A 72,089-nucleotide genomic window follows, 5' to 3' on the forward strand; every position below is an offset into this window, starting at 1 on the left:
TTTATTCAGTCTTACCAATTTCACAACATATCGACACATTAACCTCTACCGACGAAATCATCGATCCATCTATGGATGAAGAAGAAATAAGGAAGACAAATTTGTACTCTTGGGAAAACGATAACGTTGAAAATTTTACCCCCAATACCAAAGTGGTGGGACCGATAAGTACCGTTAATGAAGAAGAATCTACTTTGATCCCGAAATTCACCATTCCACAATCTTCCAACCCAATATTCTCAATAGATGAGTCATCTATTGAAGATGAACTACGAGCTATAATAGATAATGACACCTCAGATTTTACCCAATTGGGTAATAGAGGCGAAACCTTTAATCCCGAGAATAAAAGGAAGGAAATGTTAGGAATTGTCCACCCTATAATATGTATGTCGGTGTATATCGATCCATTTGACCAAGAACCAGAAAAGAGACATATCCATTTACTAAAAGCTACACTAAAAAAAGAATTAAGTAGTGACGATCGGGTGAGTCTAAACTTTAAACCCATTGATATATTATACACCACCCGAGATGTAAATAACTGGCTCACTATTCTAATTCGTGGAACTTATTCTACCGACTTCACATGTCGTCAGCTAAGTATGGGGAAGTTTAACCCCACTTAACGTTAAATTAGGGGTTCGGGTTAGTGCATAACTCGTTAATAAAAATGCATGATTAGGGTAAAAGACGCTTTTTCAAATATTAGTAAACAGTTCAAAAAAGCAGCCGTTTTTGAAAAAAAGCATGTGTGATAAAACAAGAAGGAATGAACGATGAGGCGCGCCATCTATCATTTGAAGAGCTTTGTAATTACAAACTGGGTATTTTCAATCACTTTTCTACACTAATCACCCTCATGAATTTATAATTAGAGTCTGATTTCATGCAAATGAGGGCATTGCATGATCTCAAGTGTGGGGAAGGGTTATAAATTCTCTCGGGTTTATACATATTTATGAACGATGAAAACTAGGTGTTAATACCGAAATTATCATTACCTCAGAAAGGACATAAATTGAGAAACACCCTAAAACGCTTGAATTCATTTAAAATGGAATAAAGGAGAATAAAAAGGCAAAGAAAGAAACTAAGTGTGGGGAGAATGTACCTAGTTATTCAATTAAAAACTATCTAGCACATGTTTCTGTAAAGTTTATTGCAGGTGCTTTTGTTTTGGACTAAATTAACTATTTTACCCGATGAAAGAAAAGAAAAGATGGATCTACACGATGAATCAATTTCATCATTAAAAGGAAGTAAAGTCTTCCGAAAAAGACACGCGCTTCTTGATTTAGGTCAAGAAGTTGTCGTCCAGACCAGCTGTAGGTTGACGAAAAATCTAGAAAAGTCATCTCTAAAATCAGCAGGAAATCCACGGACCTCAGCATCAAACAGGGTCGCCAAGTGGTCAGATTTATCCAAACCATGAGAAGGATTTATCTCGTACAATGGGGGGGGCACCGTGCAAATTAGCTTGATAAGACTAATGAATCAGATCTCCAGAAAGGATAATCTCCTTAAAGATTAAAAATCAGCTTTTAAGCCTGATATTACTCAATCCTTGAGATTGACCTTAAAGATTGATAATTACAAACTCATGGAATTCAATGATATCTAAACTCGAGCTTGAATGAGAAAATATTTTGATCAAAATTAAAACCGATTTGTTTTCTGAAAACCTATTTTCAATGCGTTCATTACCATTGAACATAAAATCCTAGGAATTCACCTAGAATTCATTAGGTCACCTGAACCAAATCGGGTGTCAACCGTAAGAACGGTGGTTGCATAGCATGGTCGGATACAGGACCTTGTGCCAGACCGAAAAAATTATAGGATGATCTTACTATTGCTCCTACAATGGATAGTACTAGCATCCGACACGTTTATAGACCATAATCAAAAGCAAGTCACGGGACATTGCCTTAACAGTTGCTTGTTCATCGCTTTCCTTTACAACCGGACGGTAGTTTACCGAAAGGTAATATACGGGACAAGTAAACTGGACGTGTTGCTTTCCTACAAGGTTAGCAAGTGGGTGACACAAAACCATAAGTTTTGAGCTAAAATTTTCAAATCTGAAACCCACAAAAATATTTTGCAACACCGGTGAAGGGTTATTCCGGAAAACTTATCTAGGGTAAAAGCTAGATTGACTTTTCAAAGATCAAATGTTTTCATAAAGATCCAATTTCCTTAAGGATCTACATTTTCATAGTCATGTGGGACTGTAAACCACCTTTCAAATGTGCACTTTGCTTTAGAAACCGAAAGTAAATCGGCTATTTGATTGCAAGTGTCGTTGACCTAAACTCGAGGCAACTGTGGATGACACACCCACCTTTAACCATGGTTCTATCGTTACTATCATTATTTATACCGCCATATCAAAATCACTGATGTACAAAGTGTGAAGAATAAAGAAGTGATTCGTGTGATGTATTATATTATTTCAAGTTATGTATTGCTTGAGGACAAGCAACGTTCAAGTGTGGGGATATTTGATAGTGCTCCAAATGAACATATATTTAGTAGCAATATCCTCCCAATATGTAAATTATTTAGTTATAATTGTCCTATTTTAAGTTGTAATCGTTTATATTAAATAATTGCGAAGACAAAAGGCGAAAACGAAGATTTGAAGACGCAAACGTTCAAAAAGCTCAAATGTACAAGATACAATCCAAGTGGTTCAAATTATTGATGAAGAACGTCTAAAAAGACAAGAGTACAAGTTACAAAACGCAAAGTACAAGATATTAAATTGTACGCAAGGACGTTCGAAAATCCGGAATCGGGACATGAGTCAACTATCAACGCCCGACGCAACGGACTAAAAATTACAAGTCTACTATGCACAAGATTATAATATAATATATAAATAATTATATTAATTATTTATATTTTATATTTATATATAAATTATGTCAACAAGCAAGGTTCTAAAATTATGTGAGCTGGATTTTCAAACTCCACGACTCGCGGAGTTTGCAGGCTTAAAACTCCACGAGTCGCGGAGCTGTTAGAAATCAAAACGCCTATAAAAGGCCATGCATTCTGCCGAGTAAAAATATAATAAATAATAATAATAATACTCTGTAATAAATAAATAAATATATATATATATATATATATATATATATATATATATATATATATATATATATATATATATATATATATATATATATAATATATATAGTATAGGGTAGTTTTATATTAGATTAGTTCGGGTTATGTAAAGGTTATTTTACGGGTTTTTGAAGTCGAAATTCTGTCCGTGTAATACTACGCGATAAATACTCAATGTAAGTTATGTTCTCCTTTTTAAATTAATGTCCCGTACTTAAGTTATTATTATGCTTATTTAATACCGAAGTAATCATGATGTTGGGCTAAAAATATTAAAATTGGGTAATTGGGCTTTGTACCATAATTGGGGTTTGGAATAAAAGAACGACACTTGTAGAAATTAGACTATGGGCTATTAATGGGTTTTATATTAACTAAACAATACCTTGTTAATTTAATATACAAACTTATAATTTGACGTATTTATATATAACCACATACGCTTGACTGGGTACGGTGGGCGGGATATCTATAAATACCAATAATTATTCATTTTACCGGACACGGAACTGGATTAATAGTTAATAGACTTGTTGAAACAGGGGTGAATTACATTCAAGGGTAATTGGTGTAATTGTTAACAAAGTAGTAAAACCTTGGTTTACACGCAGTCGATAACCTGGTGTATTCATTAAACAAAGTATTAAAATCTTGTTACAATTCGAATCCCCAATTAGTTGGAATATTTGACTTCGGGAATAAGAATAATTTGATGAAGGCTTTCGCTCTTTATATTTATGACTGATGGACTATTATGGACAAATCTGTATGGACATATTAAATAATCCAGGACAAAGGACAATTAACCCATGGGCATAAAACTAAAATCAACACGTCAAACATCATGGTTACGGAAGTTTAAATAAGCATAATATATTTTATTTCATTTTTCCTCGTACTTTTATTTATTGTCATTTTAATTATTGTTATTTATTTTATATTGTTATTTAAATATCGTCATTTACTATACGCTTCGCTTAAAATATAAATCGACAAACCGGTCATTAAACGGTAAACCCCCTTTTATATATTATTATATATAATTATATATATTTTGTACAAATATAGTTGTTTAAAAATATAGTGTGCAATAAGCCCGCTCCCTGTGGAACGAACTGAACTTACTAAAAACTATACTACTCTACGATTAGGTACACTGCCTATAGTGTTGTAGCAAGGTTTAGGTATATCCCATTTGTAAATAAATAATTAAAACTTGTGTAATATGTAACGTATTTCGTTGTAAAATATAGTACTATCACGTACCCCCACGCTACCACATCACACACGTGAAGACATTAGAAACCGAGGTGAAGAGTGTGAACGACGTACGAATTGTGAACGAGTTTTCCGATGTATTTCCTGAAGAATTGCCTGGATTACCACCACCGAGAGTAGTAGAGTTTCAGATCGATTTAGTGCCAGGAGCTGCACCTGTAGCTCGTGCACCTTATCGACTCGCACCTTCTGAAATGCAAGAGTTACAGAGCCAATTACAAGAACTGCTAGACTGTGGATTTATCCAACCAAGTTTCTCGCTTTGGGGCGCACCTGTTTTATTTGTGAAGAAGAAGGACGGATCATTCCGCATGTGTATCGACTACCGTGAACTCAACAAATTGACGATCAAGAATCGGTATCATCTTCCATGAATTGACGATATTTTCGATCAACTACAAGGATCGAGGGTTTAATCTAAGATCGATTTGCGATTCGGTTATCACCAGTTGAGGGTGAAAGAGAGCTATGTGATGAAGACTGCATTCAGAACTCGTTATGGTCATTATGAGTTTCTCGTTATGCCATTCAGTTTAACCAACACACCTGCCGTGTTTATAGATCTCATGAATCGTGTCTGCAAGCCATACCTGGATAAGTTCGTTATCGTCTTCATAGATGATATCCTCATCTACTCCAAGAGCGAAGAAGAGCATGAGCAACATCTTCGATTAGTGCTTGAACTCTTGAGACAAGAGCAACTTTATGCCAAATACTCCAAGTGTGAATTTTGGTTGAAGGAAGTCCAATTTCTGGGTCATGTTGTGAGCGACCAGGGTATCAAAGTTGATCCCGCAAAGATTGAAGCTATCAGCAAGTGGGAGACCCCCACTACTCCGATTCATATACGCCAATTTTTAGGTCTCGCCGGTTACTACCGAAGATTTATTGAAGGATTCTCTCTGATTGCGCGTCCTTTGACTGCGCTGACTCACAAAGGGAACAAGTTCATTTGGGAACCCGAACAGGAATCTGCATTTCAAACCTTGAAAAAGAAGTTAACCACCGCACCTATCTTATCACTTCCTGAAGGAAGTGACGATTTCGTCGTTTATTGCGATGCTTCGAAAAGTGGTTTTGGTTGTGTACTGATGTAACGAACAAAGGTTATCGCTTATGCCTCTCGTCAACTGAAGATTCACGAGCGAAATTACACTACCCACGATCTTGAACTTGGAGCCATTGTCTTTGCGCTCAAATTGTGGAGACACTATTTGTATGGAACTAAGAGCACTATTTTCACCGATCATAAAAGCCTCCAACACATCTTCTGAAACGACCCGTCCTTATCCTCCTGGACGAAGTCATCAACATTTGGTCCCATTGCGATGATCGACTCCAAGTAATGTCCTTAAAATGAGCAAATGCACAGCGGAAGACTTAATTCGTACCTGAGAATAAACATGCTTAAAAGTGTCAACCAAAAGGTTGGTGAGTTCATAGGTTTATCATAATAATCATTTCAATATCTTAATAGACCACAAGATTTCATAATCATAAACATAATACACTTGCAAGTGTATGTAAAGCATTCTAAGTGGTTGAGCACTTGGTAACCATACTTAACATTTAATCAACGTCGCATATTCCCTTTATTATGAATTCTCACTACACCGTACCAAGTGTAGTCACCAAAATGAAGTACTGTGCAACCGTTGAATACTGGTCGTCCAGTCCGGTTGGGGTTGTCAGGCCCGATAGATCTATCAACAGGATTCGCGTTTACAATACCCATGTAAATAGTAGTTACCAAGCTACAGAGAAGTATGCCAGTGGTACAACTCAACGTAGAATATATTTTAAGTACTTGTGTCTATTTTGTCAAACATAAAAGCATCGCATGTATTCTCAGCCGAAAAATTATATATAAAAGGGAGCAAATGAAACTCACCATACTGTATTTTGTAGTAAAAATACACAGGACGACATTGAACAAGTATAGGGTTGGCCTCGGATTCACGAACCTATATCATTTATATATACATTAACACATATACTCGTAATCGAACAAATTTATATATTGTTAGTGATTTAATTGTTATTTTAATTATCTGTTTCATTAATAACCTAATTAATATAAAATATTACTATAATTATGTTAGATGTAGTAATTATAGTTTTATATAGCTACAGTTATTGTTAAAATCATATTGATAATAATAAATAAATATCTGTTTTTGTTTTATAATAATAATAGTAATAATAACGAAAATGATAATTCTTATAAAAATGATATTTTTAATGATAATAATAAAAATGATAATTTTTATAAAAATGATACTTTTTAAAAAATGTTACTTTTAATAATAATGAATATTAATAATAATAATTATAAAAATATTGATTTTACTAATAATAATGATACTAATATTTATATTAATAATAAAATAATAATAATGATAATATTAATAATAATACTTATTTTAGTAATACTAACAATAATAATAATGATAATAATAATAATAATAATAATAATAATAATAATAATAATAATAATAATAATAATAATAATAATAATAATAATAATAATAATAATAATAGTTTTACTACCTCAAAGGAGTAGCCCTTAAGAAAATGATCAAGTCCGAGTTTGGACCCGCGATATCCCGCTAACCCGATAACAACCTAAACGATTACGCTGTCATTGATTTTCTGAAATAAATAGGATTTTAAATCCTTATTACTCGAGTTCTGTTTCTTTTCAAAAAAAATAAAAATCAGTTTCCTGTATTCTTTCTTCTTCTTCTCATTAACATAATCATCATCTAATCACCATCAAATCAACTAACATCCTCATTTTTAATATCATGATTATCAATTAATCACAAATCATCATCATCGTTCTAGGTTCCATCTTAATCAGAATCATAATCAATTATGAACGTCTCCATATGGCATCACCATTAGCATTTCATCACCGTCTCTTAATTATCATCATTAAATTAATACGACTACCATCATCATCATTAATTTGTTTCGTCTGATTAACATTATCATATATGATGATTTTATGATCATCAACAAAACTCGTCACATACCATCTTAAATTTTATCTCATCATGATCACGATTAGGATTGCATCACCATTATCGTCTTCCGTTTATGTAACATCACCGTACATAATCATAATTATTATCATCGTAACCCTAATCATCATAGAACCATAGTGACTTGCTATCATCATCTTTTTATTCGTATCACGTATCACAGGGACCATTATCCTTGTGTCTTCACATGACCCGTTAGAGACAAGAATAGCTCAATCAACACTATCATCTCCCCTATTCACCGTCATCAATTAATCATAATGATTATCATGATCGCATTTTAACTTCAAACATCAACAGGAGACACGAGGTTATAGTGGTGGTGACTGTTTGATGAGTTCGATGGCGTAGCAGGGTGGCGACAAGAATTAGTAATATGAGGTGGTTCGTGGTTGACTATTAAAATTTATAGCGACAGTGAGGATTGATAAATAAATTTCCATGGTGTTCTTAAGTGGGTTTAAAATAGAAATTAGTAGCAGCGGTTACAGTGGTGTTTTACAAGGTGGTGATGGAGGGTTGTTGTGGTTGTGGGTGTTTTTGATGATGAGCAGAAACGCAGGTATTGGTGTGCTTGTAATCTTGGTTAATTGAAACAGAAAACAGTCACGGCTTTAGGTGGTGCGACAGTTTTTCAAACAACAATATTACCACGATAAGTAGCAACTGCAGCGAGTAATAGCAATAGCCTGTGGTGTTGGATATGGTGCATTTATGATAGCAATATGAGAGAGAGATAGAGAGAGAGAGTGAAAAACGATGGAGGTGGTTGCAGTGGTTTGTGGTAGCCGGTGGTTGTCAAGTGGTGGGAGGTGGTTTGTTAATGGTGTTTAATGGTGGAAATGATTTAGAGTGATGATACTTGGTTTTTGCTCGTCGGACAGAGAACGAAAGGAAGAAGAAAAGAGAGAAATAAGATGTTGCCGGTAGTAGCCGAAAGTTATGGTTGGTGGTTGTAAGGGTTTCGATGGTGGGTGACTTAAGAAGATGGGTGTGATTGTCGGTGATGGGAGTTTGAAGGTTGAGAGTGTTAGTGTGTGTATGTGAGTGTCTGCATATATATATATATATATATATATATATATATATATATATATATATATATATATATATATATATATATATATATATATATATATATATACATATATTATAGATTTAGGATTATAATATATAATATAATATTAATTAATAATAGCAATCAAATAATTCATGTGTTAAAGAAACGTGTAATAACAGTATAGCCGCCCTATTTTTTAATTCCTGAGTCAACAGTTATCTCACGGGTGATTCGTAGTCCGTTGCTAAACAGCTAACGTATAAAAGTGTTCCTAAAAATCTCAAATTTTTAGATTAAATATATTTAATTATTTCACTCATTACCTGTTCGAAACCTGATCAAAAAGGTGTGTCTAATATTTATTCTTAATTTCAAGTAATCTATACGGAGTATTAAAACTCAACTCTTCAAAGTAAAAAAAATTTTAATGATCCCAAATTTTATATATCTTAATTAGGGATCATCGCTTATCTTATTAAAATCACATAAGTTGGAATTAAGTTTATCTAAATAATAATCGAATGATCAACGAGGGTTACAATCATTTAATAATTTCATTTAATATACATTATATATATATATACCCATTTTATTAATAATTTTATTATTTCATATAATATTTTACATCTTTAATTCTAATAATTAAATCGTATTTTATTTCAAATTATCATATACACATATATACATACATATACATATTTATTTACAAGTAATTGTTCGTGAATCGTCGGGAATGGTCGAAGGTCAATTTAATATATGAAACAGTTCAAAATTTTTTGAGACTCAACCAATCAGACTTTGCTTATCGTGTTGAAATTACACTATCGTATTGAGAGTTTTATTCAAAATTAGTCGAAATTTTCTGGGTCGTGACAGTACCTACCCGTTAAAAAAATTTCGTCCCGAAATTTGATCGAGGTTGTCATGGCTTAACAACAAAAATGTTTTCATGACGAATATGAGTTAATAATTAGAGTTTTATCATTATTGATTAATATAGATAAAACGATTTGATTATGTGAAGCGTACGAGTGAAGCTATTACAAAAGAGTGATATGTGGAGGATAAAGATTCGTCTTACTTTTGACATAGTCACTGTTGACTTCCGGAATTCAAGGGATTAAAAAGAAAATCTTCTAATCAGAAAGAAAATGTAATAGCACGATTCATTAGCAATTGTTGGAATTATGGAAAGGATAAAAATATCAAGAGAATATTTTCTTGATATGTTTAGAGTTTAAATAGAATGAAAGAGTCGTGTAACATGGCTCATGATAAAGGTATGATCTGTGATCCTTTATCACATTCCATTAGAAACTCAGCATGACTTACTGTAATATAATCACGTTGGCCAAGCGCCATTATATTATACTAACTCATGCTTCAATTCCCTACACTTCTCTAGAAACCATTCATAATTCATACTTAGATTTTACAAAAGTTTCCAATATAATGGAATACAGAAAACACGAAGAGGTAGATAATTTCGGGCAAGAATATTTATGAAAATATCCTCAGAAATATCGAAGATATTTATGATGATATTTTGGAATTTCTAAGTTCGAAAGATGATGATGAAAAATTTTCCGCAAGATTTTAACATGACCTCGGAATAAGATATTCTCTAAAGATTTCATCGGATCCCGAATTACACGGATTCTTTGAATATAAGGTTTAGTCCTTGTATTTGTCCTTGGTTTTCTTCGTGGTTAGCTCAATCCGTTTTTCAGTACCAAATTTTCTATTGAGCGTTCCATTCTTTGTTATCAACTTTTGGCCATTAAGGCAATCTACAATATGCTGCTTCGTCAGCATTTTCAAAGTTAACGGATCTGGATCATCGGTTATCTAACTGAGGGTTTTCAAAAGAATTGTGTTTTTAGATGATTAAACGTTGATGGTAATATGGTGGAATATAAAAGGTTCCCCGGTAACAATAAAGAGTACGCATATATATCAAGGTTATAATAAGGTTGTTTCGGATGAAAAGTCGGAGTTGACTTGCTGGAGCTGTGACAAAATTTGCTACTTTGAAGGGATTACCAAATTATTTTGGGTAATAATAACACTAAAGGAATTAGCACAGCTATGTGTTAAACGTTTACTCAGTTTCCGAGGGTTTTTCAGGTGCATAACTATATGCATCAATTTTTTCTTCCGTAGATGAAGTACAGCTGGTTCATCCTCTCGATCGAGATGTTTTCAAGATTCGTGAAAGGGTTCAGCATAGATTGTAATCGTCAAGATACAAATGAGGATTAAGATGAAATCAAGTGGCAAACTTGAAGAATTGTTTAGTTTCATATGTTATAATCAATATTTTAATTCATTTTAATTGTCCAATGTTGGTAGTCCTCAGTTGATAGTCCACAGTTAGCAATTCAATAATTCATATATATTTTAATATATAATATTCGAATTAATTAATACGTATCGTGACCCGTATACATGTCTCAGACTCGATCACAACTCAAAGTATATATATTATTTGAGAATCAACCTCAACCCTGTATAGAGAACTCGATCATTACTGCATATAGAGTGTCTATGGTGATTCCAAATAATATATATAGATGCGTCGATATGATATGTCAAAACCTTGTATACATGTCCCGATATTTAATGTGCGTGAAATAAATAACAGAAATTAAATGACGAAAAATAAAATTGCGAGAATTAAAATTGCGATAAATAAAATGCGATAAATAAATTGCGATAAATAAAAGGTAATACGGAATTAACAGTTAGCTAGGAACAATTAGCTAGGAACAGTTAGCGTGGATTCTTAATAAAATTTCTCATAGTTAATTTGTTTGTTTCTAACAAATTTTATTTTGTCCAATATTTTCTTCATTATGCCACTTGTTGGATTCTGATTGGTCGAAATCCAAATATGAAATTGAATGAAAATGGTAATTCTGTGATGAACGGATTCGTACTTCTTTGTTGTAAGTAGGATAGTAAATGACTGTTGAATCAAATTCGAAGAATGTACAATGTAACTTATTAATGTGAAATCTAAATATTCCTCGGGTGTTACCTACCCGTTAAAATATTTTCACCATTAACAGTTTGTACGAAAGAATTTTTAATTACAATCTTTATGAAAATATACTTACATATATATTTTCTTCATATGTAATCATAGATTTAATGAGATAATATAATATTAATATCATTTGTTTTACCGTTAGAAATAGAATACATAATCTCTAAGACATTAGAGATTACATTATCGTTATGACGAACGAAGATAAATGATGTAGAACGTTATGTAGAACGATGATTATACTCGAGGTACGAAATGAGATGTTGAGGCGTGTGATGTTGAAACTTAGGTTGTTGGTGGTACTGGTGTTGTCGGTGCTGTTGTTGAAGCTGGCAGGTTTTGCACCATATTCTCCAAATTTATTTTTCAAGCGCGAAGTTCGTTGACTTCTTGTATTACTCCGGGATGATTGTCTTTCGGAACGAGCAGATGAATAAGGTTTAGAATTTTGGATAGAATTTAATCGTGTCGAACTACTCTGGAAATGAGGCTGAAAATGGTGTTTCGGGTAAATTCGCCGGTAGGTGCTTCAGGTTCTTCGCCAAGAGGTAAATTCGGTTAGTGGAAGGGATCGCCTGCTTCACGTCTCCATTGATTAATTCGACTACGAACTCATCAGATGAATTGGGGATGACAGATTGGTTAATTCATTCCGGTGACGCTGATAGGTGAAACTCCATATCGGAATAGCTGTCGGAATCCGAGGAATTCGAACTGGTTGAGGGGTTCATCTCGTACGATCAGATGAAGCACTTTTCGATAAGAAATAGATTATAGGAAGTAGATTAGTACCCTGCAATACATAATTTACATATGCATATATAATACTAAAATCCCATAAGTTACGGAGAGATCTACGGACGCTGTCAGGCAAAGTGTACAGTAACAGATATGCTAAGATATGAATTAGTAGATACGCTAAGATACGAATTTTGTCTATACACTATTCATGCAATCATTGCAGTAAGATGTGTCTAGACTAAGAATGATAAGCAGGTAATTTCCTAAGGATGATAAGCAGATGATTTCCGACACGAAATGGTAAGCAAAACTTTTAACATGCAGACACGGTCGAAGTCCAGACTCACTAATGCATCCTATCGACTTATCAGTTAGACACACTAATGCAGACCTGGTTCGCTAAGACCAACGATCTGATACCAAATGAAACGACCGGTCCTTATCCTCCTGGACGAAGTCATCAACATTTGGTCCCATTGCGATGATCGACTCCAAGTAATGTCCTTAAAATGAGCAAATGCACAGCGGAAGACTTAATTCGTACCTGAGAATAAACATGCTTAAAAGTGTCAACTAAAAGGTTGGTGAGTTCATAGGTTTATCATAATAATCATTTCAATATCTTAATAGACCACAAGATTTCATAATCATAAACATAATACACTCGTAAGTGTATGTAAAGCATTCTAAGTGGTTGAGCACTTGGTAACCATACTTAACATTTAATCAACGTCGCATATTCCCTTTATTTTGAATTCTCACTACACCGTACCAAGTGTAGTCACCAAAATGAAGTACTGTGCAACCGTTGAATACTGGTCGTCCAGTCCGGTTGGGGTTGTCAGGCCCGATAGATCTATCAACAGGATTCGCGTTTACAATACCCATGTAAATAGTAGTTACCAAGCTACAGGGAAGTATGCCAGTGGTACAACTCAACGTAGAATATATTTTAAGTACTTGTGTCTATTTTGTCAAACATAAAAGCAGCGCATGTATTCTCAGCCCAAAAATATATATATAAAAGGGAGCAAATGAAACTCACCATACTGTATTTTGTAGTAAAAATACACAGGACGACATTGAACAAGTATAGGGTTGGCCTCGGATTCACGAACCTATATCATTTATATATACATTAACACATATACTCGTAATCGAACAAATTTATATATTGTTAGTGATTTAATTGTTATTTTAATTATCTGTTTCATTAATAACCTAATTAATATAAAATATTACTATAATTATGTTAGATGTAGTAATTATAGTTTTATATAGCTATAGTTATTGTTAAAATCATATTGATAATAATAAATAAATATCTGTTTTTGTTTTATAATAATAATAGTAATAATAACAAAAATGATAATTCTTATAAAAATGATACTTTTAATGATAATAATAAAAATGATAATTTTTATAAAAATGATACTTTTTAAAAAATGTTACTTTTAATAATAATGAATATTAATAATAATAATTATAAAAATATTGATTTTACTAATAATAATGATACTAATATTTATATTAATAATAAAATAATAATAATGATAATATTAATAATAATACTTATTTTAGTAAAACTAACAATAATAATAATAATAATAATAATAATAATAATAATAATAATAATAATAATAATAATAATAATAATAATAATAATAATAATAATAATAATAATAATAGTTTTACTACCTCAAAGGAGTAGCCCTTAAGAAAATGATCAAGTCCGAGTTTGGACCCGCAACATCCCGCTAACCCGATAACAACCTAAACCATTACGCTGTCATTGATTTTCTGTAATAAATAGGATTTTAAATCCTTATTACTCGAGTTCTGTTTCTTTTCAAAAAAAAAATAAAAATCAGTTTCCTGTATTCTTTCTTCTTCTTCTCATTAACATAATCATCATCTAATCACCATCAAATCAACTAACATCCTCATTTTTAATATCGTGATTATCAATTAATCACAAATCATCATCATCGTTCTAGGTTCCATCTTAATCAGAATCATAATCAATTATGAACGTCTCCATATGGCATCACCATTAGCATTTCATCACCGTCTCTTAATTATCATCATTAAATTAATACGACTACCATCATCATCATTAATTTGTTTCGTCTGATTAACATTATCATATATGATGATTTTATGATCATCAACAAAACTCGTCACATACCATCTTAAATTTTATCTCATCATGATCACGATTAGGATTGCATCACCATTATCGTCTTTCGTTTATGTAACATCACCGTACATAATCATAATTATTATCATCGTAACCCTAATCATCATAGAACCATCGTGACTTGCTATCATCATCTTTTTATTCGTATCACGTATCACAGGGACCATTATCCTTATGTCTTCACATGACCCGTTAGAGACAAGAATAGCTCAATCAACACTATCGTCTCCCCTATTCACCGTCATCAATTAATCATAATGATTATCATGATCGCATTTTAACTTCAAACAGCAACAGGAGACACGAGGTTACAGTGGTGGTGACTGTTTGATGAGTTCGATGGCGTAGGAGGGTGGCGACAAGAATTAGTAACATGAGGTGGTTCGTAGTTGACTATAAAAATTTATAGCGACAGTGAGGATTGATAAATAAATTTCCATGGTGTTCTTAAGTGGGTTTAAAACAGAAATTAGTAGCAGCGGTTACAATGGTGTTTTACAAGGTGGTGATGGAGGGTTGTTGTGATTGTGGGTGTTTTTGATGATGAGCAGAAACGCAGGTATTGGTGTGCTTGTAATCTTGGTTAATTGAAACAGAAAACAGTCACGGCTTTAGGTGGTGTGACGGTTTTTCAAACAGCAATATTACCACGATAAGTAGCAACTGCAGCGAGTAATAGCAATAGCCTGTGGTGTTGGATATGGTGCGTTTATGATAGCAATATGAGAGAGAGATAGAGAGAGAGAGAGAGAGAGAGAGTGAAAAACGATGGAGGTGGTTGCAGTGGTTTGTGGTAGCCGGTGGTTGTCAAGTGGTGGGAGGTGGTTTGTTAATGGTGTTTAATGGTGGAAACGATTTAGAGTGATGATACTTGGTTTTTGCTCGTCGGACAGAGAACGAAAGGAAGAAGAAAAGAGAGAAATAAGATGTTGCTGGTAGTAGCCGGAAGTTATGGTTGGTGGTTGTAAGGGTTTCGATGGTGGGTGACTTAAGAAGATGGGTGTGATAGTCGGTGATGGGAGTTTGAAGGTTGAGAGCGTTAGTGTGTGTATGTGAGTGTCTTCACACATATATATATATATATATATATATATATATATATATATATATATATATATATATATATATACGTACATATATTATAGATTTAGGATTATAATATATAATATAATATTAATTAATAATAGCAATCAAATAATTCATGTGTTAAAGAAACGTGTAATAACAGTATAGCCGCCCTATTTTTTAATTCCTGAGTCAACAGTTATCTCACGGGTGATTCGTAGTCCGTTGCTAAACAGCTAACGTATAAAAGTGTTCCTAAAAATCTCAAATTTTTAGATTAAATATATTTAATTATTTTACTCATTACCTGTTCGAAACCTGATCAAAAAGGTGTGTCCAATATTTATTCTTAATTTCAAGTAATCTGTACGGAGTATTAAAACTCAACTTTTCAAAGTAAATTTTTTTTTAATGATCCCAAATTTTATATATCTTAATTAGGGATCATAGTTTATCTTATTAAAATCACATAAGTTGGAATTAAGTTTATCTAAATAATAATCGAATGATCAACGAGGGTTACAATCATTTAATAATTTCATTTAATATACATTATATATATACCCATTTTATTAATAATTTTATTATTTCATATAATATTTTACATCTTTAATTCTAATAATTAAATCGTATTTTATTTCAAATTATCATATACACATATATACATACATATACAAAATTATTTACAAGTAATTGTTCGTGAATCGTCAGGAATGGTCGAAGGTCAATTTAATATATGAAACAGTTCAAAATTTTTGAGACTCAACCAATCAGACTTTGCTTATCGTGTTGAAATTACACTATCGTGTTGAGAGTTTTATTCAAAATTAGTCGAAATTTTCCGGGTCGTGACATCTTCGATCAGAAGCAACTAAATATGAGACAGCGTCGATGGATTGAGACGCTGAACGAATATGATTGTGAACTTCGTTATCACCCTGGCAAGGCCAATGTTGTAGCTGACGCTTTGAGCCGAAAGGAGAGGATGGCACCTCTTCGTGTTCGGGCCTTGAACATCACCATCCATTCAAATCTCAACAGCCAGATCCGAGTAGCCCAAGATGAGGCTCTCAAGGAGGAGAATATATCTCATGAATATTTGAACATACTTGTCTCTCGATTCGAGGTTAAGGAGACTGGACTTCAATATTTTGCCGGAAGGATTTGGGTACCTCTTTACGGAGATCTACGGAACCTTATACTAGATGAAGCCCACAAGTCGAGATATTCGATTCATCCCGGAGCGGGCAAAATGTACCACGATCTTAAGGAACAGTATTGGTGGCCGAATCTTAAGAAGGACGTTGCAACTTATGTTGGTAAGTGTTTGACTTGCTTGAAAGTTAAGGCCGAACATTAGAGGCCCTCTGGATTACTTCAACAACTGGAAATCCCACAATGGAAGTGGGAATGGATAACAATGGATTTCATTACTAAGCTACCAAAGACGGTGGGCGGATACGATATCATCTGGGTTATCGTTGACCGTCTTATCAAATCTGCACACTTCCTAGCTATGAAGGAAACGCATACGATGGAGAGACTCGCTCAACTATACATCAAGGAGGTTGTATCTAGTCATGGTATACCTTTATCGATCATCTCAGATCGCGATCCCCGTTTTGCTTCCAGATTTTGGCGTTCTTTACAAGAAGCCATGGGAACTCGTCTCGACATGAGTACCGCATATCACCCACAGACCGACGGGCAAAGTGAATGCACAATTCAGACTTTGGAGGACATGTTGCGTGCATGTGTCATTGATTTCAGAAAGGCTTGGGAAAGGCATTTGCCTCTAGCCGAATTCTCTTACAACAACAGTTATCATTCGAGTATTAATGCCGCACCTTTTAAAGCGTTGTATGGCCGCAAGTGCCGATCTCCTATTTGTTGGGCCGAAGTAGGCGAAAAGCAAATCACCGGACCCGAGGTAGTCCATGAAACCACTGAGAAGATTGTCCAAATTCAAGAAAGACTCAAGACTGTCCGTGATCGCCAAAAGAGTTATGCCGACTTTAAAGGTAAAGACTTTGAATTCAACGTGGGTGACCGTGCAATGTTGAAGGTCGCGCCTTGGAAAGGTGTGATCCGTTTTGGAAAACGTGGAAAGTTAAACCTGCGATACATTGGTCCTTTCGAATTTTTGGAGCGTGTTGGACCCGTTGCTTACCGCCTGGATCTTCCAACTCAATTGAGCTCAGTTCATCCTACCTTCCATGTATCGAATTTGAAGAAGTGTCTTGCTGAACCGGAACATATCATACCATTGGAGGAACTTACGATTGACGACAAACTCCACTTTGTGGAAGAACTTATCGAAATTATGGATCGTGAGGTCAAGACTTTGAAACATAACAAGATTCTGATCGTCCGAGTACGATGGAATGCCAAACGAGGACCTGAGTTTACCTAGGAGCGAGAGGATCAAATGATGCAAAATTATCCTCACCTTTTCCCGACTCCTCCATCTACCTCAGCTTAAAATTTCGAGACGGAATTTTCTTTAACAGGTGGGTAATTAACGACCCCGGATTTTCCAATGTTTAATTAATAATTTTTATTATTAATGCTTTTGTTTTGATAAACGTGTTATACGTGTTACTTGTTACCGCATTTAACTTTTCATGGCCTGACTTGTCTTTGTGACACACGTACTTTTCGCGAATAATATTTTAGAATATTATTTACATTCATGATTAATTATTAATAGTTATTTTAATTAACTAAGGTTACTAGTTAATTACATGGGCTTATTTATTTAATTTGTTACATACTTGGTCTTTTATTAATGGACTCATGATTAATGGACTTAGAAGCCCACCCTACTCTCTTAATGGATTAATTAGGAGCCCATTTTGTTACAAGTATTTCATTTAGTCTTAAACTAGCTTAGTTGGTGAATGAAAGACTAGTTACAAGTATCATTACAACACTTTCCCTTAACAACTTAACTTTATACCATTTTGAGCTAAATACATGCATGTAACTAGCGGACTTTTCCCTCTCCTCTTTTCTTCTAAAAACCGTCGGCCTCGGGTAGTGTAAGGAGGGATTCAAAATCTTTTTTTGATTACTTATTACATGTATTCATCTCACTTTTACACACACACAAACATACTTCTCCTTTTTCTCTCATTCTCTCTCAAATATTGTAAGTAACATGAGCTTTTCTCTCTTCTTTTTCTCTTCCAAAAACCGAAACATATACATATACATCATCATCATTTGCTTGTTTTGATTACTTGTTCTTTGTTGTTGATTACTTACTTGTTGTTTATCTTTGTTAAAGATCAAGTTCTATAACTTGTATCTTCATCTAATCTTGGTTACTTTAATCTTTTGTTGTAAAGAACCAAGAACAAAGAATCTAAACTTTCTAGTTTATGGTTCTACACTTAATGTTTTGAAAAGATTGAAAGTTCATGAGTTAAAATCATACTTGTATTCATGTTTGTAAACTTAAGGTTTACTTTCTTAAAGATCAAAGCCTTGGCTTGAATCTTTAAAGTATGAACAACCATGAACTTGTTACTTGTAGATTTAACTTATATCTTTATTTTATATACTTTAAAGTTGTGATGTTGTTAGTTTGGTCAAGTATTACTAGTTAATCTTGATCTCATATTTCTTGAAACTAAAAGTTAACTTTATAAGTTCAAGAAAATAGAAGTATAACTTTCTAGTTATAACTTTATATAATTATGTTGGATCTAAGTTTATATAACTTATGGTCTACTTATTTTGTTATAAACAAGAGCTTACAAGCTTACATACACTTTACTAGTTGAAAATCTAAGTTTCATAACTTATGGTTTCATTAAAGTAAAGATTCAAGTGTTATGACTTAGGATTTAACTTTGTAACTTTAGATCTAGACTTTTGGGTCTTGGATCTTCAAGAGCTAACTAGGAACTATGTTCTACAATTTAAGATCTTGATTATTTAGTTTACTTTCAAGTTTGTAGCTTAATATTACTTTTAGAGTTCATGTATGTGTCGGATCTAAGATCTTGATGTAACTTTGGTTCATCAAACTACTTGCAACAATTAATTGAGTTGTACTACTTATCTTAGACTTACACTTGTGTTATGATGGTCAAAACTTGGTAAAGATGATGCAAACACATCACCGATTTGTACACTTGAAGCTATATGCATCAAGGATGAGAACCGTGATGAGCATCGAGCACCAAGAACCCACCAGAACACTAAACCTACTGTTTTTTAGGTCTGATCAGAATACTTGGGCTACTGTAAAGTTGATTTTTAGTTATCTCTGTTCTAGTAGATAATTTTTCGTTTAAGACTCGTCTTAATCCGAGTTACGGTTTAGGATCTATGGCCCTCCGAACGTCACTATGTCCTTTTAACGTTGTGCTGAAAAATTCTGACCTACTCGCACTTAAACCGTCGCCACGGTCAAACAAAGATGAGTTTGGTTCTGGAATTTTTACAGAAACTCGAGGACTCATATACGGAGCCATGGCCACTGGTCCCATCTCAATTGAGTTTGTATAGAGGCCGTGGCGACTAATCGAAATCAGCCTTTGTTTTAAACTCTTTTCTAGAATGAAACTTACTTTATACTTTTTGTTCGATGATGAATGATGATGATACTTAAGACCTAATTTACATACATTTAAACCTATTGGGACGATTTACTGACTTAGTAACTTTTGACTTAGGTTGAGGACCTTTTGGACAAACGTACTTGCTTACTTTTCCCGAGTCAACTTTACTACTACTTTTCCACTGTGAGTTATAGCATCCCTTTTTACTTTAACTATTTTGAGAACTGAGAATACATGCGCATTTTATGTTTTACATACTAGGCACGAGTACTTAAACTTTATATATGTGTGGGTTATACAACGGCATAAACTTTCCCCTTAGCTCGGTAACGTTTAGTCATCGCTCTTTCAACCGGTGAACGCGAATCTTAGATATGGATCCATAGAGTTTGACATCCCCACTCGGGCTAGTAGCGCTAGCATTTAACGGGTGTTTAATACTTCGTAAACATACGCACTCGCCAAGTGTACTTTTAGGGGGTGATAAACGTTAAGTTAGTTACCAATTGCCCACGGTTAAACATATACTTTATCATACTATTTTGAAACGCTGTTTGCAGCACTGAAATCTCGTGGCCTACATTACATTACTATTATACTTAAACTATAGCTCACCAACCTTTGTGTTGATGTTTTTAAGCATGTTTTTCTCACGTGTTTAAGGTTTACTTGCTTCCGCTGTACTAGTCATGCCTTGTAGACTTCCGCTGTGCTTGCTAGAGTTATCACCGCATGAAATGTTTTTATTTGCATTCAAACTATGTTACCTTTTGAAACAATGATTTGTAACGACCATTTGGTCACGTACTATTACTAATTGCTTCTGTTCATTGAAGCACACTTTTGTTGTAAGACAATTGACGTTGGTTAAGACATCAGCTTTATTCATGAATGCAAACTTCTTTTGAAACCACATATAGTATTTGACCTTGTAATGATCCTGTTGTTGATGATTCGTACACGATGGTTTTGTACGGGGCATCATAAATTTAATCCCAAAAAGCTTCACATATTCACTAGATTGGTTTGATTCACTAATTCCGCCTTTGTGTGAATTAAACCTGTTGATTTCGAAGTTCCTAGTCATGTTTCATCATTGGTATCAGAGCGTTGGTTGTGATTTCAACATCATCTAGTGACTTTTGGTGATTAAAGAGTTTATTATTTTGGGTTTTTGAGTTTAAGAGTGATTTTGATCAAAAAGGAATCATTTTTACGTGTGTAATTATGATTAGAGAGTGTGTTTATGTTAATTTAGTGCTAATCCAACTTGTGGACGAAGAAATTGAGGTTTAACATCAATTTCTAGGGTTTTTGAGTGAATTAGGGTGAACAGCAGCTCACACGAGTGGGGCAAAATTTTGGCTCACTCGCGCGGTTGACCAGACGATTGACATCACTCGTGAACTCACACGCACAGTTTAGCATAACCTTTTGAGGTTAAGTGACTACAGTCTGATCACACAAGTGATCAAACGGTTGACTATGACACGTACGAGTAATCACACGGGTGATCCTGACTCGCACGTCTGAGGTTTGGTGATTGGTTCTTTTGATTAGTTTAGTCACACGTACGCTTAAGTAGTGACACGCAAGCTTGATTAGTGACACGTACGGTTGATACTATCACGCGTACTGTTGATCTTCTGAACCGCACGGTTTACCTTTGGTAAAAATTTTCAAGATGTTTAATTCAAACGATTATGCGTTAGCTGCACCGTTAGTTCAGAGTATTACGAATATGACTCAACGATTACTCCTTGCTGAGAGTGAATCCGGAAGTGGTACTAAATGTCTAAGGTTAATGAATATGGATAACTATTCCACTTGGAAGTCGAGATTTAAGATTTGGTCTGATGGTCAGGACACGAAGCTTTGGAAGTACATTGAAACCGAATTTCAATGGCCACGTTCACCTATTACAAATGAATTGTATACATTGCATAATATGCCTTTGGAAGAACGTGAAGAGTATAACTTGGAGAAAAAGATGTACCGTAACTTGACAAGTGCTCTTGATGGTCCGATTTTCCATCAATTTCTGTGTCATGATAACTCATTCAAGATATGGGAAGCACTTCGTACTTTCAATGAAGGAAATACATCTTACAGAACTAGAAAAGGTTTAGAGTTGAAATCTGAATTTGATCGTTTTCACTGGCAAGTTGGAGAATCTATTACGGAATTGGTTGAAAGATATCGTCATTTGCTAGCTGAACTACACAAGCATGATGTGACAATTGCTGAAAAAGACAAAGTAACATGTCTAGCTTGAGCATTACCTTTATAATGGAATGGTTTTGTATTAACTATGAAAACCAGTGGAGAACTTGCTACTGCTACAGTGAACTCGTTTATTGCAAGACTTCAGGAAGAAGAATTAGAGTTGTTAAACAAAGTTAAGAGGTCTAAACAAGTTCAAGACATGAAAATATATTGTCCAAATGGTTACACACCACCTAAGTCAGCTCATGCACCATTTCAAACTGCTTTTGCTAAGAACAATCAGAATATGTATGGTTTGAATGTTAGCAGTGCACCTATTCAACAACTTTCGTATCCACCACAAGTTTCACCATGTTCTCTCAATACTCAATCACAGCCTACTTCCAACACTACAGAGTCATCTACACCAACTGCATCAGATGTTCTTCCTGCACTTAAGATTGAAAACATAAGGAAAGTTGGGAAAGAAAAGATTAGTGAGGATATAGCTTTACTGTCAAGTCTGGTTAATTCTTATGATAGTTATCTTGATGGTCGTGTGGGTAACATTCATCTAACAACAGAAGATTATCATCAACTTGATAAAGATGAAGCAGAAAAGATGGATATTATGTGGAGTATGGCAAATCTTGTGAGAGGAGCAAGAGATTACGAAGAGCGAACTGGAAAATCGATCAGTCTTACCAAAAATACAAAACTGGGTTTTGATATGAATACGGTTACTTGTTACAACTGTGGAGAATTAGGTCATTTTTCATGACAGTGCACAAAACAGAAGAAGCAGGGTAATCGTAACCCGTTCAAGAATCAGAACTACCGTTCTCAGAGTCAATCTACAAAGCATGAGATCTACATTACTGATAAAGTAAATGAAGTTGAAATAGCTGAGACTCCTAACAAAGCTTTGGTTGTCATTCATGGAGATGATGATGATTAGTGTATCAAATTGAATGTAGATGATTAGCAACCTAAAGCTAACATGGCAAAGATCACTGAATCTGAAGCAGATTTTGTTATTGATCAGAATTTAGTTGAGAAGCTGACTGCTCGAGCCAAAAGAGCTGAAAGATTGTCTCGAAAAATTTGGAAAGAGAAGATTCAGAAACAGGTTAAAGACAAATTCAAGAAGGCACATGATTCAGTTCCTCGTACACCTGAATCTGGAAGTGTTTCACCAACATCGTCAGAGGACTTCTACTTCAATAGTTTGAAGGATAAATATGGTGATACCTCAGTATTTGAAGAAAGTCTAGAAGCTGATCAAAGTAAAGAAACATTGGTTGATGCTGATAAAGAACTAGACGAATGGGGTAAAATGATTGCCGAAGAGTTGGAGATGTTAGTTCTTATGGGTGAAGGTTCAGATTTTGAGAGTGAAAATTCAGAAGATGAGGATTCAGACAAGAAGTCAGTCTCAGAGGTTAATAATGAAGCTGACCTTACTGGAGTTAACCAAACTGATTTTGAAGCATTGAACAAGCAAGCAGTAGACTTACTAAGGAGTTGCTTATCAAAAAGTGATCTTGAGAAGGTCTCTGGGTTAACTAAAGCCAAAGATATTTGGGACAGACTTGAACAGATTCATTTGGGTAAAGATGCTGATACATCAGAGTTCCTTACAGACTCGTCAGAATCAGAAGATGAGCTCAATGATGGGAAGAAGAAAAATTACTTTGCATTTATGGCCGAGACTTCATCAAATAACGCTCAACAGGTATCTTCTAATCCATCTACTATTATTGAATGTGTTAAATGCGCTGAATCTAAGATAACAATAGATAATTTAACAAAGGCATATGCGGAGATGAAAGAAAAATGGCACGCAGACCATGTGACCACTAAAGTTGAAAATGAGTTGAAAGAGCAGATCAAAGTTTATAAAAAACAACTTCACGATCTTAAATGTTATAACTTTGACATAAATCAAGCTTTAATTAAACGTGTTGACACAATTAATGAACTAAAGAAAGAAAATGAATGCGTTAAAGCTGATTTAGAAGCAATTTTAATTAAAATGAAGTGTTGGGCAAGTGCGTCACAATGGAATGCATTAATGGTGGAACTTAATGACACCAAGGGCAAGGGTATTGGATATAGTTCTGCATCTCCTCCTTTTCAGAACACATTTGTTAATGCAAACGTAGTTGACGGTCGACCAGAAGATTGTATCCCTCCTAGTTATGAAGATTATGTTGAAAAGAATAAAAAATGTAGTTCAACTAAGAATACAACTTCTGATGATACTGCTGAAGGTGCTCTAGATCATGAGGAAGATAGGAAAACTAGATTAGGAGATAACTCTAAGACAAGTACAGTTAGAATACCGAAAGGTCCTGTTAAAATTTTAAGAAATCCTAGATTTGCTAACAGACCGGTTCCTCCTGTTACACCTAAGCCTGTTCTAAGAAATAAAACAAATGATTCTCATGTGTTTGTAAGAACACAAGATCCGTCATCTTCAAACTCTAATAATATGTATGAATTTAGAGGACATAGGGAGTTTCGTCAATGTTTTAATTGTGCTATTTTTGGACATATTGCTGCTAATTGTCCTAGAAGATATAGATCTCCCAGACTGAATATTGACCTCACATATGATGATCACCGATCATCTTATGCTCATAAAACAGGTTCACCTGTTAATGATGAAGTTCATGTTAAAAATCATACGACAAATGTTGTCTATGGAGAGTATAAGAGAAAGAACTTCAATAGGTCAATTTCTCCTGTGAAGATTAAGGTTCCTAAACAGGATACTGAGGCAAGAGTTTCCAAATCAAGTGATCATAGTAGAGCTTTTGAACCAAAGGCACGATCGTCTTCGCAAAAAGCTAGTCGTTGAAAATACTTTTCTTGTACCAGACCACGAGTGAATCGCTCTGAAAATGAGAAAAATATGAAAAATCAGAAGAGCAATATTGCTACTTCTAAACTGTCTAAGTTTCAGGTTTCTAATGATGAGATTCTACCGAACTCAAACGGAAAATGAATGGAATTTCAAGCTATGGGTGTTAATGGACAACCTACTGCCGTCCGGGCGTGGGTTCCCATTATCAATTAATTCTCTTAATGTGATGTGCATGGAACCAGGGTACCTGCAAACAACACCTGGACAGTGGATAGCGGTGCTTCGAGACATATGACTGGACAGCTATCTCTTCTTTCGGATGTACACCCAATTAAGGGAGGTTATGTAGCATTTTCTGGAGATAAAGGAGGTAACATTTCAGCTCAAGGTTTATTGAAGAATGAAAAAGTTAGTTTCGACAAAGTGAACTATTGTCAAGAGCTTGCAAACAATTTGTTGTCGGTTTCACAAATCTGTGAAAAATCTTTCAAGATAGAATTTGATGACGAATTCAGCTACATTTTGAAACCAGAGTTTGTGATTCCTCCAGAAATGATTTTGATGAAGGCTCCTAGACAAGCTGATTTATATATGCTAGATATGAATGTTGCTACTTCAACTGCTGAACATCATCAAGCTTTTATTTCTAAAGTGACTGAACAAGATTCTATAACTTGGCACAAAAGCATGGGTCATTTAAGTTTTCGGAAAATGAATCACCTTGTCCATAACAATCTTGTAAAAGGTGTTGATCTTTGATCTTTTCAGATTCCAGGAACATGTGTTCCGTGTAAGAAGGGTAAGCAGAGCAAGAAAGCTCATAAGCTGGTGAAGTATAATCCAATCTCTGCTCCACTTGAATTGTTACATATGGATCTTTTCGGTCCAATTCGTTTTGAAAGCATTGATGGAAGTAAGTATTGTCTGGTTATAACTAATGATTATTCAAGATTTTCTTGGGTAATGTTTTTGAAAGAGAAGTCCGATACTTTTGAAAACTTGAAAGTGCTTATCAATCGATTAGAGACAGGTTTCAATCTAAAGGTAAGAAATATTCGTTGCGACAACGGTACAGAATTCAAGAATCAGTATCTTGCAGGTTTCTGTATTGAAAAATGTATCAATATGCAGTTCAGTTCTGCATACGCTCCTCAGATGAATGGTGTTGCTGAAAGAAATAATAGAGTATTGATCGAGACAGCTAGAACAATGCTAGTAGATTCATCGTTACCTTTTCATTTTTGGAGTGAAGCTGATACAAATGCGTGTTACACTATGAATCGAGTTCTGACTGTTAAACGACTGGGTAAAACTTGCTATGAGCTATTGCATGGGAGAAAATCATCTTTGAAGCATCTAGAACCATTTGGTGCGCCGTGTACCATCTTGAAAAGAAAACCAGGAAGTAAGTTTGATTCAAAAGTGGTTACTGGAGTATTTCTTGGGTATAGTTCTCCTAACAAGCGAGTTTTCAGCAATGAGATAAGATGTGTTGAAGAATAGTCTGAAGTTGACATCCAAAGGAATCAAATGAAGAGTGCTCCTAAGAGTCATCCTTGGATTTATAAGTATGATGAGCTGATTGACTCATTCAATCTTGCTCCAGATCAGACGAAGAATGAAGTTGAGTTATAAATGATGTTCGATTTTGTGATGACCCGTCCAAATCCATATGGATGAATACATCATTCATCGATTTCTTTGCGAGGTATTTGACCTCTATATGATACGCTTTGTAAACATTGCATTCTTTTGAAAAGACACACCATAAATGAATATTTAAATCCAAGGTTTTTCCACATCTGATGATTTCTACATATAGACAATCACCGTAAATAATAGTTTACAATTATACTTTCGTTGACAATTCAGTCAAAATAGATACATGGTGATGATTTTGTGAATGCAACGTTTTCTCGAATAAAGCATGTATGACTCCATGCACATAGCTTGTATAACATATAAGCAAACAGCAGAAGACTTCTAGGAACCTGAGAATAAACATGCTTTAAATTGTCAACACAAAGGTTGTTGAGTTCATAGTTATAATGTTGTGTATAATCTATATATTAAGGTGGATCACAAGATTTCAGTTGTTTCATCCAGAAATGTTTATCAAAATATTCTACAAGATTGAGCACCCTGGTAACTAAACTTTAACGTTATAATAAGTACCCCTGTTTTAACATACATGCAACCAACATGTACAATACACGCAATCCAACGTGTACTAAACTCAAATAGCATACGTCTGTTTTATAGTTCAGGCTAGGATTTCTATACCTAGAACAGACGGGGATGTCAAGTCCTATGGATCCATATACAACTACTCGCGCCCACCAGTTCTTATAAATGGCAATTATTAGTTACCAAAGCTAAGGGATTTTCGGTTCAAACTCAGTGTAGAATTTAGTATGTACTTGTATCCATTGCATTTAAAATAAAGTTCATGTATTCTCAGCCCAAAAATATAGATTGCAAAAGCAATTAAAAAGGGATCTATAAACTCACCTTAGCAGCACATAAGGTCATTCACCGAAATGTGACCGAAACTCGAAATGCAAAATAACTGTAGACCTCAACCTAGAGATCATATATTGGTCAATAAATGTCTAACAAGCTAGGTCAGGTTATAGTGTATCACAATCCTAATGCTCGAGATCGACATACAAAAGTCATCAAAAGTCATCTCAAAAAGTCAATTTTGACAATTGTTCAACAAAACGAGATGTGCCTTATACAAGGATTCATTTACTCGGCTGGTAATATTTAAAAATCCACTTTATCAATCTCATAAACAAGTTTGTTTAAATCTTAATTGCAGATTCAAAAGCAATTTCAATTAACGTAAATTATAATTCAGTTGACCATAGCTTTTAATTCGTTCATCAAAATTACGCGATTTCTAAATGAAAAGTTATTGATTTTTTGCCAGCTTTCCAATAACATGCATATCATATACGGAGTACTTTTTTATCAGTAGTATATGTATTAAATTCGTATTTCATCATAAACTATCAAATGACAAAATTAAATCATATAAGCATGCATAAACATATATATTCGAGCACTAGACATGGATACACTATTAATATATAAAAGATAAGATATGGATGCTCACGTATCAATATTGTGATTCAATATTGCAGGAAAGTACGTAGACGCAACAGAGATGATAAACACTAGGTTTGACTTGCAAACAATACCCACGAACATTACCCATAACCTCCATAGCTATAACCCATAGTTTCCTTAGCTCTATCCCGCTCGAAAACCAATTTTGAAAGTGACGCTCTCATGATCTCGTCGTAGTATTTTATGTATAATACTAATAATAGCACTAATAATAATAAGATTAATAATAATATTAATCTTAATAATAATAATAATAATAATAATAATAATAATAATAATAATATAAATAATAAAAATAAATAAAATGAATACGGAGTAATATGAAGATCAGAGGAAGAAGTGTACAACAAATGAATCAAATTCGTCAGATTTTATAGAATTTCCCGAAATTGCACCCCATGCGATTGCATGGGGTTTGTGTGTATACACCATGCGATCGCATGGACCTCCTGGCCATTTCTGATTTAGCTGCTCTGCGATCGCGATAATTATGTGGGTGGGAGCTCTGCGATCGCGGAGTCCCCCTTTCCAGCTCACTACCTATTTTGGCCACTTCCTTGTCGACATATTTATTTATTAATATATAATATATATAATATATATTAATTAATTATATATTATATTATATTCTCGTGCATAGTTAACTTGTAACTTTTGTTCCGATAAGTCGTACATCATCACTCGACTTATATCTCGGTTCCGGTTTTTCGAACGTCCTTTCGTACATTGAGAAAACTTGTATTTTACGTTTTGTGACTCGTACCTTTGTCAAAATATAGACTTAAATTATCCATAAACTATAATACTCAAAATATAACTTACACATTTGAGTGTTTTGATCATTTACTTCTATAAATCAACTTCTCGTAATTTACTAATATAATAATATTATCAAACGTTTAATAACCAAGTTAATATATATTCAATATTCATAAACACGTTTTAATTACACGTCGCAAGTTATTCATACAATTAATATTCTAACTTATCATGTATATTCAAATAGAAATTTAAACCAATAAGTTTAATGCATAGTATCATACAATTAATACCTTGTTACGCTTTCAAGTTATAGTATATATATGTATCTATTTACATATAATTGTTCGCGAATCGTCGAGAACAAACGAAGGGTAATTGAATAGTTTAAAATTTTGAGATTCAACTTCATAGACTTTGCTTATCATGTCAGAAATATTAAATCATATCGAGAATTTGGTTCAAAATAAGTCGAAATTTTCTGGGTCGTCACAGTACCTACCCGTTAAAGAAATTTCATCCCAAAATTTGAATGAGGTCGTTATAGCTAACAATAAAAATGTTTTCATGACGAATATGAGTTGATAAATAGAGTTTTATCACCGTTGACTAATATGGATAAAACAATCCGATTACTTGAAGCGTATGAGAGAAGTTATCGTAATAAAGTGAAATGAAGGAATAGAGATTCGTCTTAACTTTTGACGTATTAACGAATGATTTTCAGAATTTAAGGAATAGAAAATCTTCATAATCTAAATAAGATTTGATTCTCTGGAAACTGCGGAAATTAGGATTTTCTTTGATTAAATGCGTAATCTACCTCGATTGCTATGTCTGATATTTCGCTATAAATTGACCTCTTCTGTTTCATCGCTTTCATCACTCTTACATCTTTTTCCTCAATTCATACTTTCAAAAGATTGTGAAAATGCTTCATCCAGTTCTGATACTTGATATACTCCTAACTTTCATATCTATCATTCTTCTTTTTCATCTACCACCAGAGGAAGTTATTTTCTTCTACCATTACCTTGGGGTTATAGTGTTTTTCATTCTCCCGTGTCTTTATATTACTATACGCATTGATATACACGGTTTGTAATTTCGAGGTTGTTATCGGGCTTTATATTTTTCTTTTATATTTAAGAGTTCCATGCTTTTGTCTCCTCTTCCCGACTTCAAGTCAAGCGAATAATGGTCTAGAATTCGTAGGTATGAAGCTTCAGATGAACAATACTAATGTTCTAAGAAAGAAATGGTAATAGCATGATCTTGATTTGTCAAATTACCAGAATTCAAAGGAAGAGATAGAACTATCAAGAGACTATGTTCTTGATATATTTAGAGATTAGATAGAATGTAAGAGTCATGTAACATGGCACATGATGATGGTATGGTCTGTGAATCATTATGTTCCATTAGGAACTCAGCATGACTTACTATAAAATATTCACGTTGATCAGGTGTCATTATATTATACTAACTCATGCTTCAATTCCCAACACTACTTCAAAAACATTCATATTTTCAATTTTGAATTTTTTTCATAGATTTAGAAACTAAAACAGTTCCCTTTATGACGTAACGCAGATAGCGCAAAGAGATAAATGATTTCAGATAAGAATGTTTATGAAAATATCTTCAGAAATATCAAGGATCTTTATATTGAAAGATACGATGATATCTTAGAATTTCTAATGTCGAAATATGATAAAGAAGATTTGCCCGTAAAGATTTAGAGTTAGGAGCAAGGTATTCGTTAATGACTTTAGCAGATACTGAATCATTTGGATTCTTTGAAGGCATGTTTAGTCTTTGTGATTTGTCCACAGCCTCCTTCATGGTTTGCTCAATCCGTTTTCCAGTTCTAAACCTTCTATTTTTCTGAGCTTTGCCAACACATTATTCATTTTCATCAAACTTTTGACTGTTAAGATCGTTTACAGTTTTTGCTGCTTCATTAGCATTTTTCCAAAATTCGGAGAACTAGTTCGCAGTTTAGGGTGTTTTTCAGAAACTTCACATTCGAAGTGTGTAAGTCTAGAAGATAGATGTTATATGTACATATATAACTGTTGGTGTAGAATTGCTGGGAAATTCGAGAATAATGATTGAAGCTTTTTGGTATAACAATTACTGTTACAAGATGCAGATGAGTACATGATAGGGTTTCAATGAATATAATGATTTTAAATATCAATGATGTTGCTGGTAAGTTTACCGCTAATGTGGTGGAATATAAACGGTTCCCCGGTAACGATGACGAAAAGAGGAAACGTATATATCACAGTTATAATAAGGCTTATTCGGATAAAAAGTCGAAGTTGATTTACTGAATCAGAATCGAAGAATGTAACATATTAATTGTGAATTTATATATCTCTCGGGTATTACCTACCCGTTAAAAGTTTTACAAGTAATATTTTGTACCAGAGAATTTTATTACAGTCTTTATGGAAATATATTTATGTATATTTTCTTCAGATATAATACAGATTTAATGAGTTAATATTATATTAAGCTCATTTGATTTTTGGCTGGAATAGAAATGAATAATCTCTAAAACATTAAAGATTTCATAATCTTCGCGGAGTATTTCACTAATGTAATCAATACTTCATTATTTAGTTTTATTGATATTTTCCCAGTGAATCATGTTGGTGCTCATGGAATTCTTGCTAACTTCGCAAGGTACGAATGATGTTTTTAGAAAGTTTCGAGTACATCGAAGATGAAAGTGTAAAATTAAACATATAATTAAATAATACACTTGGTTTATTATGAAATGGAATTTATTGAATTGAAACCGAGATTGTAGTTAACGATGGTTAAGTTGTTGATGAAGGATGTACATTATAGCATATTAGTAATATGAATTTAACCTAGTAGTATCTACCCTTCTTCAATTCATACATAATAGCTTAGTACGAAAAGATTTATTTTGATCTCAAAATTCATATATATATAAAATATACATATAATTTCTCCAGGGGGAATGAGTTAGTACTTCATAACTCGTTGATACAATATACGCATTGTTGATTTGTGATGATGTTGGTGATTATGGAATTGGCGGAACTTGTAGTGCTACAGGTTTTGCCGGTGTTGGCGATACTGACGGTACTGTTGATGCTGCTGGTAAAACAAGTCTAGCTTGTAAATCGTGCACCATTCCGGTCAGGGTTTCTACTCTTCCTTCTATCGTTTCGGTCCACTCATATGATTTACGGTTACGACTGGAATAGATAATCTCTAAGACTTTAGAGATTACATAATCGCCACAGAATGTTTCTCCAATGAAGTTATGAATCAATACTTCATCGGTTATTGTTGTTGGTACTCCTTGGTATGTATGGTGCGTATGACGTTGATGCTCGAGGTACAGATTGTGATGTTGAGGTGTGGGATGCGGATGTTGTAGTTGGTGGTGGTAATGGTACTGTTGGTGTTGATGATGGTGGTACTGCTGATGCCGGTGATGCTGCTGGTGCTTGTAACCTTTGCACCATATTTTCCAAAGCCACTACCTGAGCGCGAACCTCTTGACTTCTTCTACTACACCGGGATGATTGGCAGTTCGGACGAGCAGAAGAATAAGATCCAGAATTTGAGATAGTATATAATCATGACGAGATACTCTGGATATGAGAGAGAAAATGGTATTACGAACAGGTTCACCGGTAAGTGCTTTAGGTTCTTCGCCAAGAGGGGAATGTGGTGGATGGAAGGGATCACCTTCTTCTTGTCTCCAATGATTAAGTAGATTACGAACCCATCCCCAATTTATCCAGAATTGATGATGACTAATTGGTTGATCCAGTCCAGCCACACTGCTTTCGGAGCTCGGGTAGAAATCCATATCGGAAGAGCTATTGGAATCTGAGGAATTCGAACTAGATGCGGAATTCATCTTACACGGTTAGATAAAGGATTTTTGATATGAAGTGATTTTTTTGGATATCTGATGATATTCTAATTACATAGAATACCTATATATAGTACAAGGGATCCCGCAAATTACGGAGGAACTTTCGAAAGCTGTCAGGAAAAGTTTACAGTAACAGATATGCTAGGATATGAATTTTGTCTATACACTATTCATGCAATCAATGCAGTAAAACGTGTCTAGACTAAGAATGATAAGCAGGTAATTTCCGACAAGAAATGATAAGCAAAACTTTTGACATGCAGACACGGTCGAAGTCCAGACTTACTAATGCATCCTAACAACTATCAGTTAGACACACTCATGCAAGACCTAGTTCGCTAGGACCAACGCTCTGATACCAACTATGATGACCCGTCCAAATCCATAGGGATGAATACATCATTCATCGATTACTTTGCGAGGTATTTGACCTCTATATGATATGTTTTGTAAACATTGCATTCTTTTGAAAAGACACACCATAAATGAATATTTAAATCCATGTTTTTCGACATCTGATGATTTCTACATATAGACAATCACCGTAAATAATAGTTTACAACAATACTTCCGTTGACAATGCAGTCAAAATAGATACATGGTGATGATTTTGTGAATGCAACATTTTCTCGAATAAAGCATGTATGACTCCATGCACATAGCTTGTATAACATATAAGCAAACAGCGGAAGACTTCTAGGAACCTGAGAATAAACATGCTTTAAAGTGTCAACATAAAGGTTGGTGAGTTCATAGTTATAATGTTGCGTATAATCTCTATATTAAGGTGGATCACAAGATTTCAGTTGTTTCATCCAGAAACGTTTATCAAAATATTCTACAAGATTGAGCACCCTGGTAACTAAACTTTAACGTTATAATAAGTACATCTGTTTTAACATACATGCAACCAACATGTACAATACACGCAACCCAACATGTACTAAACTCAAATAGCATACGTCTGTTTTATAGTTCAGGCTAGTGTTTCTATACCTGGAACAGACGGGGATGTCAAGCCCTATGGATCCATATACAACTACTCGCGCCCACCAGTTCTTATAACTGGCAGTTACTAGTTACCAAAGCTAATGGATTTTCGGTTCAAACTCAGTGTAGAATTTAGTATGTACTTGTATCCATTGCGTTTAAAACAAAGTGCATGTATTCTAAGCCCAAAAATATAGATTACAAAACCAATTAAAAGGGGATATATAAACTCACCTTAGCAGCACATAAAGTCATTCACCGAAATGTGACCGAAACTCGGAATGCAAAATAATCGTAGACCTCAACCTAGAGATCATATGTTGGTCAATAAATGTCTAACAAGCTAGGTCAGGTCAAAGTGTATCACAATCCTAATGCTCGAGATCGACATACAAAAGTCATCAAAAGTGATCTCAAAAAGTCAATTTTGACAATTGTTCAACAAAACGAGACGTACGTTATACAAGGATTCATTTACTCGGCTGGTAATATTTAAAAATCCACGTTATCAATCTCATAAACAAGTTTGTTTAAATCTTAATTGGAGATTCAAAAGCAATTTCAATTAACGTAAATCATAATTCAGTTGACCATATCTTTTAATTCGTTCATCGAAATTACGCGATTTCTAAATGAAAAATTATTGATTTTTTCGTCAGCTTTCCAATAACATGCATATCATACACTTTTTATCAGTAGTATATGTATTAAATTCGTGTTTCATCATAAACTATTAAATGACAAAATTAAAGCATACAGGCATGCATAAACATATATATTCGAGCACTAGACATGGATACACTATTAATATATAAAAGATAAGATATGAATGCTCACGTATCAATATTGCAATTCAATATTGCAGGAAAGTACGTAGACGCAACAGAGATGATAAACACTAGGTTTGACTTGCAAACAATACCCATGAACATTACCCATAACCTCCATAGCTATAACTCATAGTTTCCTTAGCTCTATCCCGCTCGAAAACCCATTTTGAAAGTGACGCGCTCATGACCCCGTCGTAGTATTTTATGTATAATACTAATAATAACACTAATAATAATAAGATTAATAATAATATTAATCTTAATAATAATAATAATAATAATAATAATATAAATAATAAAAATAAATAAAATGAATACGGAGTAATATGAAGATCAGAGGAAGAAGTGTGCAACAAATAAATCAAATTCGTCAGATTTTATAGACTTTCCTGAAATTGCATCCCATGTGATCGCATGGGGTTTTTGTGTATAAACCATGCGATCGCATGGACCTCCTGGCCATTTCTGATTTAGCTGCTCCTCGATCGCGGAGTCCCCCTTTCCAGCTCACTACCTATTTTGGCCATTTCCTTGTCGACATATTTATTTATTAATATATAATATATATAATTTTTATTAATTAATTATATATTATATTATATTCTCGTGCATAGTTGACTTGTAACTTTTGTTTCGATAAGTCGTATGTCGTCACTCGACTTATGTCTCGGTTTCAGTTTTTCGAAAATCCTTTCGTACATTGAGAAAACTTGTACTTTACGTTTCGTGACGCGTACCTTTGTCAAAATATAGACTTAAATTATCCATAACCTATAATACTCAAAATATAACTTATACATTTGAGTGTTTTGGTCATTTACTTCTATAAATCATCTTCTCATTATTTACTAATATAATAATATTATCAAACGTTTTATAACCAAGTTAATATATATTCAATATTCATAAACACGTTTTAATTACACGTCGGAAGTTTTTCATACAATTAATATTCCAACTTATCATGTATATTCAAATAGATATTTAAACCAATAAGTTTAATGCACAGTATCATACAATTAATAGCTTGTTACGCTTTCAAGTTATAGTATATATATGTATCTATTTACATATAATTGTTCGCGAATCGTCGAGAACAAACGAAGGGTAATTGAATAGTTTAAAATTTTGAGATTCAACTTCATAGAATTTGCTTATCATGTCAGAAATATTAAATCATATCGAGAATTTGGTTCAAAATAAGTCAAAATTTTTCGGGTCGTCACATATTTACAGAATGAAGCAGAAGTATCTGCACCAACTCCAACTCCAACTCCATTACTGTAACATCCCATTTTTCATCATAAATGTCCGTGGTACGTGATTGATCTTTATAATGTTCATATTTGTTTGTATAATTGTATAAAAATGATTGTACGATGCGTGTATCAAGGGTACCAAGCATGTACGTGTTGCTTGTTCGAATATCGAAGGAAACTGGACGTTGTTTGAGTTACAAGTCGTGTACGTACCTTTTTGACCCCATATAAAGTTTGAGTTGATGTTTCAAAACCTTACCATTAGAAAGTAGATCTTATTACGTTTCCAACGATATTTGATTCATCGAAAACGGAGTTACAGTCAAAAAGTTATGGCCAAAACAAGTTTGCTGAAGTTCGGATGAAACAGGCAAATGCCGCGGCGCGACCAGAATTGCCACGGCGCGACAATTGCCTATTTTGAGGGCCAGAAAGCTTAAAAAGTGATCTAAAATCACCCTTCGGGCCACGGCGCGACAATAGGCACGATCTGGTGCTGTTCAGCCTTTTAACGAGTTAAATGAAGGGTAAAGTTGGTATTTCACATGTGGACGAGTTTTTGGCCATAAAACTGATTCTAATCTTATCCAAACCTCATTTTCTTCAATCTATTTCCCTCCCACTCACACACCAAATCCTAGAGAGAGAGTAAAGGGTTTAGAGAGAGAAAGCTCGAATCGGAGAAGAAGAAGAGTGTTTTGGGTCGGGTCACAAGAGTTAAAGTTGTTCTCCGGCCTCATTCACGGCTACGTTGTGGTAGTGATGGTAAGTTCTAACTCCGAAATTCATCTTTATGTTTTGATATTCAAGTTAGGGTCTTGAGCTTTTTAGTTGTAAAACCTATTTAGATGATGAGGTGGGTTTATGGAAACTAGTTATTTTTGATACATGGCGGGTTTTGGTTTAATTGGTGTATTAGGGCCATTTTCACTTATGTTAGTGATTATTGGTTAGTTTGGGCATTTTTAATGACTTTGGTCAAAATGGGTAAATTGAATTGGGTCAAACTTGATGATGACACTAGTTTTGGTTGAACGATTATTTAAACACTATTATTAAGTGTTAAAGGACGTGTTTGGATGTGAGTTAATCGTTGAAAATGATTTTTGGTTGAAATTTGGTGTTTTGGCAATAAAGTCAAACTTGGTCAACCATGGAATGGGTTTTTGTGTAAAATGCGAACTATTATGCGTTTAAAGGTTAAAGTTGATGTATTTGGGTATTTTGGGAACGCATGAACTAGTCTCGTTAGTTTTAGACCTTCGGTAGCGTTAAAAGTGCAAAAGGGTGTATTTTGCACTTATGGTTCATTTAGGTGTGTCAACAGTCAAAATGAGGTTGTATGTTGACTATATGTATACCTATATGCGTATTATAGGTAAAATCTTGCTCGGTTGCTTGTGGTGGAGATTTTGCGCATGGTTTGTAATGCTCGAGTTCACAAGGTGAGTGGAATAATTATACGTGTATGTATATGATGTATTTATTTGTGTAGCGTGAGATGTGAATTGTCGAAGTGTTAAGACGCCACGTTTCACGTGACGAGTGAAGTGTCGAAGTGTTAAGACACCACCCCTGAATGTTTGACGAGTGAAGCATCGAGGTGTTAAGATGCCACTCGGGGTGAAGTATCGAGGTGTTAAGATGTCACCCGGGAGTGAAGTGTCAAGGTGTTAAGACACCACTCTGGAATGTTTTTATAGGTGAAGCATCGAGGTGTTAAGATGCCACTCGGGGTGAAGTATCGAGGTGTTAAGATGCCACCCGGGGGTTAGTGATACGAGGTGCTAAGTACACTAATGGATGTTGTGAACTCCGATGGTCTTTCGCGGGCACCATTCCCTTGTACGATTAGTTAACCATGGTTATGTGTTGTAGTGTAGCCTATTATATTGTTCGAGTTATATGCTATTATTTTTGCTAGCTTGCGTATTGGAGATTTAGCGTTATACTTTGCGATGGTATGCTAATTATATTGCTAGCGTGTATGCGGTAATTGTGTAAGTGATTGCAGGTAAGTAGGTTATATATGTATATGTATATTTATTGCATTCACTGAGCTTCAAGCTTACCCCTCTCGTTGTTTACCTTTTTACAGGTATTGTGATTGTGAAGCTAGCTAGTTGATAGACTAGATGCGTAGGAGTGCTTGGGCTTGATGGGGTAGCTTTTGGATAAACGGACGCGGATCGGGGATGTGGTAGTCCCCGAGATTATGCTCTTGGTATCGAATTGGGTTATTGAGTATTAACCCGTATTTCGTGTGATTGAGTCATTATTACAAATACTTTTGTAATGCGTTAATTGTGTACCAAGGGTCGTTATAATTTGTTAAACGTATCGATATGATATTGTGTTTTTGGTTAAAACAGAGTTGGAAATGTAATGTATTAATGGGACCTAACTTATAAAAAAAATGTGCTTCGTTTTTGGTAAACGAATTTGCGGTTGTTTCAAGTGGTATCAGAGCATAGTCTAAGGGAATTAGGTGACCTTGGAATAGGTGCCTAGTCTTAGACTTATTGACGGTTATGCGTTATTTGCGGGACTTGTAGGAATACGGGTCGGTTTGAGATTTGTTAGTGCCTTAGAGTAGGTGACTAACTAGGACTTGTGATTGTCCAAAGCGTGATTGTGTGGGGCCTTATTTCGTGTGTAAATTAGTGCCTTAGATTGCTAGTGCCTAATGTAAGTAGGCGAACTTGGACGTTGTTTTAGTGATAGTCACCTAGGTTGTAGGTTGACTTGTTGTTGTGGTGTACTTGTGTATATTTATTATTATATTGTATATATATATATATATATATATATATATATATATATATATATACAGGTATCTATTGGTGCGATGTCCTAGAGACGAATCTATTGGAAAGATTCGAATATTTGGCGGTTTTGAGTGATCAAGTTCGCGGTAAGGACTTTGGTCATTCGGGTACTAGGAGTTATCGCGTGTTATCGTGTGTGAATGTTGCGTCAGTCTGGGTAAAGTACTTAGCGTAACCATGTGGAAATGGTAAGGTACGTAATTGTAATAGTGACTGATCACCATTATTGCAAAAGTGTATCTTGACACCAAGCATGACATGACAAGTACCGAACGGAGGAAACGTGGCATGGTTGGGGTAGAACGGGATGAATTAGGAATCTTTTATTAGTTCCTAGAATATAGTGGTCTCGAGTGATGTGCTTGTTGTCACATCGAGTTCTTTGCGAGTCGGGAAGTGTTACGGTGGATTCGTTTAGTTAAGTAAGTGAGCCAACTCACGAGTTTGGTGCATGCTTAGTCACACTAAGTAGTGGGTGCATTTTAAGATTGTCATTCATTGTAGTTACTCATCGTTACTAGGATGACCGATTTGTGTGTATGTATGCATCGAGGACTTAAATTACGAAATGGAATACGACAAGTCTAATGATTGTAGTTTGGGGTTGCACTCGGTAGAGTGTGTGGTTAGAGGATCGTGTAAGGATTCTAATTGTGAGCCGCCTTGGAATTGGCGAATCGGAGAGTCTTGGGGTCATTAAACTCATGGGAGTGGGAGCCGTATGACGATGATTGTGTTAGTGTGTTAGCGTGTTATGGATTATAGGGTAACATTCCTAACGGAATATCCCTTATTGTGGTGGTCGTGCTGATGTGCGGAAGGGTGTAAGACTTGGTGTTTCCAAGCATCTCTTTAGTGTTAGATGAAAGGGTTCCTGAGGCTATATCGTTTTGGCCTTGTGGAAATTGTGGGTAGCGTGTGATCGCTAGGAACTTTCAAGAAGACAATAAGCCGTAAGGTTTGTCGGGTAGGAATGACTTCGGGTCATTATTATGGAGAAATGGGTGACATCGGGTGTATAGGACCCAAAGATCGAGTTCTAAATCTCGATAGAATGTGGTGGGAGTCTGCATAACATTGCGTCAGGTGCCCCGTTATACCTGCTAGTGGGATGTTCAACTCCGGTAGTGGTGTGAACACTTTATGCTTAGGGTTCCCGTGAGATACCCTTGGAAGCATCAGAGATTGCAATAGTGATCAATGGCTGATAGTAATTAGGTGGTTGCGAAAGTCAAAGTTAGAGAGCATTGCGGTAAATACTTCCTATGAAGTGACGGATGAGCGAATCTGGTTGCTCTTGTGATAGACGGGTGAAGATGACCGGCGAGCCGGTGACGGACTTAATGTTCGGTTAAGACCGAAGGTTATGATGAAGTGTTGATATTGCGGTCGATGCAATTATTGTGTCAGATTGGTCACTCTTCTCCATGAGAGTGAGCAATTGTTGGTTAAGGTTCGTTGAGTGGAAGGTCGGGTGATCTCGACTAAGATGCACGACTGATTTATCAAAGTGACGTATGCTTAGGCATAGAGACGTATGTGGGATTTTGGTGGAGTTCTCTTTGCTAACGATTAAGGCAATCGATTGTGATTTGTGGTATGAAGGTGCGAAGTCGTCGCGTGTACGACATCTCTGGTAATTTTGTATGACGGCTCTGAGAGCCTAAAGTGAATTTGCAGTGATTCGGTGTTTATGATTAGTGCTGAGAATGATCTTATGTGTTGTGGAATGGTAATTTCGCGGGATGTTATCATCTTTGCAGTAAGAATGTGGAGCTAAATCCTAAGTGGGGGAGTTTTACTGCCGCCCGGGGAAGCTCCCGTAGTACTAGATCAAGTGAAGTGTAAGACTTCTTATGTAAGGTGGTCATGTAGTACCAAAGTGCGGTATGAGACCAAGTGTGAAGTTTAAGATCACGGAAGTGAGAGAATGTAAATGTTATTGCGGGTTCTCTCGTGATATAAATTTGGGTTGGTGTGAAACTCGGATAGTACTGTCGAGCGAGTACGAGTTCGAGATGGTGGTGAATACTGTATTTTCCCTGTCGGGAAACGTGATCGTGAGAATTTTCTGTGGATTATTCCACTTTGTGGATGGTTGTGAGGTAGGGAGTGTCGGTTCTGATCGTCTCACATCGAGACACGTGGATGTGGTTTTTTTGCGAGGGTGTGATCCCTAGAAATGTGACCCGGTGGTTACATCAAAATGTCGAGGCCATCCTTAACGGACGGTCTAGGGTGGAGGATTCACCCGGTATTGGTGAATATTTTTGTAGGTCATGCGGCAAATTGCGAATTTGTTGTGGTGATAATTCGCCATTGGCAGGATTCTAGTACATGAATAGCTTCCATGCTAGTACTAGGAAGCCATATTGTATGGGCGTGTTGTAGGGTTTATGGGAGAAATTCGGTGTCGAGTGTTGATGTATTGTTTAGCACGCGGTGTATTATTGTTGTCCTGGATTAATCCAGAGCCTGATGGTCGTGTGAGGATCAATTTATGAGAATTTTTGTGTCCCTAGTGTGATTAGTTGGCGATACCGAGATTTCTTCGTTGAAGGAATGACTTGGTGGTGCAGACAGGGGAAGTTGGTTCTTGATTCGGAGAACATTCGTGACTGACCGGCTGAGTGATGTTTTTATGAACCGACGAAGTACGGAGTTTTAATGAGGCATGTATCCATCTCGAATCGGATTAACGCAAGACTTGATTCACGGCGTAGTGAATTTGGTGGATCGTGTGGGGTGATGTAGTATGGATGTAGCTTGTAGCGAGTTGTAGCTGAGAGAACTTGAAGGGATATATGGTGCTTTCCGTATTTCCTAAATGAGAATTTTTGGACGTTTTGTGTACGAGATACCGTTTGTTGCGGTAATGCACGCTAATGGTTATTAGCGTGTGGTGAGACATTCGGGTTAATGGAAATCGTGGTGGACATCGAGTTTAGATATGTGTTGGAGAACCATAGCGTGTAGGTTCGGATTGGTTAAGTGACTAGGATCACGAGGACGTGATCCGATTTAAGTGGGGGAGAGTTGTAACATCCCGTTTTTCATCATACATGTCCGAGGTTCGTGATTGATCTTTAGAATGTTCATATTTGGTTGTATAATTGTATAAAGATGATTGTACGATGCGTGTATGAAGGGTACCAAGCATGTACGTGTTGCTTGTTCGAATGTCGAAGGAAACTGGACGTTGTTTGAGTTACAAGGCGTGTACGTACCTTTTCGATCCCATATAAAGTTTGAGTTGATGTTTCAAAACCTTACCATTAGAAAGAAAATCTTATTACGTTTCCAACGATATTTGATTCATCGAAAACGAAGTTACGGTCAAAAAGTTATGGCAAAAACAAGTTTGCTGAAGTTCGGATGAAACAGGCAAATGCCGCGGCGCGACCAGAATTGCTACGGCGCGACAATTGCCTATTTTGAGGGCCAGAAAGCTTAAAAAAGTGATCTAAAATCACCCTTTGGGCCACGACGCGGAGAGTTTGCTCCGCGGCGCGACAATAGGCACGATCTGGTGCTTGTTCAGCCTTTTAATGAGTTAAATGAAGGGCAAAGTTGGTATTTCACATGTGGACGGGTTATTGGCCATAAAACTGATTCCAATCTTATCCAAACCTCATTTTAATCATTCTCTTTCCCTCTCACTCACACACCAAACCCTAGAGAGAGAGTAAAGGGATTAGAAAGAGAAAGCTCGAATTGTTGAAGAAGAAGAGTGTTTTGGGTCGGGTCACAAGAGTTAAAGTTGTTCTCCTCATTCATGGCTACGTTGTGGTAGTGATGGTAAGTTCTAACTCCGAAATTCATCTTTATGTTTTGATATTCAAGTTAGGGTCTTGAGCTTTTTAGTTGTAAAACCCATTTAGATGATGAAGTGGGTTTATGGAAACTAGTTATTTTTAATACATGGCGGGTTTTGGTTTAATTGGTGTATTAGGGCCATTTTCACTTATGTTAGTGATTATTCGTTAGTTTGGGCATTTTTAATGACTTTGGTCAAAATGGGTAAATTGAATTGGGTCAAACTTGATGATGACACTAGTTTTGCTTGAACGATTGTTTAAACACTAGTGTTAAGTGTTAGAGGACGTGTTTGGATGTGAGTTAATCGTTGAAAATGATTTTGGGTTGAAATTTGGTGTTTTGGCAATAAAGTCAAATTTGGTCAACCATGGAATGGGTTTTTGTGTAAAATGCGGACTATTATGCGTTTAAAGGTTAAAGTTGATGTATTTAGCTATTTTGGGAACGCGGGAACTAGTCTCGTTAGTTTTAGACCTTCGGGTAGCATTCAAAGTGCAAAAGGGTGTATTTTGCACTTATGGTTCATTTGGGTGGGTCAAGAGTCCAAATGAGGTTGTATGTTGACTATGTGTATACCTATATGTGTATTATAGGTAAAATCTTGCTCGGTTGCGTGTGGTGGAGATTTCGCGCATGGTTTGTAATGCTCGAGTTCACAAGGTGAGTGGAATAATTATACGTGTATGTATATGATGTATTTATTTGTGTAGCGTGAGATGTGAAGTGTCGAAATGTTAACACGCCACGTTTCACGTGACGAGTGAAGTGTCGAAGTGTTAAGACACCACTCCGGAATGTTTGACGAGTGATGCATCGAGGTGTTAAGATGCCACTCGGGGTGAAAGTATCGAGGTGTTAAGATGCCACTCGGGAGTGAAGTGTAGAGGTGTTAAGACACCACTTCGGAATATTTGATGGGTGAAGCATCAAGGTGTTAGGATGCCACTCGGGGTGAAGTATCGAGGTGTTAAGAATCCACCCGGGGGTTAGTGATACAAGGTGCTAAGTACATTAATGGATGTTGTGAACTCCGATGGTCTTTCGCGGGCACCATTCCCTTGTACGATTGGTTAACCATGGTTATGTGTTGTAGTGTAGCATATTATATTGTTCGAGTTATATGCTATTGTTTGTGCTAGCTTGTGTATTGGAGATTTAACATTATACTTTGTGATGGTATGCTAATTATATTGCTAGCGTGTACGCGGTAATTGTGTAAGTGATTGCAGGTAAGTAGGTTATATATGTATATGTATAATTATTGCATTCACTAAGCTTCAAGCTTACCCCTCTCGTTGTTTACCTTTTTACAGGTATTATGATTGTGAAGCTAGCTAGTTGATAGACTAGATGCGTAGGAGCGCTTGTGCTCGATGGGGTAGCTTTTGGATAAAGGGACGCGGATCAGGGATGTGGTAGTCCCCGGGATTATGCTCTTGGTATCGGGTTGGGTTATTGAGTATTAACCCGTATATCGTGTGATTGAGTCATTATTACAAATGCTTTTGTAATGCGTTAATTGTGTACCAAGGGTCGTTATAATTTGTTAAACGTATCGATATGATATTATGTTTTTGGTTAAAACTTAGTTGGAAATGTAATGTATTAATGGGACCTAACTTATACAAAAAAATGTGCTTCGTTTTTGGTAAATGGATTTGGGGTTGTTTCAATTACCCACTGTCGATGAACCAGTTCAAGATTCAGATCAAGACGTTGATCCGTTGTACGATACCTGTGGATTTGATATTTCAAGTGAGAGTTCTGATAATCATGAAGATATTGGTGATACTACGAATCTACAACCTGAGATACCTGTTCCCGCACAACCAGTTCCCAGAACTACAATTGCTCATCCTAGAGAGAATATTATTATAGATCCAAATGCATGTGTTAGAACAAGAAGGCAAGTTCAGTTTGATGGTCAAGTTGATACTCATATGACAGCTGCTGCTGCATACAACGAGTACTCATGTCATATTTCTAGAATAGAGCCAAAGACAATAAAGGAAGCCTTGAAGCATGTTTATTGGGTCATGGCAATGCAAGAAGAGATTCAACAATTCCATCGTTTAGATATTTGGAAGCTAGTTACTAAGCCGCATGGTGCTAAAGTAATTGATCTCAAATGGGTTTGGAAGTGCAAGTTTGACGAATATGGCAATGTTATAACAAAGAAATATTAGTTGCTAAAGGTTATAAGCAAGATCCTGAATTCGATTATGATGAAGTTTTTGCTCCTGTTGCCAGATTGGAAGCTATTCGCATTTTCTTGACTTTTGCTTCATTTATGAAATTCAAGGTGTTTCAAATGGATGTCAAGAGTGCATTTCTTTATGGCAAGCTAAATGAAAGAGTATATGTCAATCAACCACCGGGTTTTGAAGATCATCTTCATCCGGACAAAGTTTACCGTTATCAAAGAGCCCTATATGGTTTACATCAAGCCCCGAGAGCTTGGTATGGATGTTTGTCTAGTTATCTGATCAAAAAAGGTTATCAAATGGGCACGGTAGATTGTACTCTGTTCACGAATGTTAAAGATGATGATATCATTTTGGTCCAGATCTATGTAGACGACATTATTTTTGGTTCTACTAAGAAGGAACTCGTCGATGAATTCGAGCAGGTTATGAAGGACAAATTCGAAATGAGCAAATTGGGTCTCTTACACTACTTTCTTGGTTTGCAAGTCGAACAGACTGATAATGGAATCTTTCTTCATCAAGCAAAGTATGTAAATGATATACACGAATGTTTCGGTATGACTCAAGAACGTCCTGTGTCAACCCCGCTAGCTGTGAATCATGGTATTTCGTTAGACTGTGAAGGGGAGCCTGTTGATCCTACATACTATCGAGCAATCATCAGATCGCTCATGTATCTCACTGCATCAAGGTCAGATATTATGTTCGCAACATGTCTGTGTGCTCGTTATCAAGTTAATCCGAATACAGTTCATCTTACAGCTGCCAAAAGAATTCTTCGTTATCTGTTACATTCTCCAAATCTCGACATCTGGTATTCGAACGAAGACAAGTTTGACGTTGTAGCATATAGTGATTCAGACTATGCAGGTTGCAAAATCAATAACAAATCTACATCAGGAGGATGTCAATTTTTAGGTGAAAGGCTGGTGACCTGGCAATGCAATAAACAAACTGCAGTTGCGCTTTCCACATGTGAAGCTGAATATATCACTACTGCTAGTTTCTGTTCGCAAGTTATTTGGATTCAACAACAACTTTGCGATTACGGACTAAGAATCTCTTTCTCTCTTCTTTATATTGATAATACTGCTGCTATTGCAATTACTAAGAATCATGTGCAACATTCTAAGACTAAACACATATGTGTTAAATATCATTTTCTTAGGGATTGCCATGAGAAAAAGATAATTGAGGTTAAGAGAATAGGTACTAAGGACCAGAGGGCTGACTTTTTCACTAAGGCTTTTGATAAACCTAGGTTCTTGCTACTTTTAGAGATGAATGGCATTGTTGATCGAGACAAAGTAATTTCGAATGTTGTGTGTGAGGGTTAATCAAACTTTTAGACTTTGCATGTAGGATGCATGACATATAGATTTTAGTTTCTTTTTATCTGTATTGCATATTTTTGCTTCCTGTCTGAATTTCTCCGCATGATTTCTTTCATGTTTGCATGCTAGTCTGTAGTTATTTTTCTGTTTCTTTTGTTAAAATGCTAAAAGACAAAAAGATTTTATGTTTTAGTATTTTAGGGGGAGTATATGTTTCAATAGAAAATACCTAAAAAGTGTAAAATGATAATTGTTGAGGAACTCAACAGTCGGTTGAGGGTATCCCCTATCATAATTGATAATCACTAGAAAAGGTTGGGGGTGGATTTTAGGTTGAGGATTATCTGTTTGGCTAGTGCATACCACATTGTCACGGGCCTAAGACTTTATAATCGAAACTAAACCCCAAAAATATCAGAGAAAATTAGTTTATGTCGAAGTAAGTGTCCCTTCTCGCTTAAGGTTGAAAAGTATAATTCCTTATTGCGGACCGTTCAAGCATTTAAGGGAGAACACCTTCGAGTGATCTGAGCACACAACAAAGAAACATGAGTTCATGCATAACAATGGAAAATCCATTCATGATGGCATTCAAAATCAATATATCAAAAGACAGTGATATGCTGAAAAAGAAATATCAAAAAAAAAAAATCAAAGTCAAAATAATTGGCGTATCAAGATGGCAAAGTCCTGAAAGTATGAAGAATGCTGATTCATGATGTGCTCATAAAGAACTCAGATCATTCTTAGTGTGACGCCCTCGCGCAGCTTGAATTGTTTAATCACGATGTTCACATTGAACTATCAAGATTCTTGTCGTCTGCAATATAGAGTTATACCTATTAAGCCTGTAAGTTGGAAAGATACTTACCTAGATATACTCTAAATAAGATATATATGAAAGTTTAACTTTCGATTCTGTTTTCCATGTCAACTTGAACATAAAGAAGTTAAGGGCCTTGAGATTTATTTCGTGTGACGACTGGTCATCAGGCAAGTCTACTTTAACTGTAGACCAATTCCCGCGATAAATAATGCGCCTACTCGGATAATCCAACATACTCTAAGATCTGCCGAACCAACTAGATTGAAGATTGTCAACACATTGGTAGAAGCCAAAGGCTGACAGGGTTATTCAAAATGCCGTGAGAACCATCCTGTTCAATTTGAATGAAGTACATGGAAAGAGATAACGGAAAGTTACACGTAATGAATTGACAACCAAATAAAAACGCACAATCATAAGTAATGAAAGAATCAAGGATCAATGAACTTAGCATGATCTAAAAAATCATTGCTTTATAATGTTCAAGAAATTAATGCCAACATGATTGTCGAAGTGTCCGGAATGAATATGATCATGTTTAATGAGGATTGATATCAGTAATTGCATGATAATAGACATAGACTGGATAATTAGGAATGAATAACAGAAGTTGATTCAATATGTCAGTTCTGATCCATTTTTAAATTGTTAATCATCTTGCTTACAAAAAGAATGTGGATTTATATGGTTGTCTGTTTATTAAATAGCTTACATTGAAAACTTTAAAACAACAAAAAGATTTTGGTTTTGCATGTTATTGCATTTCATGGTAGAATGTCTTTTATTTGCATATTTTTAGTTGCATGACATTATATCTCAGAAAATTTATAAAGATTTCTTTCGTTCTTTTGTTTGCTGATTATCCTCTGAATGCACAATAACATTTGAAAGAACCTTGTCAAGATCAAGATATTTTTGATCACCAAATCCATAAGATAGAAATTTGTAGAGCTAGTGATTATTTGAAGGATTTTAATGATTTAAGGTATTAGTGAACTTAAGATGACATTACGCTGTAGGACTTACTCATGAGAAACAGAATGTTTAGAGTAATAACCTTGTTCTGGTTAGGATTTTTGATCAACCTGAGTGTTAATGATCATTTCTTGAAGGATTAGTGATTTATGACTCAAATTGAAAGTGCTAGTTAGCTCTAAGATTGCCAAACGAGTTGAAATCCTAAGTTTGTGAAAATTTGAATGTTTGAAATTGCCTAAGTGGATCACTCGCACGACTGATGTGTGAACCGTACGAGTAACCACGCGTGTGAGGTTAACCGTACATATGACCCTATTATAGAATTGTCCTAAGACATCTGGGTTACACGCATGAGTGGCTGTGAGACGCGCGGTTGAATGGTGAACTATGTGATCAACCGTACTGTTGATCACGAGAGTATAAATAGGGAGGTGACGAACACAGTGTTCACTTTCACACTCAAACTCACTTTTGCTCTCAAAATTCGATCATCGCTATTCACGATTTCCACCGTAGGTCTTGCTAAGCAACATTAACCGATTACAGTGCCACTTACCTGGTATGATTTCATCAATTTTTGAGTGTTTAATTTGGGTTTATGTGTATCGAAACCCTAGGGGTGTAAAACTTGAATTTCATGAAATTGAAGCTTGTTTTGATATGTATCTGTTATTGTTTTGTGTTAATCGGAACCTAATGTTGCTATTGTGATGTAAATCAGCCCCTAAAATGATCAAACATGTAATCTTGGTGATTTAAAAATGCATTTAATATCGGTTTCATCAGACATGCACGAGTGACATCACTCGCACGCGTGAGACACGACTCGCACGAGTCAGTATGCGGTTAATGATCAACTGTGTGAACCTTTGAGCTCACTCGTTCGATTTGATTTGGTTGCTCACTCGTTTGACTGAGCTGACACGTGTGATTAACCGCACGAGTCACCACACTGTTAACTCACTCGCTTATAAATGTTGCCTCAACCGTGTACCTTATCTGAAACCATATTACTGCTCAAACGTGTCAACAGTGGTACGAGTGGCTACGTTACTCGTACGGTTGATAACGCAGCCACACGTGTGATAATCTCACTCGCACGGTTTTTCCTGTTTAATGAGTTTATGACACTTTGTTGCAAATGCTTTGATGATTCATGATAATTGATTTATATCTCTAACATTTCTGTTAATGTTTCAGTTTGTTAAGATATCACAAATGACTGAACAACAAGTCAATGTTCCAGTTGTTAATCCAGAAGGACAGGGGGAGCAACAAGCAAATCCTAGAGAAGGGTGATCTGAACAATCAAGTTTCTCTCTATGATACTACTCTCGAGAGAGGTGATCATTTTAAGGAGATTGTGGAATTTCTTAAGAGATCAAGAATTCATACTGCTATCTCTACCCAATGCACGGCATACTACATTCATCAGAGGGAATTCTGGAGAAATGCTATACTTGATGTTTCGGAAGATGAGACTAAGATAGTCAGTACCGTTCAAGGACATGAGATCATCATCTCCAAGACTGTGATAAGGAGGATTTTAAGGTTTAATAATGAGAACTGTTCTCACATGACAATCGATCGTGAGAGAATTCACGGATTCTTTAAAAGATGTGCTTATTCTGGTTATATTGCTGGAAAATCTGAACTGATGAAGATGCTTCTGCCTCCACAGTTTCGATATCTTGCTCATGTGATCATGCATTGTTTGAGTGGATGTAAAGCTGGTTTCAATAAGCTGAACGAGAAAGTGTAAAGTATGTTTGTGGCACTTGTTCTAAAAGCTCCATATGATTTCTCGGGATTCGTCTTCTATTACTTCAAAGCGAATCTTTTCAGTTCTACTCAGAGATATCTTATTTACGCCCGTTTTCTTCAAATGATTATTAATTATGCTGCACCTGATCTACCGAAGCTTGAAGAGGATATTATTCAACTTAAGCCATTGAATCCGATAACTTTCCGAAGAATGGAGGAAACAAGAAACGAGGGTTTAAAACATGATTTTAACAGAAAGCTTGTATGCCATCTGATTAAGGAGAATTATCGATGTCCGGCTGGTAACGCGTGGAGAAATGATGATTCAGACTCTAACTACGAAGTTACAGATGAGGAAGGTGGAGATGATAATCAGAGAGCTACCAATGAAGCTCAAGGAGGAGGTAATGTTAATGATGAAGCTATTGAAGGTGATGATGAAGCGATAGAGGAAGATGTTAGTTTGATTCAGAGGAAGAGGAAAAGGAAGGAAGCGATGATTTCAGAACAACCCAAGAAGAAGGAGAAAAGAACGAAAGAAAAGAATGAAAGTTCATTTTGATTCATCTCAAAGGTCATCTCAGGGAGGTTCAAAACAACAAGCTCAGAAATAACCATCCGGTTTCATGAAGGATGCAAGAGCAGCTGTTACCTCACCGAGACCTGCCACCACAGCACCTCAGGTCACATCATCCGAATTTAAGACACAGCAAAATCTACTGTTGTCTTTGATAACGAAAATAACCAATCTAGAGAATCAGGACATTGAGGAGAAGAAGATCAATGAAGCTAAGATTGAGTCGTTGGTGGATGAAAACAAGAGGTTATCGAATATATTAGACCGTCAGAAGGGTAGAATGGAGAAGTTGAAGAAGAAGGTGTTGGCGATCAAGAGTGAGAATAAGGAGAAATTGAAGGAGATGAACAATAAGATCGAACAACTTACCTCTGGTATAACAAAGTTGATTAAGGAAAGAGGAGAAGAATATTCCTCTGATTTCGGTGGTGATGACGAGAAAGACGATGAAGAAGATGCTAGAACTAGAGGACACTCTTTTGAGATTCCGTTAGTGATACCTATTCGAAGCTTTAATGAATATGGTGAGGTCTTTACTGCTGAATATTATATGAATTATTCAAATGTTTTTAATGATGCAGAAAAGGGGAACGTTCCACCAAGTGATTTTCTGATGGAACAGCTTGCTGCTCTGGCATACGATAGTGAAAATGATACAGAGGATGCTGTGATGACCCGAGAATTTCTGACCAAATTTAAACTTAATCTTTATATGTTTCCGACATGATAAGAAAAGTCTGGTAAATTGGGTCTACAATTTTATCTTATTTTTATATTTACATAGATTCATTTATGTCTCTGACTATTCCCGACGATTCACGAACATCAATGTATAAATAAACATGTAAATATATATAATAGCTATACATACGTAATATTGTAATATATATATATATATATATATATATATATATATATATATATATATATATATATATATATATATATATAATTAATAAATATTATGAATTTAATAAAATTATATAATTAAAAGATATCATAATAAATATTAATATATTAAACTTAATTATAAGCTGAATATAATTATCATTTTTAATACTATTATCATTATTAGTATTATTATTAAGTAACATTATCAATGATGTTATTATTAGATTGTTGTTATTATTATTAGTGTATGTATTGTAATGTATAGATATTTAATATATGTTATTATAGCTATAACTATTCAACTTTTACATAACTAATAAATCATAATATTAAATATAACTACAAGTTAAAACATAAATATTAATATTAAAATCTATTAAGAAAATTATTTATATGAGGATGAAATACATGTAAATTGTTATATTAATATTATTATTATTATTATTATTATTAGAAAATAAAACAATTTATTATTATTATTATAATCATTAATAACATTATTAATATCATTTTTTTATTCTTTTTAGTATCATTATTATTTATTATTGTGAACAAAATTATTAATATTATTATTATTATTAATATTATTTTTATTTTTATTATTAATATTAATAGTATTATTATTATATATATTAATAACTATTAATTATAACTATTAAATTAATTATACAATATAAATCAGATTTTATATACGCCTAATATCTGTATCAATCACTATCTGTCTCATTTTTTTATCTTCAGCCTCTGCTCACGGGTTTTTATTTCTGACAACCACCATAACTACAAAACAAGATTTATAATTGATAACTACTGCTTCATTATTCAATTAAAACCATTATACCATATAATCCCTCTGATTATTCGCAAAGAAAAACAGAAATATTGTTTTCATCTCTGTTCTTGTATCAAATTACCAAAAACTAGGATTCAAATTTAATTGTAAAATCCAACAATGCAGTTATGTTAGGAATCCATCATTTAATCAATCTGTAAGTTCTCATTACCCAGTTATTTATATTCATTACAAATTCTTGAAGTCAAAGTTTAATTTGAAAAAGTCAATGGAATCGTTCTTCATAAAATTCGAGCTCTAGTTAATGTTTTTGGATCAATTGATGATTCTAACGTATTATAATGTTAATTTAGAGGATAGTTCATGAAGAGATCATAGTCTTAAAACGTCCAAATTTTTAAATCAATAATTGATTTTTTTTACTCTTACGAACACAGACAGCGGTTATTCTTCTTTTAATTTTTTTCTTCTTTCTTGTGTCTGATAATTTAAGTTAACAATCCCTGTTTTATTTGTTTCAGTTCCTATAATAAATCATATATCAATTTGATGATAGGTTCGATTTCCTGATCGATTGATTTTAGAAGTAGAAAGGGATGACAGAAAATTTAGATATATATATATATATATATATATATATATATATATATATATATATATATATATATATATATATATATATATATATATATATATATATATATATGAGTATGGATTGATAACAGAAAAGTGAATACGGTGTAATGGTTAGAGAGTGATGTCGGGGAGCGGGAGGTCGCGGGTTCAAGTCCCGTCTCAAACATTTTATTTTCATAAAAGCTTTGAGGTAGTCATTTTTTTTTAAGATCATTAGTTTTATTGTTATTATTATTATGTTATTAATATTACTAATTATTATTATTATTATTGTTGTTATTGTTTTTTATTTAGTATCATTATTGTCGTTAGTTTTACTCTTGTTAAATATTATAGATAAAAACCATTATTTTTATCAACATTATTATTATTATTACTAATATTACAATCATTATCATTATTAGTATTATCACTAAATAATATTATTATTATCGTTATTTTTAATTTTAGAAGATTACTATTAAAATGAGTATTACTAATACTAGGATTAGAATTACAAATTGATGTTATAGAAACTTAGTTACTAGATTAGGAAATTAAACGCGAAGATTATGATTATGATTAGGATTATTATTATTGTTATTATAAAAACAATACAAGTTGTTATTATTTTTCACCAATATTAGTATTAATATCACTTTTTGTAATTATTAGTTTTACTATTATTATTATTATTAACATAAGTATCAATTTTAACAAAATCGTTATTATTATTAGTACTATTGATATTAAGAAAGTTATTATTATCAGTAATCTATTATTATCAAAACTATCATTTGGTTACAAATAACTATTTTGTATCTAAATTATACTTAATACATATATTATAGTTATATTAATAACATATGAAACATAATAACAATAATTATATAAATACTTATATATATGAGACAAATTAATGATATCTTTTATACAATACTAACCATATATATATAGATATATTAATATAACTAAATATATATGATATTAAACAATTTGAATATATGCACAAAGTAAATAAGTATAATATATAATTTAAGATAAAATATAAAATTTTTTGATTATGATTATATGTATTAATATATACATACAAATGATATAGGTTCGTGAATCCGAGGCCAACCCTGCATTGTTCAGTTGTTCAATATAGTCATATGTATTTTTACTACAAAATACAATATGGTGAGTTTCATTTGCTCCCTTTTTAAATGCTTTTGCAATAGATATTTTTGAGACTGAGAATACATGCGCTGCTTTTTTATAAATGTTTTACGAAATAGACACAAATACGTGAAACTACATTCTATGGTTGAATTATTGAAATCGAATATGCCCCTTTTTATTAAGTCTGGTAATCTAAGAATTAGGGAACAGACACCCTAATTGACGCGAATCCTAAAGATAGATCTATTGGGCCCAACAAGCCCTATCCAAAGTACCGGATGCTTTAGTACTTCGAAATTTATATCATTTCCGAAGGAGGATCCCGGAATGATGGGGATATTCTTATATGCATATTGTGAATGTCGGTTACCAGGTGTTCAATCCATATGAATGATATTTTTGTCTCTATGCATGGGACGTATGTTTATGAGAAATGGAAATATGAAATCTTGTGGTCTATTAAAATTATGAAATGATTATTTATGTTAAACTAATGAACTCACCAACCTTTTGGTTGACACTTTAAAGCATGTTTATTCTCATGTATGAAAGAAATTTTCCGCTGTGCATTTGCTCATTTTAGAGATATTACTTGGAGTCATTCATGACATATTTCAAAAGACGTTGCATTCGAGTCGTTGAGTTCATCAAGATTATTATTAAGTCAATTATAGTTAGATATATTATGAAATGGTATACATGCCGTCAACTTTCGATATAATGAAAGTTTGTCTTTTCAAAAACGAATGTAATATTTGTAAAATGTATCATATAGAGGTCAAGTACCTCGTGATGAAATCAACTGTTGTGAATCATTTATAATCGATATGGACTTTGTCCGGATGGATTAGGACGGGTCGCTTCAGTTGGTATCAGAGCGGTGGTCTTAGTGAACCAGGTCTCGCATTAGTGTGTCTAACTGATAGTCATTAGGATGCATCAGTAAGTCTGGACTTCGACCGTGTCTGCATGTCAAAAGTTTTGCTTATCATTTCGTGTCGAAAATTATCTACTTATCATCCTTAGGAAATTACCTGCTTATCATTCCTAGTCTAGACACGTCTTGCTACATTAATTGCATGAGTAGTGTATAGACAAAATTCATATCTTAGCGTATTTGCTAAATCATATCTTATCGTATCTGTTACTTTAAACTTTGCCTGACATATCCTGCAAATTTCTCCATAATCTACGAAATCTTTTGATCTATATATATATAGATATCCTATGTAAATTGAATACCACCCGATAGCCGGAAAATCATTTTATATCGAAAAATCCTTTATCCAATCGTACGAAATGGAATTTGTCATCAGTTCAAGTCCCTCGGATTCCAAAATGGAATCCCACTCAAGCTCCGAAAGCAGTGTGACCGGAATGGATCAACCAATCAGTCATCATATATTCTGGATGAATTGGGGATGGGTTCGTTGCCTCCTCAATCATTGGAGATAAGAAGAAGGCGATCCTTTCTATCCACCCCATTACCCTCTTGATGAAGAACCTGAAGCACTTACCGGAGAACCTGTCCGAAACACCATTTTCTCTCTCATTTCCAGGGTATCTCGTTACGATTATATACTATACCAAATTCTAGATCATATTTATCCGCTCGTCCGAACCGACAATCACTCCGGTGTAATAGAAGAAGTCAACGAGCTTCGTGCTCGGGTAGTGGCTTTGGAGAATATGGTGCAAAGGTTACAAACACCAGCAGCAGCACCAGCAGCATAACCAGTATTACCACCACCAACAACAACCGCATCGCAAACCTCAACTTCACAATCTGTCACACGAACATCAACGTCATACGCACCATAGATACCAAGGAGTACCAACAACAATGAACGATGAAGTATTAATTCATAACTTCATTGAAGAAATATTCTGCGAAGAATATGTGGTTCCTAAAAGTTTTAGAGATTACTTATTCTAGCTCAAACCGAAAAGCAAATGAGATTAATATCATGTTAACTCATTAAATCCATGATTACATCTGAAGAAAATATATATGTATATATATTTTTTCATAACAATTGTAATTAAAAATTCTTTTGTACAAACTATTAATGATGAAAATATTTTAACGGGTAGGTAATACCCGGGGAATATTTAGATTTCACATTAATAAGTTACACTGTACATTCTTCAAATGAGATTCAATAGTCATTTACTATCCTACTTACATCCACCGATATACAAATCCGTTCACCACAGAATAACCATATTCATCCAATTTCATATTGGGATTTTGATTTATCAGAATCCAACAAGTGGCATAAGGAAGAAAACATTTGACAAAATAAAATTTGTTAGAAACAAACAAATTAACTATGAGAAATTTTGTTAAGAATCCACGCTAACTGTTCCTAGCTAATTGTTCCTAGCTAACTGATTACATTTTATATTATTGCAATTTAATTATCGCAATTTACATTCTCGCAATTTTATTTATCGTCATTTAATTTCTGTTATTTACTTTACGCACTTTATTTATCGTTATTTAATTTTTGTTATTTATTTTACGCACTTTAAATATCGGGACACGTATACAAGGTTTTGACATATCATATCGACGCATTTATATATATTATTTGGAATAACCATAGACACTCTATATGCAGTATTGAACGAGTTCTCTATACAGGGTTGAGGTTGATTCTACAATAATATATATAATTTGAGTTGTGATCGAGTCTGAGACATGTACACGAGTCACGATACGTATTAATTAATTCGAATATTATATATTAAACTATATATGAATTATTGAATTGCTAACTGTGGACTATCAACTGTGGACTACCAACATCGGACAATTAAAATGAATTAAAATATTGACTATAACATATGAAACTAAACAATTCTTCAAGTTTGCCACTTGATTTCATCTTAAACTTCATTTGTATCTTGACAATTCCAATCTGCGTTCAAACCTTTCATGATTCTTGAAAACACCTCAATCGAGATGATGAACCAACCACACTTCAGCTACGGAAGGAAGGATTGATGCATATAGTTATGCACCTGAAAACACTCGGAACCTGAGTAAACTTTTAACAAGTAGCTGTGCTAATTCCTTTAGCATTATTATTACCGAAAATAACTTTACAACTCCTGTTTGAGATAGCCAGTTTTGTCACAGCTCCAGCAAGTCAACTTCGACTTTTCAATCGTATTAGCTTATTATAACCCTGATATATATAAGTTGCCTTTCGTCATCGATACTAGAAAACCGTTTATATCTCACTACATTCGCAGTAAACTTACGAGCAACATCATTGATATTTGACTTTATGAAAAATTATTATATTCATTGAAATCCTATCATCTACTCATATGCATCTGATAACAAGAATTGCCGTACCAACTACCGAGAATCAGCAATCAGTATTTTGAAATCTCGCAGCATGTCTACATCAACAGTTATATGTAAACATATAACATTTATCTCTTAGAATTATGATCTTCCATTCTGAAATTCTGAAAAGCTGAATACAGCAGCAAAAACTGTACACGACTTTAACCGTCGAAAGTTTGATGATAAAGAATGGAGTATTTGAAACACTCAATAGAAAATTTAGTACGGAAAAGCGGATTATGTGAAACTATGAAGGAAGCCGTGGACAAATCACAAAGAATAAGTTTGACTTCAAAGAATCCAAATGAATCAATACCTGCTGAAGTCTTTAGCGAATATCTTGCTCCTTACTCTAAACCCTTGCGGAAAATAGTTTCCATCATCCTCTGATCTTAGATATTCTAAGATATTATCGTATCTTTTATTATAAATATCCTCCATATTTCTGAAGATATTTTCATAACTATTCTTATCTGAAATCATTAATCTCTTCGAACTATCAGTGTTACATCATATAGAAACTGTTAGTTTCTATATTCTGTAAACTTTCGAGCTTAAAATATGAATGTTATTGAAATAATGTTGGGAACTGATGCATGAGTTAGTATAATATAATGACACTTGATCAACGTGATTATATTACAGTAAGTCATGCTGAGTTTCTAAATGGAATATGATGATTCACAGATCATAACGTCATCATGTGCCATGTTACATAACTCTTTCATTCTGCTTAACTTCTGAACATATCAAGAAAATATATTCTTGATAGTTCTATTCTCAGTGATTCTGATAATTTAACAAATCAAATCGTGCTATTACATTCTTTCTTGTTTAGAACATTAAGTTCATTCAAAATTCTATACTTACGAATTCTGGACTATTACTCGCTTTACTAGAGGTCAAGAAGATAATAAAAAGGCAAAGAGCTCCAAAATATAAGAGAAAATATAAAGCTCAATAACAACACGGAAGTTACAAACCGTGGATATTAATATGAATAGTAATATAAAGACACGGTATAATTAAGAATAGTATCACCCTAAGGTAATAGTAGAAGTAAACAGATTCTTCTGATGGAAGATTGAAAAGAAGGATGATAGAAATAATAATTAGGAAAATATTAGGGATTAGAACTGGACTAAGCATTTTCACAATCTTTTGGATGTATGAACCAAGAAAGAAAGTATAGGAATGGTGAGAATAATGGAATGGAAGAGCTCAATTTATAATGGAAATATCAGACAGAGTAATCAAGGCAGATCACCGTAATTAATTATAGAGATCTTAATTTCCTTACTCGCCGAAGAACCAAATCTTTTAGATTTCGAAGATTTTCTTTAAATCCCCTGAATTCCGGAATTCAACCCTGACTCTGTCAAAAGTTAAGATGAATCTTTACTTTCCTATTTCACTCTTTTGTAATAGCTTCATTCGTGCTCTTTGAATAATCAAATTATTTTATCTGTATTATTCAATAATGATAAAACTCTATTCATCAGCTCATATTCGTCTGGAAAACATATTTATTGTTAGCCATGACGAACTCACTCAAATTTCGGGACGAAATTTCTTTAACGGGTAGGTACTGTGATGACCCGGGAATTTCCGACCAAATTTAAACTTAATCTTTATATGTTTCCGACATGATAAGCAAAGTCTGGTAAATTGGGTGTACAATTTTTTATTTTTTTTTTATATTTACATAGATTCATTTATGTCTCTGACTATTCCCGACGATTCACTAACATCAATGTATAAATAAACATGTAAATATATATAATAAGCTATACATACGTAATATTGTAATAAATATACATATATAATTAATAAATATTATGAATTTAATAAAATTATATAATTAATGTAACACCGGCCATTTTTTTTTTTTTAAAAACACAGCGGAAGACTTTATTAATAAACACAATATAGGTCACGTCATTACATTAATCTGAGTAATTAAGTTTAAGTTTGCACAACGGTGTTACGTTATTACAAAACATGATTTAAACAAAAGTCCACATCAGAGTAGGGTTGTCAAACATATCTTCTGCATCAATACCCATCCCGACTAGCAGTACCTAAACTTGCAAAGGGGGAAACATGTGGGAGATTAGCGCACCGCTAAGTGAATGGAATCTATCTAACAGATATAGCTTAAGTCACACACAAGCTATATACTACAACAACACTTGCTAACTACTAACTAGCATACAATAAGACAATACGAGGATCAGCGGCTTGTACGAGCACACGACTCTCAGCTGATCGGGCCTGAGTCTACCGATAGTCCCTGCTACTCAATTCACAGTATAGTTATCCAGATGCAGGGGATGCATCATTCACACTATACTTCACAATCAGTAGCCTATGGACCCAACCTCCCCTAGGCACGGTTAACCTCATACGGACTCTAACCTCTCCTAGGGACAGTCTCGAGTCCCCAGTCTCCCTAGGCCCGACAGGTGTCATTCACACAGTGTACACCTAATTCACATACAACATCAGACAAATGATATTATTCTATCATGGCAATTCCTACACTACGTATGGTAAAAGAGTCAACCACAGTAGCATGATATGCTACTTAAACTCTATCCGTAGATAGACCCACTCACCAATTACCAGCAACTGCTCAATTATTATTTCTGAGCTTCCTCCTTGTCCTTATCTCCTGAGAACAGCAAAAACCAAGTTAGAATAGTGTTCCCATCAAGATTAGACACACTGACAGCGAATTATAGCAAATTAGTAAAAAAAAATGCGTCCGCTAAAATTTTCATGCTTAACACTTAACACTTATGCACTTTCAAATTTTTTTCAAAATTTACATCCTGAACACCAAAATACAAACGGGCAGCATAACGGCTAGAAAAAGGCACTTTGGTAAAACATTCTGCCCTGGACACTCAGTCGGTCGACTGACACTGACAGTCGGTCGACTGTCGACACAACCGGTCGACTGACCTTACCAGTCGGTCGATTCACTTGGTATTACATCAATCGGCCGAAGGTAAATCTCAGTCGGTCGGTTCACTCAACAATCGGTCGGTTCACCCTCAGTCGGTCGACTGTCGACCGACAGTCGGCCGACTGTGTTCATCTTCCTCATAAACTGAACAAAGGCTACGGACTTCACGATGAAATCCTCAAATCTCGATCTAGAGCTCGTTTTAAACACCAAAATCAACCACAACTTGTTCACTACTTGTTATAGACTCAAAACCCACAACAATTTGACCATAACAACACTTAAATCACTTGTTTTGACACAAATTCAAGCTTTTTACAAAACTCACACAAAACCATGAATTTAACAATGAATTGAACACAAAAACACATGTTACTTACCTTGATAGACTCAGTAATCTGTAAGAAACAAGATGGTATGAAAAATTTGAGCTCTAGAACACAATTTAGGAATCTAGGGTTAGAGATAGGAGATGAAGTGGTTACGGTTTGGTTTAGGAAATTTCTAGAGGGAGGAAGAAAATGAGAGGAAAGGGCAGCACAATACACTTATTTGGGGTTAAAACCCCATACCCCACAACACATGGGTATTTACCAGTTATCTGATATCTTTCGCACAAGATTAGGTAACCCAAACGAGGTCCAATTGAAATAAACAAGCCTGTTATGGGACCCTTGTCACAAACTGGTCACAACACAATTATAATAAAACGCTAATAAAATAATTAAAATAAAAAGCATTTAAGACTAAGCACAAACCCTAAGGGCAAAAATAGTCTACTTACAACTAGCTCGGGTTTCAGTCTGTTACAAATCCACCCCCCTTAAGGAGATTCCATCTTCGGAATCTGGTCTTGGTCAAACAAATGAGGTTAACGGTTTCTCATCAACTCTTCCGCTTCCCACGTAAGATTAGAACCCAAACTGTGTTTCCACTCGATCAACACCATCGGTATCTCTTTATTTCTCAACTTAGTCACCTTTCGGTCAACTACACGGACCGGCTCTTCCACCAATTTCTTATTCAAATCGACCCTTAAATCTTCTAAAGGAAGGAGTTGCGTTACATCATCGACTTTACACTTACGAAGATAACACACGTTAAATGTATTATGAATACCGGCTAACTCTGGCGGAAGATCAAACACCACAGTCTGATCATTCAACACTTCACTGATCTGAAATGGACCAATAAATCTTGGTGCTAACTTACCACGTTTACCGAATCTGATAACCCCTTTCCACGACAAAACTTTTAGATACACTCGTTCACCCACATGAAAGGTTACCGGACGTCTATGCAGATCAGCATACATTTTTTGCCTATCTCTAGCGGCTTTCAACTTTTCTCTCGCAATTGCAATTTTTTCTGCTGTCATTTGAACAATTTCGGGACCTGCAAACTGTTTCTCCCCAGCTTCTAACCAACAAGTCGGAGTTCTGCAACGACGACCGTACAACATTTCATAGGGAGGCATCCCTATACTCGAATGATATGAATTATTATACGCGAATTCGACCAACGGCAAATGTGTATCCCACGAACCACCGTATTCTAACTCACAAGCCCTTAACATATCCTCCAAAGTCTGTATCGTTCTTTCACTCAGACCGTCTGTCTGAGGATGATAAGCTGTACTTAAATTCACACGCGTACCCAATTTCTGTTGAAGACTATTCCAAAAATTCGACACAAATCTGGAATCTCAATCTGAAACGATCGATAACGGCACACCATGTCGACTAACTATCTCTTTCACGTACAAATCGGCTAACTCACTTAACGAAGCTGTCTCACGAGTAGCAAGAAAATGAGCACTTTTAGTTAGACGATCCACTATTACCCAAATCATATCATGTATTTTCTGAGTTCGAGGTAATTTGGTCACAAAATCCATCATTATATGTTCCCATTTCCACTCTGGAATCTGTAACTGACGTAACGAACCATAAGGTTTTTGATGTTTTGCCTTCACTTGAGCACAAATATGACACCTGTCGACATAACGGGCAATATATGTTTTCATTGTTGGCCACCAATACACTATTTTCAAATCATGATACATCTTATTACTACCTGGATGTACTGTCAATCTGGATTTGTGAGCTTCTGTCATGATTAAATCCCTCAAATCTCCAAGCTTAGGCACCCAAACACGATTGTTTAAGGTCTTTAGTCCACGTGAGTCATCAATTAAGTCCACTTTTCGTTTGGTCATTTGTTCAGATTTAATATGTTCGTCCTCCAAAGCACAGGCCTGAATGGTTCTTAAGTTGTTAATCAAATCTGAAGTTATATTCAAACGAAGGAATTTCACATTTTCACTTGACCTTTTACGACTTAGCGCATCTGCAACCACATTTGCCTTACCCGGATGGTATTTAATTTCACAATCATAATCTTTGATCAACTCCTGCCACCGTCTCTGTCGCATATTCAATTCTTTCTGTGAAAAGATATACTGCAAACTCTTATGATCTGTACATATAACACAATGAGTTCCATACAAATAGTGTCTCCACAGTTTCAAAGCAAACATGCAGCCATTTCAAGATCATGCACTGGATAGTTCTTCTCATGAACTTTCAATTGTCGCGAGGCGTAAGCGATTACTTTATCTCTTTGCATTAATACACAACCCCACCCAGCATATGATGCATCACAGTATACCACGAAGTCATCAGAACCTTCTGGTAAAGCTAACACTGGTGCCTGACATAGTAGCTGTTTCAAAATCTGAAAAGCCTTTTCCTGTTCATCAATCCATAGAAAGGCTACATCTTTACGAGTCAACTTAGTCAACGGACCTGCTATTTTAGAAAAATCTTTGACAAACCTGCGATAATAACCAGCCAATCCCAGAAAACTCTTAATCTCAGTTGGAGTGATAGGTTAGATTATGTTGAGATTGAGAGAAATGATAAGATAAAGAGAGATTCGGTAGATAGGAATGAGACTCGGTATTAGAGAGAATCGGTACAATTACATTCCACAGCTTCTAGAACTCAGTTACAATGCAATGGCTATCTAATTAGGACTACTTAGGTTCCTTATATAGCCCTCTTCTAAGGAACCTTCATTTAAGCTTATTTTCACATTAACACTATACAACTTCGGGGTCCTAACAATCTCCCCCTTAGTGTTAAATGTGAACTTTACAACATAATCTTATTTAAAACATCTAAAGGAACTTTGTTCCTCTGAAGTGAACTTTAGATTTGAATCCCTTGAGATTCCCATATCTTCGTATATTCACTCTTGTTTTGAGACGATTTTTTAATCTTGTGAGAATGTATTTGACAATCTCAATGTCTACAGTTGAATAGTAGTTATTGATCAATCTCCATCTCATGTACTTGAAAGCATACATCAACGTTCCGTCTGAGTATCTTCTGAAATCTGAGACTCTGATGAAGATCTTTGTATAGTGAGAATTGACAAATACAAACCCATATGGACAGTCGCTCACTTCAAGTAAGGACATGTATCTTAGCTCTTCAATCACTTGATTTGGTGGTTTGATTCTGAGCTTTTTGTGTCCAGATTCCAATCCCAACTGAAAATCATGAACTGACATCCATCTCATCGAATCAAGAATAAACCTGTAGAATGCCTTCATTGCAGTAGCATGATAAATCGTTGCAGATTCATTCAAGTTAATCAGATAGTTATAAATGAAAATAATGTCATCCATCTTCAGTTTATCAAAATCCGCTTCTGAGAATTGGTAATCCTCATCATCCATTCTTGTAACTTGAAACAATGGTATCTTCACTCCATCCTTATTAATCATCAAAATCTTATTTATGCTTTTAATCTCTGAACTCCACTGAATTTGAAGTTTCTCTTCATTCTTCAATTTGAATTTGTCACGAACACTTAGATAAGCTTTGAGAAATTCTGGTTTCTTATGATATTTCCAAGCACCCAGAACACTCATTGATGTAGAAAGGACGAGATCAGAATCTCCATAAATTCAATATGCTTGTTGTTCAATGAATGGAGAATGAAGAATACTTTTCTCTTCATCCTCACTCAGTTGGTAATTTGCATCACGTTCAAGAACAATCTCTGTAATTTGAAAAGGAACATTCAAATCGGGAGGAGTCGTGGTATCTTCTTTGCCATTAGAGAAAATCTCCTTTTCGAAGTGTATTCCAAATTCGTCAGTTGGAGATATCAAATTAACAAATTGATGATCATTGAATTCATTGGCAACACTCGATGACCCCTTTAAAATATCTTCAATGTTGTCAAAGTTTTGATTGTCCTCTTGAGTTAACTCTTTCTCTGATTGATCAGCTGAATCCATAATCATTAACATTCCTGAGTCACCCTCTCTCTGACTTTCTGATTCATCTAGAAAACTTTCACATTGAATTTCTTCAATTTCATCACTAGAATCAGATATATCAATAACATCTTTATCCTTCTGTTGACTAGATGTACCAGCTTCATAAGTTGATCTTTGAAAAACACTGGACCGATAACCACCTTGTCTATTCTCCCCCTCATGAAGATTGTCGGGATCGAAATCATCATGATCAGGCATGTGAATTGGTCCAGGTGACTTGCATGGAGATAAAGGATATACTATCCTTGCTTGCTCAAGATAAATCATCATAGTTTCACGAACTTCATCAAGATCAATTCGTTTAGCAAACTCAGCAAGATAGAGCTCATCCACCTCATTGTCAGAAAGATATTGTAATCCATATCTATTTGAACTTCGAGAAGGTGACCCTGTTGGTGAAACAACAGTGTAACCATGAACAAAAGCAGCATCAGCAGCAACTGTTGAAGGCGATGTCGGGGGAAATGTTTGAGTTGCCGTGAGGTCAGGTAAGGATGATTGTGCGGTGTTATTCTTATATGTAGGGCTGTACATACTACTAGTCAGATTCGTGTTATCCCCTTCTGATGAAGGTTGGGTAACAACCGGAGTTGTCACCGGCAAAGTTTCTTTCGAAGCATCCGCCTCCATGACTTTGGTCTCATGGGACTCTGACAAAGTAGTAGAACTACCCGTCTGTTTAGTTCTCGCAGAGATATTGCTATCCCCGACTCCTGAAATCATTGATATACCATGAGGTGGCACATCTCTTTCAGTTAAAGACTCTTCCTCCAGACCCTGAGATTCAGAATCTGGAAGAGAAGTGGTTTGAACAAATGGATCACTTTCATGAACCAAGGGAACAGTCTGCTGGAAGTCTGATAAATATCCCAAAGGATTGTCATGTTGACTCGTTTCCATGGGATGCGGCAGATCTTCCTCATCAAGATAAGCCGGACCTCGAGACCCTGTTGTACGTTGAGGCACAGGAGGATTTCCAGCCGATACGCAGGGTGCCTTTTCAAGATTTTTCGGCTCCCCTTCGGCCGTTCTGGACTTCAATGATTGAGTGTCCTCAATCGATTGAGTCAACGCAGACTTTACTGCAGAGGAAGACTTTACTTCCTTAGATGCCGAAGCATCTTGCTTTGTGGGATTTATTCTTATGTCCTGTTTAGATTGGATGGGCTTAGTGGTCTTTTTACCATCCGTGCGTTTAGATCTCTTGCCTACCGAAGCTTGCGCTTCGTTTAGTGTAGGGCTTACTGTTATTCTTGAATGTGATACGGAGATGGGTGAGGGTGACCTAATTGGTTCTAGGTCTTGGTCCGTATCACCACTGGTTGGAGTAACTGTTTGGTGGACGATGGGTGTCGAAGTCCTAGATCTAGTTACTCGTTGGGTTGGTGGAGTCTGAATCATCTCATCAGGCATGTATCGAGTTCTCTTAGGAGAATGTTCAGGAGATGATTCAGATGCTGTTGCTGAAGTGTCACTGCTTACTTCGAGTGTTGTGGAAAGGGTTGGTTCAATCCTAGTTGAACTAGGTTCCTTGATCCTCACAGGTTGAGCTTGGTGTGCTACCCTAGATCGTTTGAGGTTCACCCTAAGTGGAGGATTAGCTGGCCCGGGTGGTTGAACTACAGGTTCCTCTACAACCTCTGGGGCTGGAACCACGGCAGGTTCAACTTGTTCTTGTTGTATCGGGTTCGGAAGAGGTATTCCTACAGCCTGAAAATAAGAACGCATACGAGCGTCTTGGGGTTCAGCTTGCCTCACTAGCCAATTTGGAATTGGTGCAGTGAATTGATTATCAGACACCATAGGGGTGTTCATCTTCAGCTCTCCAAACCTTTTCATCTGTAATCCATGTGTACCTGGTACAAAGATATTTGCATTTCTGCAAGCATTGATAGCATCATGGATAAAGATACAGAAAAACCTTTCGCAAGGAATGTATGAACCCCTTGGCTTTTAAACCTGTGCCTGAACCAAATCCCATATAAGTTCTGCATAATCAGGATTCTCTACTCTTGTGAATGAGTAGAAAAGTTTGAGCATCGGTACAGTTAAGCTATCAGATCCACTTCTTGTCATTAACAAGCATCCGTTGATGATTGAGAAGATCACATACCACCTTGAATGCATATATTTCTTCTGAAACTTAGCTGTTGGAACATTGGTAGCTCCAACATAACCAAGATCAAAGATAGAAGTCATCATTTGCTGAGTAGCAGGAAAAGCAGGAGCATTCGGTACAAGAGGAAGTCCGAATATCCTCCTGAAGTCAGCTTTTGTGAAACTCCTGAATCCTTGTACTCCCCTCAGCCTAAATTCAAATCTGGCTGGTTTGCCCTGTGGATTAGTAGCATTTGGTTGTGTGGCCTCCACAAATCTGATTGATCTGTTAAGAATATCCAAGTCTGTTTCTGGCACACTAACTGTGGAGCTCAGAGCAGGCCATAAAGTATGCCTCTCTAGAATTGCAGTCTAATATTTCCAGGGAATATTGGTTTCAGAGTTGATAAAGTGATTGTTCGCCATTTAGCTGTAAAGATAAGAAATAGAAGACCACAAGATATTTAACAAAAAGCATATATCTCTATTCTTATTTGCCTTTGAAATCCTTTTTATATTTTTTAAATTTTAAGATTTTTATGATTTTTCAAAAATATAAAAGACTTTTATTCTCAAATATGAACAAATAATTGACAACCATGACATTCATATGATATTCATCTTAGTACAAAATCATCATGCAAAGTCAATTATATAACACTTAGTCAATTTCAGCACAATTCAAGCAGATTCGATAGTTATGAAAACTTTAGATTCTGTAACCAAATAAGCTTGAGTTTTCATATCAGAAAAATATAGAATAAACATGTTAAGTGTTTGAAGATATAAATTAGAAACTTTCAAGGTACCAAGTTTCAGACTCGGTATCAAGAAGGAAAACCAGATTCGGTATCTTCAACGATTAACAGAAAGTCACTCAAACATGCATATTCTATCATATATCATGTAATTTCACAACCATGATCAATCAACCATTCAATTATAAGCATATTAACATGTTAATTGTATGAACAAATTCGGTATCAGGATAAGAACACATTCGGTAGATACAGAATCCATCAAATAAGCAATTAAACATGTAATCAGGCTCGGTCAAATGATAGATTAGTCAATTTAACTCAGATTAGACAAGATTTCATGTTGATTTTCAAAATCAATTGAGTTTAATCAAAGATTAATTGAACTCGACTCAGACTCGGTATAATCAACAAGATTTCAAAAATTAAAGGTCATAATCCAGTTATTTTGAACTTTTCTGGTTGATAAAAACATAATTATCTCAGATCTACAATTATATAACTTAAACATTGATTAAAATGAACAATTACCAAGAATTTGAAGAAACAGAATGACGGACTCGGTAGAATTAGGAAGATTCGGTATAATCAACAGACTCGGTAGGTAATTAATAACAGTAAGAGTAATGTTTGACTTTGACTCTCCTTTTATAGATACCGAAGGTAAAATACCGAATGGGCTTTACAGAATGGGCCTAATATACCGAATTCAGTCCAATTTTTCAAAACATTAACAATTTAACTCCAAATCTTGACAAATTGATTTTTCCACTTGAAATCCATTTTAATATTTTCATGAAAAACAATTCTGAGACAATTTTTTTGAAAACTTTGAACTTACCGAATCTGCGCAGTTGGTTGTCAGACTCTGTAAAATGCTAAAAATAGCATTTATTCAGTAAAATTTAAATATTTTTGGATTTTATCCTTTTCAATTTTTATGAATTTTTCAAAATAAGATTTGTACTCAAAAGAGCTTTAAATTTTATACAAAGTACAAATCTTCAGTGATACCAATTGTTAACACGGGTTGCATACTGAGATGTATACAAGCCATAGTGAATTATTTCAGATAAAAATAAAGAAATTTTTAATTCACTTTTTGAAAAAAAACAATATTTTTGAATAATTTTCTCATTTTCTCCCTTTTTCTCCCCCTCAAAATGTGATATACAAGAAAGTAAATCAGCATTTTGATTATGTTCCCAAGAAAATGAATTAACTCCCCCTTGAAATAGGATATCAATGAGTTACCTCCCCTTGTGTAACCATTGAACAAATGTACCTAGGAAGTTATCATTAATCTAAAGGCAGTCCCTTAAAGAAAAATTATCTAAAGCACTGAAACTTAGTTGCTCCCCCTAGAAAGTATCTACTCCCCCTAAACACAAGATCCTAAAAATAAGTCCCAACAGAGCTAAGGAATATCAAGCACTATACTCTACCATGCCAATCTCTTTGATCAATAATTTTAGCCTAAGTTCATCTAAAGGTTTAGTGAATATGTCAGCTAATTGCACTTTAGTAGGCACAAAGTATAACTCTACATCCCCTTTCTCTACATGGTCCTTAATGAAATGATAACGAATATCTATGTGTTTAGTTTTAGAATGCTGAACCGGGTTGCTTGTTATTGCAATAGCACTTTGTGAATCACAATAGATCGGGGTCTGAGAAATCTTAAAGCCATAGTCCAAGAGTTGAGTTTGCATCCACAAAACTTGTGAACAACAGTGAGCTGCAGCAATGTACTTAGACTCAGCTGTTGATAAAGACACACAGTTCTGCTTTTTGGATGACCAACCAACTAGCCTATTCCCCAACATCTGAATTGATCCAGATGTGCTTTTTCTATCAACATGGCAACCACCATGATCCGCATCAGTATAAGCAGTGAGATTGAAATCGGATCCATGAGGATACCAGATCCCAAGGTTAGGTGTACATTTAAGGTATTGAAAAATCCTAACAACCGCTTTGGAGTGAGATTTCTTTGGGTTAGACTGAAAGCGAGCACAGACAGTTACGGCAAGTGTAATGTCTGGTCAACTTGCAGTCAGATACATTAAAGAACCAACCATGCTTCGATAAAGTGTAATATAAAAGGGTTCCCCATTAGTATCAGCATCCAGTAAAGTTTTCATTGGGGTTGACAATGGTTTTAAAGCAGTCATTTTAAAACGTTTTAGCATATCATTGATATACTTAGTTTTACTGATAAAAATCCCATTTGGTAATTGTTTTACTTGTAACCCCAAGAAGAAAGTTAATTGGTCAAGCATGCTCATTTCGAATTTGTTGGCCATAAGGTCACCAATTTCTTTGCATAAGGTCCGGGACGTGGAACCAAAAATAATATCATCAACGTAAATTTGAACCAAGAGAATGTGACCGTGGTTTTTACGGATGAATAGCGTTGTATCAATCGATCCACGAGAGAAGCCATTGTCCAGCAAATACTTTGTTAAGGTCTCGTACCATGCACGCAGTGCTTGCTTCAGACCGTATAAAGCTTTCTCCAAGTAGTAGACGTGGTTTGGATGAATGGGATCGATAAAGCCCTCTAGTTGATCAACATAGACTTCCTCTTGAAGATAACCATTCAAAAAAGCAGTTTTGACATCCATTTGAAACACCGTGAACTTCATATGAGAAGCAAATGCGAGGAAAAGACGAATTGCGTCAATCCTAGCAACCGGAGCAAACGTTTCATCATAATCAATGCCTTCTTGTTGTCGATATCCTTTGGCCACAAGACGTGCCTTATTTCGAACCACAATTCCATCAGAATCTTTCTTGTTCTTAAAAATCCACTTTACCCCAATTGGTCGTTGACCCGTTGGTCTTGGAACTAATCGCCATACTTTCAATCGTTCAAATTGATTGATCTCGTCTTGCATTGCAACTACCCAGTATGGATCTAGTAAAGCTTGAGCAACCGTTATTGGTTCAATCTTACTAAGAAAGGCTGTGAATAGACACATATTCTGAGTAGCCCTTTGAGTTGACACTGGAGCAGATGCGTCACCAATAATAAGATCTATTGGATGACTTTTAGTCCATCGGGTGTGTGGAAGAGGTTGTACATCAGTGGTATCCATTGAAACATCAACCGTTGTTGACGTTGAGCCTTGATCCGCTTGATCTGATGTAACATTATCTAATGGATTCAATAGAGTATCTGGAGAAATAGCTGGAGTTGTATCAACTGATGAATCTTGAATTGGGTTAAGATTATCAGTAACATGAGGTTGGAGGGAGGATGAAGAAGCAACAGGTGAATCAGTTGGTGTTGAATCTTCATCAAAAAGACTTTGAAGAGTCTCCACAGTAGTTGACTGTGATGGTGTAACCGGTATGGCTTGAACATTTGAATCCCGTTGAGTATAAAGACTATCAAACAAGATATCCAGTTCCTCTGAAGTAACCGTAGGAACACCCTTCTTCAAGAAAATTGAGTTTTACGCGGAAGAAGTAATAGCCAGGTTAGGATCGGGTTTTGAACTGAGTTGTTCAAAAGCCATTCCCGAAAATTCATCGAACTTGACGTTGATGCTCTCTTTAATCATCTTTGTCCGCTTATGATAAACACGATAAGCAACTTTGTTCGAGGAATAACCAAGAAATATGGCCTGATCGCCATGAGGATCAAACTTTCCGAGGCTGTCAAAGTCGTTAAGCACATAGCATATACAACCAAAAACACGGAAATATTTGACATTCGGGCGTCTACCATATAATAACTCATATGGAGTTTTATCAAAACGTTTGTTTAAAATACAATGCTTTTGGGTATAGCATGCAGTTGAAATGGCCTCCCCCCACATTTTTGGAGGTAATTTGGAGTAGGCAAGCATTGTTCATGCTGCTTCGCACAACGTACGATTACGTCGTTCGACGACTCCATTTTGTTGGGGGGTCCGAGCAGCAGATGTGATGACCCGGGAATTTCCGACCAAATTTAAACTTAATTTCATATGATCTCGATACGATAAGCAAAGTCTGTTAATCCGAGTCTCAAGATTTTTGAACTGTGTTCATGAATTCAATTGACCTTCGACCATTCCCGACGATTCACGAACTACTGTTGTAAATAATTATATACATATATGTATATATAAATGAAAATAAGTATAAGTATATATATTATAACTAGAAATAACAAAATACAATTTGATCATTTGAATTAAAGATACGAAATAGTACACAAAATAATTTAATAAATATAAATATAGTTACATATATATATGAATATAATTTTTATATATAACTGTTAATTATATGTATATTGTAATACATAAAATATTAAATATATGCTATTATATGATATATATTATTACATAATTAACAATATGTAATATGAATATATGAAATGTAACAACAAATTAAAAATATAATTATTATAATAATATTAGTATTACTGACATTATTACTATCGATATTAATATTAATATCAGTATTAATAATATTAATGTTATTATTATTGTTATAATTTCAATTAAAAAGTTATGATTATTAAATTTAAGATATCAGATGGAAAAATTATTAAAAGGATGATTAAAGATAAAACTTTAATTATTGTTATGTTTATTTATTATTATTATTACTAAAAATCATCATTTGTA

Source organism: Rutidosis leptorrhynchoides, chromosome 4, assembly GCF_046630445.1.
Source record: "Rutidosis leptorrhynchoides isolate AG116_Rl617_1_P2 chromosome 4, CSIRO_AGI_Rlap_v1, whole genome shotgun sequence".
Taxonomy (NCBI): Eukaryota; Viridiplantae; Streptophyta; class Magnoliopsida; order Asterales; family Asteraceae; genus Rutidosis; species Rutidosis leptorrhynchoides.